We start from the raw sequence: 58,692 nt of genomic DNA on the forward strand, positions 1-58,692 counted from the left end.
GGCAACGCGTGCACTCACAACCAGCGAACCCTTTGTTAAACTAAGTGCAGCCCAGCTCTGCCTAGGCAGCATCACCTTGCAGACAAAGACAAAGACACCTTGCAGCAGAGACATCACCTTGCCGACAAAGCTTCATGCAGTCAACACTATGGTTTTCCCAATAGTAATGTATGGCTGTGAGAGTTGGCCCATAAGGAAGGCTGAGAGTCAAAGAATTGATGCTTTCGAATTGTGGTGTTGGAGAAGATTCTTGAGAATCCCTTGGACTGCCACATCAAATCAGTCAATCCTAAAGGAAACCAACCCTGACTGTTCTTTGGAAGGACAGATACTGAAACTGAAGCTCAAATACTTTGGCCACCTAATGAGAAGAGAGGGCTCATTGGAAAAGATACTGATGTTAGGAAAGACTGAAGCCAAAAGGAGAAGGGGATGGCAAAGGATAAACTGGTTAGATCAGGGTTGTGGCTTGTGGCCCGTGGGCCAGATGCATCACACACTGGCCACGTCCACGCACAGTTTAGCAAAGGGGGAAAAAGTCCCAATATGTCATGTGATGCTGCCGTGATGACACGAGTTTTACACCCCTGGGTTAGATAGTGTCATCAAAATAAAGAACATGAATTTGGACAGGACAGTGGAGGGCAGGAGATCCTGGTGTGCTGGGCTCCATGGGGTTGCGAAGAGTCAGGCACAATGTAGTGACTGAACAACAACAAAACATATTGATAAAATCAAATCTGACAATATTAAAAGGTGATCTTTTAAAGATTTATATTTCTTCTATCAATTTAGAAAGTTGAAATAAAGTTATAGCATGCCTTACATAGTTGATAGGTGTCTTGTCAATTATTTATCCTACAGCTTTAAGCATAATTTGAACTTTGTTTATACTTACATTTCAAAGTGATTTTTAGTTATGTGGGAAATAGAGATTCTCTACCCTGGGTAGAAGTACTTGATAGCCAGATCATTCAACACATTATATACTGCTCAAAAAAATAAAGGTAACACAAGCAGAAGATATCCGAGATCTGAATGAATGAAATAGCCTTATTAAATACTTCGTTCTTTACATACAGTAGTTTATACATTGTTCAAACAACTAAAGGGAACACAAAACTGATTCACTTCTTGATACCTTACTTGCCAAGTTTAGCAAAAGTGTGATAAGTGGGGTATGATATACCTTTTTACTTCTCAGCTGGATATCTTTCAAAAAGGAAAAGCCTTCACATCAAGGAAACAAGAAAATACTCAACCTCCTTTTTCCATATATTACATTTCACTTGCAGAGACAAATGTTAAACAGTAATTATGTTTTTAGCTCCAAGCTGAAAGAAAATTATTGTCTACTATATATCTAGATAATTTTTTTAGAAGCTTATATTGTTATTGTGAAAGCCATAACACAACTGCTGAACAACAAAAGGAATTATTATATCAAAAGATCATCAAATTGCTATAATTTCCATATCTCTTTGTGGTTACACTGCTGTGATGCATTCTATATGAGACCATTTCTGAAGATGATGCAGAAACTTCCATTGGTCCAGAATAGGGTGCCTATTTAGCACTGATGCTATAATTACTGCTTTGGTTACTGTCTGCTTCTCAGCTAATGACCAGCAAGCTAGTAATGCTTGCTGGTCATTACAGAACAAGCCACTCCTGGGTTTTACATCTGTCTATCCCAGCAAGATTCAGCCCACCTTCTACATTTTTTAAAAGGGAATGCTAAAAATGAAGGGAATGGGCTGAGAAGCCAGTGATGCATCTCAGGACTTTGGATAGTCTCCTGAGGTTTAAAATGCCCCCTAATGTCATTAGGAATTATTCTGCACAATAGTTAAGCAGTAAGGATCACATGGCTGCCTTTAGATAATTATTTTAGTTTTTTTTTTCATTTGGTATGTTAATATCATTATTTTGGGTTACTGTACACCACCTGAATACAAGGAAGCGTTATGTATCCTATAGTATTTACGGGGTATTTACAGGGTATTTACGAGACCGCCTTCTGCCACCAATAGCCTCCCACCGGCCAGTACGCTCCCACAGAGAGGGACTCTTCAGGGTGCCGTCGGCCAGACAATGTTGGCTGGCGACCCTCAGGGGGAGACCATTCTCTGTGGCGGCACCTGCCCTCTGGAACGACCTACCCCCAGAGATACGCACGATACCAGACCTCTGGACTTTTCGTTGGGCCCTGAAAACACATCTTTTTCACCTAGCAGGGCTAGGCTTCACCTAGCAGGGCTGGCTTGATCCCATCCCTTCGATTTTAATTTGTAATTGGTTTTAACCCGGGTTGTTTTAAATGGATAGCCAAAATTATTTAATGTTTTTTAAATTGCTTTTAAATTTTATATGTTATGTTTTACCATGGCTGTTCACCGCCCTGAGTCCGTTGGAGAAGGGCGGTATACAAATTAAATAAAAAAAATAAAAAAATAAAAAATAGTGTATAAATATATAATTTTCTAGAACTGGTGACTCAACCATCAAATTGTAATATCCAATAAGTAGAATAAATTTTGAGATAAGATATGCATGTAGCATCTCCATAAAAATGCATCTCTCTCTCTTTTCCCCCCTCCCTCTCCTACCCTCTCTCCCTCCCTCTCTTCCCCCCTCTCCGTGTGTGTGTGTGTGTGTGTGTGTGTGTGTGTGTGTGTGTTGGCACAGATATTCTTGGGTACCTTCTTCCGCTACAAAATATTTACTTTTCTGAAGGGAGTTAAGGTTGTAATAGATGAGAATTCTAGAAATCTGAACATTTCTCTCTTACATTAAATGATAAAATATCATTTTTAAGACTCAGTAGTAATGGACTTTTATTATTATTTTAGATTGATTGATTTTTCTTTTTTGTGTTAAGATGATGTTTTGGGAATCTCAGTATGTGCACTCCACCCTCTGTGGTTTTTTAAAAACTACTTCATGACCCATTACAGTCATTTTCATTTATAGCAGCACTTTTATTTTATCTCACAGCTTGTGGTTTACAGTATTTATGAGGGTGGAGTGTACTGCATCAATTCACCTTCCATTTGTGTGTTGATGTGGCATTTATATTACATAGGAGTAATTTTTTTTCTGATTTTTTTTCTTGTATCACCAGTGCACCTATTCCATTCTTCCATCGCTGTGCTCCTGTGAACATTTCCTGCTATACCAAGTTTGCAGAAGCGCTGATCACCTTTGTCAGTGACAGTAGTATCTTGCACAGGCTGATTAGTGGAGTAATGACCTGCAAAGAGATTATATTGGGACTTTGCTTGTTATCACTAGGTAATTTTTTTTCTCATTCTTAGCTATTTCTGTAGTATTGAAAAACTTCTATCCCCACAATATGAAAATGACGCATGCTCATTATTAACTCTTACAGAATAGGAAACTTTCAAAAAATGTTTCTTATCCAGCTTCTGACTTAAATGCTTTTTAAAACGTGTGCATTGATTCTCCTTATATTTAAGTAGTGTGGGGATTTTAACTCATGAAAGCTGAATTGTTTGAAGGCACAATGTTGCATTTCCATTGTGGTAATTATAGAAATCTGACTATATAAATATATATATATAGCTATATACACCTATATAGCTATATAGCTTTGCTTAACGATAAAGAACCATACACTGTAGATAAACTGCTGTAAACTCATCAGATAAATAGCAGCTATAGGTATATTAAAAACAAATTAAAAGATTAATCCTTTACCCTAAAATAAATATCAGAATTGCCACTACTTTAATGCAAATGCCCAAATACTATTGTGTTCAATAAAGGGAACTTGACTTTTTTTTTTTTTTTGGTAAGATGTACCATTCACTGTTAGAAAAGAAACACTGGCTTTTATATAGCATAACTCAACTAACCACATAGTAAATAAATAAGCAGGCAAACATGTTTTTGTTTTCCAATTTAAGTATCCTTTCACTTAAAATGAATTTAATTTATTAATTTAGATTAGAATCAATAGGTGGAAGGAAGCAACATATCCATGGACATTTTTCACATGTCCCAAATTGGCCTCTTTGCAGGAACAAACAAAATATCCAAACAAACTTGTTGCAATGAAACAAACTGAAAGAATTAACCAAATGCAGATAAGAATACATAATAGACTGCATCCAAGCCTGAATATTATCTGTCTGCTCATTTTGGCATGATTATAGTTCAATAAGGAGTCCATAATGAAAGCAGTACAAGCTTATTTGTCTATATTGACATTATTTTGTTTATTTTATGGACAACAGTCACACAGTGAAATAGAAAGAATTCACACAGCTATAAAACACTACATCTCCTTAAAGTTTATATTTTATTTCAAATATTCAAGGGCAAAGATTTGATATAGTTTTAACTATACATTAACTACGCACGGTCACTCATGCCCTCGTCACTTCCCGCCTGGACTATTGTAATGCTCTCTACATGGGGCTCCCCCTGAAGAGCACCCGGAGGCTCCAACTGGTCCAGAATGTGGCCGCGCGGGTGGTTATGGGAGTGTCATGGCGCTCCCCTGTAACACCTCTCCTGCGCGAGCTGCACTGGCTTCCGGTGGTCCTTCGGGTGCGATTCAAGGTATTGGTTACCACCTTTAGAGCGCTCCGTGGCTTAGGACCCGGGTATTTACAAGACCGGCTGCTGCTACAAATAGCCTCCCACCGGCCAACTCGCTCCCACAGAGAGGGGCTCCTCCGAGTGCCGTCGGCCAAGCAATGTCGGCTGGCGACCCCCAGGGGGAGAGCCTTCTCTGTGGGGGCTCCTGCCCTCTGGAATGAATTGCCCCCCGAAATGCAGAGGATTCCCGACTTGCGCACCTTCCGCCGGGCCCTTAAGACGCTCTTATTTCAACAAGCCGGGCTGGCCTAATTTTTTAAATTTTATTCTTCTTAAATTATTTAAATTGGGTTGTTTATTTTAATTACGGGCCAAACTATTTAATATTTTTAGACTGTTTTTTAAATTTTATATTTGTGGGTTTTATGCTGGCTGTACACTGCCCTGAGTCCCTTTGGGAGAAGGGCGGTATATAAATTAAATTAATAAGAATAAGAATTAGAATTAGTGTGCATAGTATTGTTCAACCAATTAGCTGATCTTTCAATCACATAGTTGAGAGTCCAGTCCTAATTAAAAATTCTTAACTCTGTATAGACTTGATTGTTAACGTAAGTATGATGATAATAAGACAGAACTGCCCTTTGTATGGTCTTACATTGAGCAGATAGCTCTGAATGAAAAATATTCATTAAATATTCCGTATAATACACACCATACACACACATACCAGATGATAATAAGATTTAGGGTTATTTGCAATGACTCAGAATTCATAACTTTCTAAAGCCATTCATTTTGAGATGATGATAAAACATGTAGCAGTGTGATAATTACATTTGTTTCATCAACATAGTGGATTGAAAAAAACTTTTTAATCACTTGAAAGCCTTTACCTCTCTGCATATTTATGTCAATGGGAAATGAATATCCTCAAACTTGATGAATATTGATAATCTCAGCTAAATTAGCAAATGAGCAAAAGTGTATAACTTAATCTCCTCCACAGTATCAGTGCTTGCTTAAGTACATTAAAGATCACATTTCGGAAACAGTTCACCCATGCATTCCTCAGTTTGCTAATACTTGCTAAATATTACATATTCATTATGCTGCAATTTATGTTTATGTATTTATGTGCACTTGAATACACATTCATACATAATTTAATATAATTCATTACTTCTAATGTTAATTACATTAAAAGTAGTATCCCTGCCAAATGATACATGCAGTCTAGAAGGAGTTGCAACTTTTCATGCTCTTCTAAGCCACCCTATTTATTGTTGGCATTTTAGATATGTTTCAGTATGAAACAAAATACCACAAACAATATAGTGAAAAGGCAGGATTTTCACATTCCAAACAAAATATGTAAGAGTTAGCTAAATGAATCACCCTGATCAAATTGAAGCATAAAGTACTCCGTGCTTCTCCTCACAGTTTTTACATCCTTATTCATCTTTGACATGATGTTAAGCATGTGTGTCTGCATGCAACGTTTTGGGTTTTGCTCACCATGAGTTGTATGATGCTTTTGCAACTCATGATAATAAATGTGCTGTTCTATCATGTCATTAATTTTTTGTCATATGTGCCTGCATCTCTTTATCTGCACATTGTTGTACAGAAGAGTTAAAGATAAATGCAAAAAAAAAATTTTTTTAATTATATTATGGCAGCCGTTATTTTTGGCTATTTGTGGTTGGAGTAATTAACCTGTCTATTCTATTTTGTTTCTCTACAGTGCTTTCCATGATTTTGATGGTGATAATCAGATATATTTCAAGAGTACTTGTCTGGATCTTAACAATTGTTGTTGTTTTGGGTTCACTTGGTAAGTAAATGAAGGTATTCTGTCGTCTCTTCCAACTCTGTTACTCTTACATATGTGTGCCTTTCCTCATAAGTTTAAAACTTTTTTTTGGCTGCAGAATCATTTTGCTTTTGTTTCATCAGTTTTCTCAAAACCATTGTCTCTGCTTTATGATAATTGAAATAATCAGAAAAAGCCTCCACTTCCATGCTTCCTTTATCATGTGATCCTGGCAATAAAGTAATGAAAGGGATAACTGTTCAAATGTTAGTTTAAAGGCCATATGTAATGGCCAGCATAGTGAAGAATATAATTGGTGTTGCTATATTGGAAAGTAACCCTGGAACTGTTTTAACTATGATCTGAAAAACAGAACAGGCTTTTTTTTAATTGATTTAGAGTAGAGGATATTTCCAGATAGCATTAAGAACAAGTTTAAGCATTACATTTGCCAGAGGAATCTATCCTCAAAACAAACCTTTTCCTCTGCAAACCTTAGGAGTTAAAATAACCATTTCATGAGTTTCATTATAGTCTACATCAGTGTTATTTATTGACAAGAATGAAAACAGTAACTTGGGCCCTGGGATGAGAAATGTCTCTAGTAGTTCCTTCTACCCTATCCATTTAAAATTTGGGGGGTGGGTGGGTGGGGGGAAATATCAAAACAATAAAATATATATTCTTACCTTTTTCACATACCATCACCATATCACTGCCTGTCTCCCAAGCCATTTTTATATGCTAGAACATTTGGGGGTAGGAAATACTTGGTAGCAGTTACAAGTCAAACTAGATTTTGTGAGGATGGCTCGGTATACATGGTGAATTATATACATAGGATAGACATTTCAGTCCTGTTTTTGATGTATTGTTTTAATCTGTTAGACTTTAAAACTAAAGTCATGTCAATCATGGAGACTATAATGAGCTTTCAATATGTTGTTCTAATTTTCCTAAACATTACAGAGCCTATTTTCTTGTAGACAATTAGAAATAAAGTGCTTAAACATGGTGGCCAAAGAAAAATTATATATCAAATCAGATTCTAGAATTAGAGCATTTATGAACTGACATTTCACTGCTTAGTAAATTGGCAGTTTCTTTAGCTGTTGCATATGATCCAACTAGCCCATCTGTTGAAAACATACAGTTCAGATGAATGACCAGTATTATTGAGAAAAATAAAGTAAAAATTTACTTTATTGAGAAACAAACATTATTAAGAAAAATGAAATATAAATAAAACAAGATAAAATATTATAGTGGGTTGTGTGTATATCAGAAGTTAATAAAAGTTTGCCTACTTTTGTAAGCAGTATATACAAAATGTAACTATGTTCAAAGAGACAGAATCATATTGATCTGATAACAAAAACTACATATAAAAAGATCATAATTTCCCAAGATAATTTTTATCATAGAGGGTACAGTATACAGGGGATATATAAAGTCTACACACCCTTGTTAAAATGCCAGGTTTTAGAGATGTAAAAAAAAAATCAAACCAAGATAAATCACTTCCGAATTCTTTCTACCTTTAATATAACATATAAGCTGTATAGTTCAGTTTTGTTTTGTTTTTTATTTGATTTATATGCCGCCCTTCTCCGGAGACTCAGGGCGGCTTGCAATGAAAAAACTTTACAGTTGAAAAACAAACTGAAATCTTTTAGGGGGAAAATAATAAAATGCACAATAACATGGTTACATACTGTAAGTATGCCTATCTTTACTACTTTATTGAAGCACCTTTTGATTTTATGACAGCATTCAGTCTTTTAGGGTAAGAGCCTATCAATATGGCACATCTTGTCTTGGGAATCTTTGCCCACTTTTCCTTGCAAAAGCACTCCAAATCTGTCAGATTGTGTGGGCATCTCCTGTGCACAGCCTTCTTCACCCCACTCCAGATTTTCCATTGGAATTAGGTCCAGGCTATACTGGGTCATTCTAAAACTTTGGACAACTTCTGGTAAACCCATTCTTTTCTTGATTTGAAGGTGTGCTTTGGATTGTTGTTATGTTGTTATATTATTCTACTTTTTTATTGTTATTTTTCCTCTAAATGATTTCAGTTTTTTTTCAATTGAATTAGATAGCTTATATGTTATGTTAAAGGTGGAAAGAATTCTGAAGTAATTTAACTTGATCTGATTTTTTTACATCTCAAAAACTGGGCATTTTAATGGAGTGTGTAGATTTCTATATTTTCAACAACTCCTTGTCATTGGAGCACAATCTTAAGGTCATAGGGGAGTTTTTTGTATTGGCACTCCAAAACTGCTGTGGGGAGAATGTTAAGGCCAACTAGCATTAGTGCTCTTCAGAATTTCAGGACACAGTTGTGTGGTGTAGGTTTCTACTGCTTTGTAAAAAGGGACTTGACTGCTGACAAATATGTTCTTAAGTAGAGCAGACTGGACCCATTGGGCTTCCAAGTCTTTGATACATTGTTTAAAAGTACTGAGTGAATTCCACAATTCATTATTTGGAAAGCCTCCATGGAGAAGTCTGAGATATTGATGTTTTTGTAAGATAGTCCTGAACCATATCTGTTTATAATTGCCCTCAGCAACGGAAGAACCCAAACCTGAGGGAAAAGAACTATAACTTCAACCATTGTGATGTGATATAGGTGTATGCACCTCTTTTGATTAGATAGCTTTGTCTCCCTCCTTAATACTATGTTTGGAATACAAGGGGCTATGTGAAATATAGCCCTTAGGAATTTACATTGGATACTCTTAAGAGGAGTAAAGGAAGTGTAAAGTCCTAGTTTGCCACTAAAAAAGTAGCTGTATATGAATCTTAGCTGAATAAAGTTTTGCTGGGATGTACTGTGCTGCTTCCATGAAGATAAAAAAATTGAATAGCAGCCACTGCTTTTGAGCATTTTATATCACATAATGTTAGCGTGTCTTGCATTTGGTGTAGCTATGGAAAACCATGCACAAATATTTAAAGCATTTCACTTGTTTTGATATTCTGGCCATTTATCCTCCAGGTGTACAGTTTCAGTCTTTTTGCAAAGATCAGGATCTTTGTTTTTCTATAGTTGATTTATAGTGTTTCCTCAGAGCAGTATTGGCCAGAGCTTTCAGAGCTTGTGTAAATCTAATTAATGTCTGTTAATTTTTAGATGAAGCAAGAAAAGTCCTTCCAGATCACAAGAGTTCATTTAATTTGGAAACTTGGTTCCAATTGTGCCAGCCAGATATTTTCCAAAGTCCCACAGCACACTGCTTTTATCCATTCTATTGCTAGAATTTTCTTAGTATAAGCCCTGAAAATTATCTCAGAATATATGAGAAAACAAGCAAAAATATATTAAATCAGTATTGTCTTCTACCTGCTGCTTTACAATTTGACTAGAAGAAAAATAAATGTTGAATTCTTTTCAGTGTTTCAATGTTCACATGTTATGCCTTCTTGATTGAGGTATTATCTTTTTTGAGTGCTTTTGGATACCTAGTACAGCCTAGTTAGTGACAAACAATTTCCTCTGATGGGTGAAATGTCTGGGTAGTTATGGTGGGCAGAGAGTTTGCTCTAACAAGCAAGAATAATGCAAAGGATCGCATGAAAAGTTAGAAACTATTGTTTTATCCTCCTTTTTAAAGATGGTACAGTATATATGTAGTACTCCAGATTATTTACCCAGAATTAAAGAAATTAGAAGATACAGATTGCAAATCATAGACTACCTACCACCAGCTTTACCAATAGTTAAACATTGTTTGGATTCTAAGGCTATTAGTAAGAAACTTTGGTGCTCAATTTAAGATTTCAGTCATGGGTTTGAGTCTTTTTCCAGTCTTTTTGAGGAAAGATTGATTAGCTATAATTGTCATTGTTGTCAACATGGTGTTTAATGGTTCTTTACGATTCAAAAAGGCCTTGCAATCTGTTCTGGGAAATCATCTGTCTAAGTAGTTTGTGTACATATAATTAAGATTATCTCAGAGATAGGAAGCTTTTCAGGTTGATGAGCACATTTGGGGTTTTGAAAGTACAGTATGTTGGGAGTGCTTTCACACAAGGCTGTCATGGGAGGAAGCTTGTATAATAAAAAAAAAAATCATTGCCATGGTGGAAATGGCAAGTCGCAAAACCTCAGTATCAATTTGATTAATCATCAGACTTTACATAAAGATTTATTAAACAGAATGAGGTTATCGCCAATTATTAGAAATCAGATGAAAATATTATAGTAGTGGCAATGCTTACCCTGCAGAAGCTAATATTTATATTGCAGAATGACTTCACATTGATGAATTCAGGGAGTTACACTTCATGGAATATAAAAGTACAAAAGTGAGGAAAGTAGTGATATAAGCTGCAAATTTAGAAACATTTAAAAGTTATGCAGATTTTCCATACTCTAATTTAATTGCCACTCTTTTTGCTTATGCACTGCTTAAAATATGTTTAATGAAATAAAAGGTAGTATTTCTAATATTTTTTTAAAAAATATTCTAATTTGAAATAATAAAAGACAGGAGATTAGCCATTTGCGGTGGTAATTGCAGTAGTGATGAGGATGATATTTTATCCCAACTTTTATAAACTGTATATAACTCAAGGGGCAAATTTACCTAATACTCCTGCCTATTTTTCCCACAACAACAACCCTGTGATTTGGGTTGGGCTGAGAGAGCATAACTGGTCCAAGATCACCCAAATGGCTTTGTGCCTTGAATTCACAGTCTCCTGGTTTCTAGACCAGCACCTTAAACAAATACACCAAACTAGCTCTCTGATACTCGGTTGGGATACAAGAAAAAAAATGTTTATATAAGGTTTGAGATTTTTTTCTGTATATAGAATATACTCAAAATAGCTTTTATAAATCTATACAAATAATAACAAAAATTGTTTTTCACATTTTAAATGTTTCTGTCTTCTTTAAGATGAAAAGTAGCACCTTTCAAGTTGTTGCGTCAACCAAAATTGTATATTTCAAAGAGAATGAAATAGTTCAGTTAGTGGCAAAATATGTATTTGGTGGATGATGGGAAAATAAAATGGGTACTTTATTGGTCACAGCTGAAAATCTCACTTCTAGCCAGTGAAACGGGTGGAACAAGGCCAAATCTGCATAGTCCAATCTATTGATTATTTTATCTGTTACTGCTTCATAAAACCAAACCAATTCAGACCAAACCCACCCATAAACAGAGACCAGATTTCAAACTTTGATTTCAGGCTTAGCAAGTAGAGGCAGCAACAAGCATAGTGTGTGTGCAGTTGCAGGCACCTCTCAGCAAAATTCCAAATGCACATAAGCTTGCCTGCAAATAAATTCAAAATATGAGCTGAAGTGTGGTCAGATCCCAGAGTTTCAGGAGGCAAAAAGGACATGAAATCCAAATAAGAACAGTTGTTCCCAAATATTTATTGCCAGATAGCAGTGGCTTTTATGTAGAGCGGCTTCTGAGTGGAAGGATGGGAACCAGGTGAGACAGCAGGTAGAGCATCTTTGGTTTCCTTGGCACATAGAGACTGGAGAGTTGCCCTGCATCAGGTTCTTCTTCATCAGATTCTAAGAGCAATTACTCTGGATGATTGCAGAGTCAGTCTAGGGGGCTTCATTTCTCATTCCTGGAGACACTCACCTGGTAGCTCCAAAGCAGGCTGCTCAGTATCAGAGTCTCTCAATGAAGCTGACTGTGATAATCCTGGCATAGAAAACTTTAATCTTTTCTAATTATGGAACATAAATATGTGCTTTATGAAGCCAAACCCTTTTTAATTAGTTGTCTTTTGGGAAATGAAAGTACCATTCTTTTTTCCATATTTAAAGTCAGCCCCAGTTGTATCTCAATGTGGCCTGATGTAGTAGAAAATGAAACTGTACAAATTATTTGCATACATATTTCTTTTCTTTTCTGAAATTGACATGCACTATATTTTTTCCCTATGTGGACACAGGTGGCACAGGGGTATTGTGGTGGCTGTATGTTAAAATGTGGAAGTCTCCCAATGACACTCTTACTGTTGAACAGCTTCAAATAGCCAAAGACAATCGTCAAGCCCTCCTGATTTATGCCATTGCAGCTACCATCTTCACAGTGAGTATTTGAGGGCTGTCAAATTAGGGCACCTGAAGAAGGCCTGTGTAAGGGAGGATGAAATTTATATTTGTGCCTTCAGTTCAGTCTTGGCTCCTGGTTAATGCCTGAACAAGTCCCTGCAATTTTCTTGGCAAGGCTTTTTGGAATTGGTTTGCCCTTGCCTGCTTCCTAGGACTGAGAGAAAGTGACTTGGCTTAATCACTAAACAAAACTGGCTCTCTTATCAGGGAAAGTGGGTAATCAGATACGGTATACACTTTTGGGGTTGATTTTATTATTATAAATAAATACAAAATACAATAAATACAAAAAGTCACCAAAAAAAAAGATAGATGGACATGCAGCATGCTGGTCATATATAACCAAGAAATAAGATTATTTCTTGGGAAATAAATATAAATATGGGAAAATGCCCTGAGACCAACTGTTATTAGTAGGTTGCTACTGGAGTTAAGATTACTTCATATGTTTTGTGTTGACATTTTTAATTATGTACTGTATTTTTCGGACTATAAGATGCGCCAGACTATGATGCACCTAGCTTTTGGGGAGGAAAACAAGGGGGGAAAAAATCTGCCTCTACCTCTCAGCAGTTTGCTTCCTTGCAGCAAACAGCAAGCACCCTGGTCAGCTTCAGTACAGCCTGATTTAGCACAGGCAGCTGATTGGCGGTTGGATCTGCCTCCCAGAATACCGCCTATCAGCTGTTCCAGGCTGCGGGGATCGCTGTCACTGCTGTCACCCATTGCCCTGCCACCTATCACTGCCTCTGCGTGCCCCATTTTCAGCTTCCGCATGTCCCATTTTTGGCCTCCGCACCAGTGGTGAAATCTGAACCAGTTTGCTACCGGTTCACTGGCCGCGTATGCGCGCAGCGTGCACCAAATGCACTGCTGTGCACGCATGCGCAGTACGCGCCAATAGGAGGCTTGGGAAGGTAAGTAGAAGCAAGGGGGGGATCAGATGTGGTGCGCAATTTAGCTTTTCCTGGATTTCCTGCTTTCTAGCAAAGCTAAACCCCGCTGCACAGCTGATCCCCCCCCCGCTGTTCTACTTACCTTCCCAAGCCTCCTTTTGGCACATGCTGTACACGCATGCACAGTAAATGCCAAAAGGAGGCTTGGGAAGGTAAGTAGAACAGTGGGGGGGGGGATCAGCTGTGACATGTGATTTAGCTTTGCTAGAAAGCAGGATTTCCTGCTTTCTAGCAAAGCTAAACCTGGCGCCACAGCTGATCATCGGAAATACTGGTTCAGAGGAACCGGTAACTTTTTTTATCACTACCGGTTCTCCCGAACCAGAGTGAACCGGTAGCATTTCAGCCCTGCTCCACACGTCTCATTTTTGGCCCGTTCCAAGCGATGGGAATAGGCGGCCGCTTGGAACGGGTCAAAAACGCGATGCACAGAGGCCGAAAATGGAGCACGTGGAGGCGGCGATAGGCAGTGGCAGCAATGGGTGGCGGCGATCCCCGCAGCCTGGAACAGCTGATAGGCAGTATTCCGGGAGGCAGATTCAACCGCCAATCACCTGCTCGTGCTAAATCAGACTGTTCTGAAGCTGACCAGACTGTTTGCCATTTGCTGCAAGGAGGCAAATTACTGGGAGGCAGAGGCCAAAAGGTGGAGGCCGAAGGGTGGGTGGGGCTTCAGCAACATATGCTCTATAAGAGACACAGACATTTCCACTCACTTTTTTATGGGGGGGGAGTGCATCTTATACACAGAAAAATACAGTAATTAAGTATTTAAAAATTGGTGCTTTAAATAGGTGACATATTTTACCTTATTTTAATAAATACATTTGCCTAAAGTTTATTGTGGAATTTCTTTTCTTTTTCAGGTTATCTTACTATTAATAATGCTAGTTCTGCGCAAACGAGTAGCTCTCACCATTGCCTTGTTCCATGTGGCTGGCAAGGTTTTCATTCACCTGCCACTGCTTGTCTTCCAGCCATTTTGGACTTTTTTTGCCCTCGTCCTCTTCTGGATATATTGGATTATGGTCTTGCTGTTCCTAGGTATTACTGGTACGTGTTGTGTAGTTTTGGATTCCCCCCCCTCCCCCGTTTCTTCACTTGCAATTCCAGAAAAATATTGTGCTCTTATCTTTATATTGGGTCAAATTAAATCTAAGAAACCTAAGGATCTTTTTTGAAATAAATGACATGTTTTGTTCCTATTAGCTCACCACTGACTGAGCAGTGATTCCACAGTATATGTACAGATGCAGTCAAAAGTATTAGCACCTTTCCATTTTTTCCCCCAAAGAATCCTAATTTGCCATGAAATGAGTTGAACTTGATACCAAAAGGCTCAAACATATTTCATCACTCAGTCTTGCTAAGGTTGAGTTTGAGATTTTCCTCTCCATCCAAACCATTACAGATAGCCCTGACTTATGACCATAATTGAGCCTGGAATTGTAGTCATAAATCGTTGACATCATAAGTCAAGGCATCACATGACTGGACCCTAGTTTTGCCATTTTTTGCACCAGTCATTAAGCAAATACTTTGGTCATTAAGCAAATCCATTTTCCCCACTGGGCGTTTTTTGTCAGAAACCAGAAGTAAACACTGGAAACCCACAAAAAAGGTCACAAATCACCATAGGATGCTGCAAACGGCCATGATGGTGAGCCAGTTGCCAAGCGCTCAAATAAGAACACATGAACCAGGGTTGGGGGTAGAGATGTAGCTGTTATGATGTTGAAAGTGCATTGTAAATAGCTCTAGGGAGATCCATAGCAACATTGAATGGCTGTTAAGCGTCAGATTGTATATCAAGGACTACCTATGTAGAGCCTGTAGACATTGGGACTTGAGTGCAACAGCATTGCTTAGCCAAACCTGGAACCAAACAGTAAATGGGTTCTTCTCTCCTAAAGTCATGGGTGTCCTATCAGTGGTAATTTTCAAGAAAATATTGGACTGTCATTGTCTAGGGTGGTATGAGGATTTCTGCACTAGGCAATAGGTTGGATTAGAAGATTTCTCAGATTCCTTCCAACTAACCAGTTAGCCTTTTTAAAATTTTATTTGTACTATTTTTATAAAAATATTTTTGTCATACTGGTGTTCTGAAAGGCAGCTTACATATTATTATTTTATTAATTACCAAAAACAAGCATAATTGTAACTCTTGTATGCAAATATTAAAAGGACAGCTTTCTCATAGAATTAATATTTTAAAGTCTTCCTGCCTTCCTTTCCTTCCAGGTAGCCCGGTTCCAAATGAAGAGGGCTTAGTAGAGTTCCGAATTATAGGGCCACTGAAGTACATGTGGTGGTACCATGTCGTGGGGTTAGTTTGGATCAGTGAATTTATTCTTGCCTGTCAACAGATGACTGTAGCAGGAGCTGTTGTGACATATTATTTTACAAGGTAAGTGAGTCTGGGCAATCGAATCATGAGTGATCCAACTTCTGAAATTTCAAAAGTAACTGGATTAAGTGAAATGATAGAATGGAAGAAAAGCAAATTCTTACTTCAGCTAGTTTAGAACCCGGGTGGGGGGGAGAGGAGTTCTGGAGTGATGCTTTGTTCCTTATAGTCTTTATAGCAAATAAAGAGTGAATGTAACACAGTCTGCTCATAAATACATTATATGGAATTCTGAAAAACTAATTATTATGGAAGTATCTATAAGATTGCAGCTATATATTGGTGCATAGATGAGTAACATCTATTCCCAATTTTTTTTTATCATAGTGTTCCTATGTAGAGGATCGTATGAGAATCATTAGCAGGAACTATTGTCATCCAATTGGGTTCCATTCCAAATCCAGGCTTCTATTCTAATTAGTACCAGTCAAAGGTTTTTGTATCTTGACAGTTGGCACTAGTTGCTATTCAGTAGCTTTCTTGCTTAAGCTAATGGAAATTATCTTGGGCTTGACCTTAATGTCTGTGATTTCATGATTCCCATGATATTGAAAAATATAATTGATCCAAATGCAATTGCTCTGATTCATGTCATTGGAGGAATCTCTAAGACATAATTGGCTCAGCAAATTTATCAGGAGGATATAAGATTTAATTTTCCCACTATGCAGGAAGATACCTTTGAAGGTATTCCCCACCTTCTAATCAGTAGCTGAATTTTCTCAGTGATTCAGAAGCCCCATTCCTTGTGAGGTTTAGATTATGTGTAGTTCATTCCCTGCCTGGATAAGAAAACAATTGAAATAGTCCCTACTGTGCAGAATAATGGATTTCTGCACTTGAAGTACTGGCTCGCAATCTTGACAACTGTCAAATGTCTGTTTACTCTCTGCAATGGAGAGAAGAGTGGAGCCCTTGATATGAATACTCTTTTGATCTTCACCTAAACTGAGAGCAACTAAGTAAACAGAAAAGTGGCTCGATCTCAAAGATGCAAGCTCACTGTGAACTTTCATCCAGTCACGTATGGTGGAAGCTCAGCCCCAAAAATTCTTTATTTCTCTGTGGAGCTTTTTTTAAAAAAAAAATCTGGCCCAGGAGAAGACATATAAAATTCTTGCTGTAAGTCAGTTCAAATATAAAATCATATACGTATATTTTTCATAAATTGATGTATTTATTTCTAATCAGTGTGCTTTTCTATCTTCTTTGCTGAAGTGATCTATCATTTCATTGCTTAGTAATTTGTTGCCAAATATTTGCAATCATTTTGCTGGCCCAAGCCACTGCCTATTTTTAAGCAAAGGTCAGGACTACTCAGTTTCACCACCACTTTGTTTGTAAGAAAAGCATTAGTTCAATATAACTCCACCCTTGATAAAAGCAACATTTACAGATTTGGGGCCCTACAAAATTTAGACTTGGAGCTCTTCACATTGCCATCTATGTTTGCCTATAAATGCAGTGCACTCTAATACTTCATAATTTTTACATTTTTCTCCACAGAGAAAAACGGAATCTGCCATTCACACCAATTCTGGCATCTATCAATCGCTTGATCTGTTACCACCTTGGAACTGTGGCTAAAGGTTCTTTCATTATTACCTTAGTGAAGATTCCAAGAATGATTCTCATGTATATTCATAGCCAAGTCAAAGGAAAAGTAAGGGGAAACTAAGTTTGATATATAATAAACAATATTAATACAACAGGAAAAATATGTAAAATGCTCTGGCAAATCAGAACAGAGACCCATGCAATCAGTTCATGGGCTATGAAGTGGGAATGGGATGTGGACCAGCTATACCTCCCATATATGTGAAATAAGCCTTCTCAAAAAAGGCACAGTTTTTTGGGGACAGTGCATTTGCAGATGACACCAAACTGGCAGGAATAGCCAAGACTCCAGAAGATAAGCTTAAGATACAGAAGGATCTGAACAGGCTTGTACACTGGGCCCTATCTGGCAAAATGAAATTCAATGGTGAAAAAATGAGGTTCTACATTTAGACAAGAAAAACCAAATGCACAGGTATAGTATAGGTGGTACCTGGCTCAACAGTAGTAACTGTGAGAGGGATCTTGGAGTCCTTGTAGACAATCACTTAAATATGAGCCAGCAGTGTGCTGCAGCTGCCAGAAAAGGAAACACAGTCCTAGGCTGCGTTAACAGAGGGATAAAATTAAGATCACATGAAGTGTTAATATTACTTTTTAATGCCATGGTAAGACCACATTTGGAATACTGCATCCAGTTTTGGTCACCACGACATAAAAAATATGTTGAGACTCCAGAAAGAGTACAGAGAAGAGCAACAAAGATGATTAGGGGACTGGAGGTTAAAACATATACAGAATGGTTGCAGGAATTGAATATGTCTAGTTTAATTAAAAGAAGTACTAGGGGTGTCATGATAGTGTTCCAATTTCTAAGAGCTGCCATAAGGATCAGAGTGTTAATCTATTCTCCAAAGCACCTAAAGGCAGGACAAGAAGCAATGGAAGGAAACTAATCAAGGAGAGAAGCAATCTAGAACTAAGGAGAAATTTCCTGACAGAACAATTAATCAGTGGAACAACTTGCCTCCAGAAGTTGTGGATGCTCCAACACTGGATGTTTTTAAGAAGAGATTGGACAACCATATATCTAAACCATCTATACCATATCTAAAATGGTATAGAGTTTCCTGCCTGAGCAAAGGGTTGGACTAGAAAATCACCAAGGTCCCTTCCAACTCTTATTCTGTGATTTCTTTTGACCACCCTGTGTTACCTTATGCCCCTGCCACCCCTCACTGACCTTTGTTTCTTCATTTCATTGTTGACTAAACCTTCTCCATCTTCTTCCTTCCCCTTCACAAGGCCTTCCCGAAGCCTTGCAGAGCTTCAGAATGAAGACCTTGTGCAGCCAGAAGCTGCTATGCGAAGGGCCAGGTCAGACATATCTTAATAGTAGCAGGAGGAAGAACATGGAAACAGTGGGCAGCTGGGATGGCAGAGGGTAGGGTGGTCAAAAGGGCAGAAATGACAGATGGATGAGGGAAGCTGAAGCAAAGGTGAGCCCCAGTAGGGCAGAAGATACTAGATCCTGGCTTAAGAGCAGTGACAAGGGCTATTGAAACTGCCATTATAAGTGATAGAGTCATGTGATGTTTCTATTAACAATTGTATTAGCAATGGAAATTCCAGTCCTAATTAGGGTCACTAAGTGAAGACTATCTGTTCAGCAATTCTGTTTATAAATTGTGAAAGACATTTGGATATTATCAAATTCTGAACAGTATACAAGGTAGATTCTTTTGACCTAAGAATCTGGTATTAAGCTATAACCATTTCTTGGTTAGCAGCCATGACTTTTATTATCATTGCAATAATCGAAATGGTAGTGTTCCAGCAATCCCCACTTGTAGCCAAGTTTACCCAGAGATTTCTCCCTATAAGTATATAAATAAATTACGTTACACGGAAAGAAAAAGCAGGTGTCTTGCATATTTGATTTGGCTTTATATAACATAGTATAATAATGATTAAAATTAGATCTTATCTTCAAGAAAGTATTATGTAAACTGAATCCTATATTTGAAACTTCATCTAAAAAAGCATTCTGTGCTCTATTACAGTGCAATTTCTTTTGTTTTCCTGATCATTGATATTAATATTATTACCTTAGGAAAACGTCTGTGCTCGATGTATTCTAAAAGCCTGCATTTGCTGCCTTTGGTGTTTAGAAAAGTGCCTGACTTACTTAAATCAGGTAAGATCATACTTAAAGCAGAGGATGAAATAATTATTCCTGTACCTGTGCACTAAAGACATAAATGCCTTTGTTGAAATTAAAATGCAAGAGGTTCCTTGGCAGAAAATAAGGACAAATATATTTTAGATAGGATGGTGCTTGTAATAAAATAGCAAAATCACTTAGACTTATATACCACTTCACAGTGCTTTACAGCCCTCTCTAAGCAGTTTACAGGGTCAGCATATTGCTCCCAACAATCTGGATCCTTATTTTACCTGCCTTGGAAAGATTGATGGTTGAGTCAACCTTGAGCCCATCAGTAAGTGAGTTAGCCTGCAATACTGCATTCTAATAGCTGCACCACCATGGCTCAGATTTTAGTGCTGAAAGAAATTTGTGTAGAGATTGAATGGACTTCAGAATGAACTTGTAATAGAAAGAGTAAAAAGCTTTTTTTTTGTATTTAGGTATCATTTTAGAGTGGAAAGGATTATAATTAGAATCTCATGTTGTTGAACCTTCACAGACCTTCACTGAATTAAATCAAATATCCTTTGACTGCCATATTATAATTTTACATTTTTGCTCTAACTTTATGGTATTTGCCAGTTTTATGCAAATACTTGTACAATGAGTTAGTTATATAATTTATTACTTAGATCTATTCAACCTAGTTGTCCTCAATTTTTTTTCAAAAACTAAATTCTTAAAAAGAAAAATAAAGTTCAAATCAATATGAAAATATTTGACTACATTCTCCTGTGCTTCAGTTCTTTAAAATTATTAATATCCTTCCCTTCCTTCCTAAGGTACTTCTTTTTTAAAAAATCAGCTTTCAGAGACTAACCATTCTTATGCAAGAATTATTAACTGAAAACAAAAGTCTCTTTTTATTGGTCCCCAAAAGAATTAGTATAGGCGTTACGCTAATTTATGGTTTATCCAGACATAAAAAAGTTTAACCATATCCCAGATTTATATCCATGCTATTTGCTTTTATCTCTTGCTGCCACAAAATACCGTTTCTGAAGCAAACGTGTTTATGCTGACATAGTTAACGCTAAGTACATTGGCAACCTTGCAGGAAAAATAGAGGGGATATTGGAAGTGCATCAGTTTGGCTGTTCATATCTTGCTAAAAACTAATTTGGTCTATTGAACAGATTCATATAGAATAGATCTTCATTCTGATAATGACTGAGGGGTGAAAGATATTTGTCAATCTAATGTAAAGATTTTAAACAGGAAGAGCTTAAAATTTGAGTAGAAGATCTGACCAATACTACGGTGTCTTTCTTGCCCAGAATGCATATACAGCCACAGCTATCAACAGTACCAATTTCTGCACTTCAGCAAAGGATGCCTTTGTGATACTAGTGGAGAATGCTTTGCGAGTGGCTGCTATAAACACAGTGGGAGACTTCATGCTCTTTCTTGGAAAGGTAGGATTGAGTGGGAAAAAAATGTCAAGAACCCTCTCCAAATAGCCTTCTTTATTTGAACCCAACGCAATACGAATGCTGTGATTTTAAAAACTAAATCATTAAAATTGCCTAGATGCCGAATTTTAAATGTGTACCAAGAATGGTTGGATGATATGTAAGGATTCTGGTTCTGATATCTGTTGGTACTCAGTGTGCTCTGCACAGTGACACTCTTCTTCGAGCTGTCTTCGCATGGAAAAGCAGGGTGCTCTGCCTTGATGCCTTCAGCCAAAAATGTTAAGGTGGTTGCTTTGTGGAAACAGTTTCAGCACATGCATTCAGAGACAACAAAGGCCAGTGAGGTGTCCAGGTTGACCCTAGTCAGTGGCTCCAAAGCAGAGAGTATGAAATCTGGATTGGAATGAAGCACCTCTTATATCTTTATAATGGCCTGGTAATAAGTATATATATAATGTTTACTTACCTGTGTGGCATAAAGTGCTATTGTACCTGCTTCCTCAGTCTGGAGGAGTTAAAACCATCTCTCATAGTGCATTTCAGCAGGTTATTCAATCAGTGTTCTACAGAACCTGGTGAGGTTCCATAACAATATAGTGGGGTTCTGATTCAAGAGAATAACCACCGGAAAATTCACTGGAAGAGAAACAATTTTTTATACAGAACTATTTCATTTTTTAAAAAAGTAACAGATTCTATGCTTTGAAAAACCTCTGCACTAACTATCCCGTTACTAATATAGTTACACCCAAAGTATATCTTCTGTTTAAATGAAGCAATGTGAACAAATGTCTACAGCTGTTAAAAAGTATATCCACAGCAAGACCGACATTGTGAGAAACACTGTGTGGGCAAGATTCAGTTACCTGATTCACGTCAAATGAATTCAGCACTTGACAACACAGATGCCTGTGCTGCTCATTGTTGTATTATATTTTGAGTTCCTTTTTAATCAAGGACCCGAGGATTAGTGAGTAATCTCATTTCAAATAGGAAAAAGCTGACCAAGGTGTGTAGTGTAATGCTGATGTTATCGTAAAATGTGAAAAGGAGCTGAAATTTGCATGAACTTGAATGCTAATGATTTGGGCCCTTTCCTACCATATTTTTCTAAAATTCCAGTTGGATTGGTAATGGACTAATATATGATAGTTACATAAGTTGAGATAATAAATATAATAAATAAAATATGCTTACCATAATGTGCATTGGAGTATTAATTTAGAATTGGATTTGACCTGTGCTAGAAAGGCAAAGAAAGGACAGGGAAGTTACATATTTCAGATGGCTGAAGCCAATGCTTAAAAAAAGGATAGACTCAAGATCATTTGAAGAGTTAGTACCACTTTATAATGCCTTAAGTAAGACAGTACTTGGAATACTGCATCCAATTTTGGTCATCATGACATAAAAAAAAACGTTGAGATTCTAGAAAGAGTGCAGAGAAGAGCAACAAAGATGATTAGGGTTCTGGAGGCTAAAACATGAACAATGGTTGCAGGAATTGGGTATGTCTAGTTTAATGAAAAGAAAGACTAGGGGTGACATGATAGCAGTGTTCCAATATCTAAGGAGTTGCCATAAAGAAGAGGGGGTCAACCTATTCTCCAAAACACATGAAGTCAGGACAAGAAGCGATGGATGAAAACCAATCAAGGAGAGAAGCAACCTAGAACTAAGAAGAAATTTCCTGACAGCATAGATAATCAGACTTGCCTCCCATTTGTGGGTGCTCCAACACAGGAGCACCTACACAATGGAGAAGAGATTGGACAACCATTTGTCTGAAACGTTATACGGTTTCCTGCTTGAGCAGAGGGTTTATTTATTTTATTTATTTATTTATCCCTTCTCCCGAAGGACTCAGGGCGGTGTACAGCCATATTAAAACAAACATATACCCAAAAATTTAAAAAATTTAAGAGCCTTGGTGGCGCAGCTGACTAAGTGCTGTTAAAGTAGCACCAGCTGCCTGCAATTACTGCAAGTTCAAATCCACCAGGCTCAAGGTTGACTCAGCCTTCCATCCTTTCAAGGTAGGTAAAATGAGGACCCGGATTGTGGGGGCAATAAACTGACTTTGTATAAAAAAGAACACCGCTTAGGGGGGCCCAAAAGCCCTTCTAAGCAGGTATATACAAAAGAATGAAGGCTATTGCTTAAAAGCATTGTAAGCCGCCCTGAATCTCCGGAGAAGGGCAGCATATAAATCGAACCAATAAATAAATAAATAAATAAAAATTTAAAATATATAAAAATTTGGCCCTTATGTTAAAAATTACAGACACCCAATTAAAATTCATTTTCTAAGCCAGCCCGGCCTGTTGGAACAAAAGAGTCTTATGCGCACAGCGAAAAGTACGTAAATCGGGGATCATGCAGATCTCCGGGGGCAGTTCATTCCAGAGGGCAGGTGCCCCCACAGAGAAGGCTCTCCCCCTGGGTGTCGCCAGACGACATTGTTTGGCCGACGGCACCCTGAGGAGTCCCTCTTTGTGGGAGGGTATTGGCCGGTGGGAGGCTATCAGTGGCAGAAGGCGATCTCGTACATACCCAGGTCCTAAGCCATGGAGCGCTTTAAAGGTGGTGACTAACACCTTGAATCGCACCCGGAAGACCACCGGGAACCAGTGCAGCTCGCGCAGGAGAGGTGTTACATGGGTGTGCCGTGTCACCCCCATAATCACCCGCGTGGCTGCATTCTGGACCAGTTGGAGTCTCTGAGTGCTCTTCAAGGGGAACCCCATGTAGAGAGCATTACAGTAGTCCAGAGATGACGTGACGAGGGTGTGAGTGACCGTGCGCAAGGCGTCCCGGTCCAGAATGGGATGCAACTGGTGAATCAGGCGAACCTGATAAAAAGCTCCCCTGGCCACAGCCGTCACATGGTCTTCTAAAGACAGCCGTGCATCCAGGAGAACACCCAAGTTGCGAACCCTCTCTGAGGGGGCCAAAAACTCGCCCCCAATAGTCAGCAATGGAGCTAGCTGGCTATATCGGGACGCCGGAAACCACAGCCATTCGGTCTTGGAAGTGTTGAGTCTGAGCTTGTTTCTCCCCATCCAGATCCACACGGCCTCCAGGCACCTGGACATCACGTCAAGGGCATCATTGGGGTGGTCTGGGGTGGAGATGTACAGCTGAGTATCATCAGTGTACTGATGGAGCTTCACCCCAAAACCACAGATGATCTCACCCAGCGGCTTCACATAAATGTTGAACAGAAGGGGCGAGAGGACCGACCCTTGCGGCACCCCACAAACAAGGCACCTTAAGGTCGACCTCTGTCCCCCTGCCAACACAAACTGCGTACAATCAGAGAGGAAGGAGGAGAACCACCGCAACACGGTGCCCCCCACTCCCAACCCCTCCAATCGCCGCAGCATGATACCATGGTCGATGGTATCAAAAGCCACTGAGAGGTCTAATAGGACCAGGACAGAGGAACAACCCCTGTCCCAAGCCCTCCAGAGATCATCAAACAATGGTTGGACTAGAAGGCCTCCAAGGTCCCTTCCAACTCTGTTATTCTGCCTACCGGAACTAGCAATACTGATTAGAAATGCTGAAACTCGTCTTTAATTCCCGTTAACCACTGTAGCAGTATCAAATCAGCACATTTCTATGTTTCTTTTGCTTAAGCCAACATTCACATTGTTGTAGGATGCAAAGATCTATCTTTCATAAACAGCATGAGTCACACTTTGAAAATGCATTTGAAAATCCTCTTTTCAAGGCTTGCATTTCTTAGATAAGTGAAAAAAAATACTGAAACTGATCATACAAATATAGAATTAAATTAACTTCCAATTTTCAAACAGTTGGAGAGATTTGGGAATTGATCTGACTCTAGTATCTCCAGAGGATATTTCGGAAAATAGTGCTGTAGTTAACTAAACTCTCTGTCACACAAATTTTAAATTGTCACAGTGTGTTCTCTTGCTGTTATAGCGTTCAAGACTTCAGGTCAACTTTAGTTGGCCTTTAGTGCTCCTCAATTTCAATTGAGAGTATTTTATTTTTTAAAAAAAATTGTTTGGAAAAAATATAATAAATCTCTACACTGCAAATTTTAAGAAAAATAATTGCCTCCCAGAAAAATTGCCATCTGGTGTATGTGTGATATATAGTTAGCACTAATTACTAGGAAAGAGCCATTATATTATTAGAATTAGAGCTTGGATTAAATAATTACTACATATATGAGAACTGAGCCTTTGCAAATAATTTTAGTTTTAGGCCCAGTCCTTACCAAGTCTGATGCCTTGCTTTATTGGCTAGAAATGATATGAATAGAAGACAAACTGTCCATTAAGGAAGAATTAAGACATTTAGTTTGGTACAACTAAACAGTTTATTTTTTTTATTATTGTACAAAAAGGTAACACTTGTTCTGCTGTACAGTTCCTGATCGAAAAAGTTCCTGATTGAAATAGTAATTAAAAAGCTAGCATAATATATGCAAAAGAGAGGGAGAAGGAACAAATACTTCATTATTAAAGTCCATTGTCATTAAAAAAAACAATTTAGGCAGAGATTTGACAGACTTTAGTAGTTCAGTTGGTCACCTAAGACCTGAAGGCGAGGTGTCCTTGGGCAATCAGCAATGTCTTTGCTCTGTGCTTTCTCAACTCTTTGCTTTCTTGTCTCCCTAGGTCTTAATAGTGTGCAGCACAGGCTTGGCAGGGATCATGCTGCTGAATTACCAGCGGGACTACACAGTATGGGTGCTGCCCCTTATCATTGTCTGCCTATTTGCATTCCTGGTTGCCCACTGTTTCCTGTCTATTTATGAAATGGTAGTGGATGTCCTTTTCTTGTGCTTTGCCATTGACACCAAGTATAATGATGGCAGTCCTGGAAAGGAGTTCTATATGGATAAAGTCCTTATGGTGAGGCCCTTCTTCTATATTCCTCCACTCTCCTAAGTAGGAAGAATCATTAACTACAAAAATACTAGCACAGTGGTTGTTGAATGTTGTTTCTCTTAGGAATTCTATTTTGAAATGTTGGCTAGTTTATTTGATGTTAATGGCTATTTATTTTCATCCCACGCATGTTGGAAGTTATCTGACAAGCTTCCAAATACTTTTGTTTTATTTTCTGTGGTTTAATGAAAATAGCTTACATTCACCCAGATATCTTTTCCATGCTGCAGCTATCTGCACTGCTGAATAAGGAAACCAATCTTCCAACTCATTTTTAAAATGTAAACTAAGAAGTGCTGTAGGCTCGTCAGCATCAGCTAGAATTTTGGAGAAACTTATGGCTTTTCAGTGATTCTCTTTTGTAACATATATTCCAAGCTACTTGAGTTTTCAGGCCATATAGAATTGCTCAATGAAGGATATGTAGCAATAGCAATAGCACTTAGACTTATATATATATATACCGCTTTACAGTGTTTTACAGCCGTCTCTAAGCAGTTTACAGAGTCAGCATATTGCCCCCAACAATTTAGGTCCTCTTTTTACCCACCTGGGAAGGATGAAAGGCTGAGTCAACCTTGAGCCTAGTGAGATTTGAACTGCCAAATTGCAGTCAGCTGGCAGTCAGCAAAAGTAGCTAGCAGTACTGCACTCTAACACTGCACCACCGTGGCTCAATGTGCACCTCTTCCTGTTTTCTTCTATAAACAATGTTATGAAGTAGGTTGGGCTGGGAAGAGAGTGAAAAGTAGGACCTGATGCAATTTAACCACTACAGCACACACTTCTCTCATTAAATATGTAATAAATAAAATTAATAAATGCTAAAAAGCGGAAAGCATTAGTGAAAGTGCATCAGTTATAGAATTTGTTACAAGAACATAAAGCTATAATTTGGCATTTCAAATGGCTTAACCTTTTACATGTGATCATCAGAAGGGTTCTTTTGGATAAATGTCAAGGATCCACTGACATTACTACTTCCTAGCACCCAAAGGGAAGAGAGTGTCCAATAAGTGCATTAGCAGCAGGCCATTTGCCCAGACAACAAAGCTAACACTGGGAAGAAATTGAAGAGTGGAAAGTCTTTAGAGAGCAACAGCACAATTGCCCAAGCAGCAGAGAATTTTTCTTGTCCTATCTGGGAGTTGGTGACTTACAGGTTTGGGGTAGATATAATGCAATTATCATCAGTGCCAGCTCTTCTTTAAAACCATGGTAGAAAAGGATTTAGCATTTAGGTTCCAGAAAATAATGCAGTGAATTTTCTCCAACTATTTTCCAGGAATTTGTGGAGAACAGCAGAAAAGCATTGAAAGAAGCTGGCCGGGGGAGTGGAGGTGAAGGCAAGGAGCTCAAACCAATGGTAGGTCCAAGAGAAGAGATAGTTGCTCTTTTCCAAGAATTTCATTTGTACTTCTTATCCCTTTCTATTTTCACTGACTGTGCTTCTTCAGAAGAAGTGTTTGTCATTTGTGTCACTCAGGATGTTCTGCTTTTTCTGTTTGTGAGCTTGCCTATTACCTGGATGGCAGAGTTTTTGTCACAGCTGAGAGCGCCTCCCATAAAAGTAAGCTGAAAGGAACAGTATCTTCATTCTTCTCCTGTGTTTATGTCACCAAGGCTACTAGTAGCATTCACAGTATTCTAAGGGCTAAAAACAGAGGGAAAGTGCTTATTTTAACAGTAGCAATAGCACTTTGACTTATATATTGCTTCACAGTGCTTTACAGCCCTCTCTAAGAAGTTTACAGAGTCAGCATATTGCCCCCAAAAATCTGGGTCCTCATTTTACGGACCTAGGAAGGCTGAGTCTTGAGCCTGGTGCGGTTTGACCTGGCAAATTACAGGCAGTCAGCAGAAGTAGCCTGCAGTACTGCATTCTAACCACTGCACTATACCACTTCATAGTGCATTACAGCTCTCTCTAAATAGTTTACAGTGTCAGCCTGTTGCCTCAACAATCTGTGTCATTTTACTGACCTCAGAAGGATGGAGGTCCTCCTGAGTTAACTTTGAGCCAGTCAGAATCGAACTCCTGGCTTTAGGCAGAGTTAGTCTGCAATATTGCATTCTAATCACTGCGCTACCAAGTGCTCTTGAAATATTAGACCTACAAGTAAAGTGCCTAGATATTCTACCTCTGATACCTCTTCCACTGCTCTGTCCTGGGTTGCTAATGGAATTCTGCAAGAACCTGCAGCCACATCCAGCTCACATGACCCCTCAAAGCAAAGATGGCAAACATTCACCACCAGATCAGTGATTTCCATTTGGTTGCAACTGATCTTCTGATATATTTGGTTGGAAATCTCAGGAGTGAATGGAAGTGGTCCTATCTAATTCACTGTCATATTTTATTTCTGTTAATATCAACAGTCAGGTTATAGGTGTCTTTGAGGGGATGTTCTGCTTTGATGAAGGCTTGAACAAACCATCTTAGTAAAGTAAATTGTATCACAGCTTTGCCTCATTGAGGCAGTGTAGAGCACCACTTTGAAACAAATAAAAGCAGTCTTGTGTAGTCTAATATTGTAAACAATTCACTTAGGCTTCATTTTAAGTTGCTATTCTCCCCTACCAGTAAGGAAATAGATACAGCAACTCCTTTCAACCTGCTAAAATATTATTTTTCCTAGTTTTGCTTCTTACCCCCTCCCCATCTCCTTTCTTTACCATTGTTCTTCTATGTTTTATGACTAATGAATAAATGTATAATGTAGGCTTCCTTGGTTTGAAAAACTTCCTTGCTTATAACGGAGTATCAATAACTCAGAGACAAGAGCAAGTTCATTAACATAGCATTATTGCTGTAGTTTGTAGTTGGATTGAAATTAAAACATATGGGTACTTGCTTTTTTTCTCCCTGAATCAAGCACCTGCTTTGGAGATATTGCACTGAGTCAGAAAGTTTCCCTCCCTGCTCTTTTCCCTTAACTGACTCACATGCAAATTTACAATTAAAATGCACAACCCAAAACAGCAGGACTAGTTGTCTGCATCCAAGCGAGAGCCTCAGAGGCTAAACAGTCATTTGTTGGGGATATTTTAATCTTGTACAGTTGGCATTAGTTTTGGTGGCCCTGTTCTGTCCCCGTCCCACACGCACACACACCAACAGACTTCCAAGAGTTAAAAACCAAACCAGCCGACAAAATCCTTTTCCTTATGATAACGGAACTTGGCAGCAACCTAGTGGCTACCTGCCAAGAGTTTATTACTTACGAAGGGACGAGATAACTTCTTTCCGCTTCTGGTACATCAAAGTAAAATGCTCAATAATTACAGAGTAAATCAAGTCCAAATATAATCCAGCAAAGTCTATAGCAAAAGTCCGGCAATGCAGAATGGCGTGGAAGCTTTCAGCTTTGTTCGTCACAAGGCTTGACTGACCACCACACTCCCTTTTATACCCTGTGGGGTGTGGTCCAGTGACTCAGCCTAATCTCGGGCACGCCTTTTCTTCTGTTGCGCGCACTTATCTCTGCAACACTGGCGTGGATCCAGCCAAGACTCATTACTCTCATCACTGTCCACCTGTGGCTGCGTGGACGTGCTTGGCCCCGGCTCTATCTCTTGCCCTTCGGCGGACACCGAAGGCATTGCCAAAGAGGAGGGTCCTGGAGAGAGAGGCCTTGCCAACTCCTCTCCTTCACTCTCGGAGTCCTCTCCTGCCGATGACACAGGCTCAGGTAACGGAGCCACAACAGGCCCAAATGGCCCCTCCTGGGAAGAGAACCATAGAAGCTGTCCTAAGCTCCTTGAAAGCAATGCAATGAAATAAATTATAGTGAGCAGCTACAGTCCATAAATATATATGTATAAATACTGTCTAAAGCTTTCAAGTTGAACTTCAAACATTTGTGCCAACGAAACAGATTCTTCTTTTTCTCTGTGTTTCTCTGCTATGATGCATGTGTGTTTGTTTTAAAAACCTCCAATTTCCCACATTTTTTTCACCAAAGAAATGCAGTACTGTGTCTGTTCAAAATTTAAATGCAGTTATAATTTTAAAATTAGTATAGTTTCTTAATTATGCTCTTGATCTAGAAACGTAATGTTTAATTTTTAACATTTCCCCCTCAATTTATAACTTCTTTTCCAGGTCTCTGGAGCAAGTTCATCTTGAAGCTGGTCAGCCAATATGGAAACCATTGACATTCCAAAACAATATCTATTTCTCTCTTTCTCTAGCTATCTCTCTTCTATATATATCTATAACTATATTATTTAAAAAGCAGCCAAAATCAGAGAAAAGGAACAGGGATTTAATACTTTTTTAATGATTATTTTTGTGAAACATGTACTCTTTTCATACGGGTGGCTTTTACAAGCAACTTTTATCATTGTTCCATTTTTAAAAAAATCATTGTGATTCATGGTGATGTTATGATTGTAATCCGATAGAGATTTCAAAATTTGGAGGAGAGTTCCACAGTATTTAAAAATAATAATGCAAGATTTTCAGATTTGGAATAACATAAGTAGGTCAAATAAGTTCCCCACATTTCTATTTTTAATTAACATAACAGTTTAGAATTCAGTGAGTAATGACGGTTCTGGGAGGGAAAAAAGTCCTTTGTTAGAATTTTTTTATTAATTAGAATCAGAATGGATAATACATTAATCATGTTGGATTTTGTTGCTTCTTTGTAATGGGATACAAATAGGATCAAGTAAGTTTAGCATATTCAGATTTTTTGTATTATATAATTTAAGACATTTTTTTAAAAAAACACACAACCCAACTCCTCAGGTATTAAGATATTGAGACAGCCCCTGAATCTGTGAAGGACAAACTAAAGATGTATGAGGAAGAATGAGTTTAATATGCAACTTCCGTCCTGTGTTATCTTATTTTCCCTGTTAGGTTTAATCTTGTCCTTTGCACATTGTTTTTTCTTTGAACTAAGCAGATTCTTCACTTAAACAATTTAATAACAATATTCTGATGCTCAGCCTTAGATATACTCCATTGTTGTTCGTTCATAACAATATGGAAAGATTTTAAGAGTAGAGACAAACTGTACTACTATACAAAAAATAAGTACTGTAAATTGCTTGTGGTTTTTTTTTTTTTTTGTTTGTTTGTTTGTTTTGTTTTGTTACTGTTGACCCCATATCTGGGACGTATTTCATTATACATTTGGTAATTTAGTGGAGTATAGTAGGAAAGAGCACATAAACATCTTTTTGAAATGTCACTGTCTTAGTATATAATGTAGGTCTTAAAGTTGTCTCTGTATATTCATGATCATGGGACCTGAGAGCCACATGAATACTTCAGAAGCTTCCAGAAAGCAATATTTCTCTCCCATTCCATCTTCATTTTTAGAATATTTTTTTGTAATTGTTTTAGTAGCATGCTAAATACTGAGACTATTGCGCTCCTAAAAGTGTATGCCTCTTACAGTGGGATGTGGAGAATATCAGAACTTCTTGGGTATGTGGAAAGTGATTAATTTTCTTTTGTGCCAAACCAAGATTTGTTTGGATGGTAGTAACATTATTGTTCTAAGTTTATTTGGGAATTGATAAGTATGTTTTCAGTCTTTGGTACCAAAAATGCAAACATAGAACTCTTACATTGAATCTTGATCTTAAATTGATATTGTTGGCCTTTTTAATATCCTCTTTTCTTGATAACATAGTATCTTAAACTTCATCCATTCATTCAGATGATAAATGGACAATAATCTATTCAAATGATATTTAATGACAAATTTATATGAGAAGATACTATTAGGATGTTTCTCTTTAAAGAAATATATCAACAAAATTTCTTCTCTGTGCTTAATTGCCAAATGTTATTTCATTTGTCTTAGTAAATTACCAATCTTTTCTCCTCTCAGAAATAGGTATCTTTTTTTCTTTTGCATTGCCTGTTTTTACTCAGTCTAACCCATGCCTCTTACAGTATCCTCTATCCCCTTCCCAGTTTCATAAAATATTTATCAGGTTCCAAACAGAATATAAAAGAAAGGACACAAACCTGGTCTGTTGCTGCCTTCTTTTATTAACTTCCTGGCATGTACTGACAGTCTCTGTTTAATCTTTTGTTAGGGCTACATGCCCATGCTCCCTGCCACCTTTTATACAATAAACACCACCCCTCCCATCACCCAATCACGCGCGTCTTTCCTCCCACGTGTCCCAGAGTAATTGCTCTCAGCATTAAGCCAGCATAATAGATACACCCCCAGCTTGCCTGCTTGCTAAAACCTCTATCTAATCGTCTGGGTTCTCCCTCCTCCAGCCCCCACACACTGCCTTTCAGGGCTCTTTCAGCCCTCTCTGCCATCCTGGGTGATGTCATCGCCACGCCCCTCAGCTGTTTGGCAGCTACGTGGCATCCCAGCAGTTCGGCAGGATTTGTCGGCTGGTTGGATTCCGGTTGCTTCTGACACAGGTGGGGTTTGGCGTGGCCCCAGAGCTTACATCTCCCAATGTCGTGGCAACGTTTTGGCTGCGCTTGGTGGGATGGTGACTGTGCTGGACATTGGGCACGTGGATCCCTCTGAATGGCAGCTCCGGGCCGGCTGGCCCACCGGAGCTGACAGTAATGGTCTGATAACTCTACTTGTATCCTAATAGATTGTGTTATTCTTCCATCAGCCCTTATCTCTATCCCTGCCCCAACTGTAGGAAATATTATCTTGGGATTTCACTAGAAGAAAATAGAAAAGTAAGCATAGATAGGAGAATAATTCAGCAACTTTTACTACCTTAAATCCATTTGTCTTTCTGCACAACTCCCATTCAACATCCATGATAGTTGTTTGCTATCATATACAATTTGTCTCCTATTTGACTGGAAACACATGGAAGTCTCACTACGTTTTTCGATCTAAAGATGTTTAGGACCCTCAGGATACTCTCGTATTAAGTATGCATTCTGGAAAGCACATCTTGGTTTTCCTTTGATCATGTTGGTTTCTGAATAGAACTATGAGAAGGCATTTGGGACCATGTCAGATATTTGAATGATTGATCTGTAATGGAAGTTGATTTTTGAAACATTCTTGAGAGTAGATCATCTTCATACCCTAATTTCACGAAGTTTCTATCTTCTAATAGTTGGGATCATTTTCTTCCATTTTATCAATAGCCTTTCACTTTTAAGATATTACTTACTTCTGATATTTTCTGAAGGCTTGATCCATGTCCCTCATTCATTAGATGGTTGACTCTTATTCTAGATCAGCTTTCAAAGGATGCTCTAAGATACAGTATAGTCCTTGAGATAATCAACTTTTATGTTAATCAAGTTATAACTTTGTAAGTAATTGAGGAAGCAATTGAGAAAACTGGCTGCTTCTTTTGCATGGGGTTCATAACCAGGAGACAAACTAGTAAGATTGTTCCTGGTCATCTCACCAAAAATCATTATACACCAAAAGCTAGCATGATTGGGACAGAACAACTATTTTAGATCTTTAGGGTGCAGGATAATATTTTTATGGGGAAACATCCTGTAGTTTGAAGTAACCAGGAACATGTTTCTGCTTCTGGTTTTTGTATTAGATCAAGCCAAAAGCATGATTGGTAAACCTTGCTTTCCAGAAGATTCCAGAGTTTGACAAGGCTCCTTCCCTATTAATATGAATACCAGAGACCTCTGGAAGAACTTCATTGCCTGTTGGTAGCTTTCATTTATCAAGTAGTCAGTTTTGTGTGTTAAATTCCTTTCTTCATTCTGAAATTTATTATGTAATGAATGCTAATATTTCTCTGTTTGGCTTAATGTAACGATAAATGCTTATAGTGTAATTGCAGAGAATAATTTCATGATCTGTTTTATGCTATATATTCTTTTGTTACAATTTTTTAAAGAAACTATTTTTGTTAATATAAAAGTAAATATTTCAGAGTAAAATTTTTAAACTTTATTGCACTAAATGCAGATGTGGAGAGAAAAAAAAAGGAATGCCTCAGTAGTTGAATCACTCCAGAGAATCTTTTGGGAGAAGAGCTACTGCTCTAGGTAAGCTTAGCTAACAGTTATGAAAATAGGTGTAGAGACAAGGTGACTGGCTACCAGTGTTTTTATATATGGCTGTTTTGATTCTGTGCTTCCTTTCAAAGGATGAGACCTTTTCAAACTGCTGCTGAATGAAACATAGCATTCTGTAATTAACTGGTGGTCTTTGCTGTGTAACTAAATGCTTCAGTTAATTTTTATAAATCATATAACATCTCAATCTTTTCAGGCTACTTGCAATAAAATTCAGGACAGTTTAAAAGAAGAATAATCTTTTCTGTCAGTCACATAATCCAATTATGAAACTATAAGTTTAGCAAACTAGATTAGCCTCTGTTCCTGCTAACATGCTGATTTTACCAATGTGAATTATGCCATGAAATTTCATTTTAAGGTAGCTGACACAAATCAAGGTTTGAAATGCACGTCTTAGCAGGAACCAAGGTACTAGTCTAGGCTTAATCTAGAGCACTGCTTTAAATCTCTTTTAATGTAAATATTACATGTTACTGTAATGATATTGGAGGAGAATTATGAGGAGGAGCCTTAATATACAGGAGGAAGTTCTGTAGCTTTGCCCTGGCACTTAACTTCAGATGTAGATTGTTGTAAGTCACTGAAGTGATATTTATTGTGAAAGAAATCTGGATTTAGCAGATTGAAAACCACAGCAATTGGACCACAAACAGAAAAGGAACGGCAAGACACTTAAGTAGCTCCTCCAAGGTTATCTGCCATTGAGTTCTACTTCAACAATGACTCAAGATAGGAGGCCTGGATTAGACTCACCACTGACATCATCACAATTCCTGCATTCCAGGCTCCACAAACTTGTGTTCCCTGCTTGCTGAAAGCCTTGAGAAAGGAGATGCTTTTGGGTTTGAACTTGCAACTAGAATTGTAAAGAGAAACAAATTTTTGTATTTTTGTATACCTTGATTGTGCAGCATTTTTATATACAGGTCCTGTTTTACAAATAAAATTGGTTTCTTAACCTGGTGTTTAAAACGTTTTATGGATATTACTTCTCTTAGGAGCTGTGATCTTCAAGATGAATATGTCCCCTATTTTCTGGCAGAAAGGTATATTTCAGGCTGGTAGTACCTGGAAACTTCTGAGGTATTTTACCAAGCATGAAATGGCACCTGACTGGTCAAATTAATTGCTTAAGCAGTGATATATTTAGGCAGAACTCAGTAAAAAATAGTGTTATCCTCTCGTAAGGGGGGAGGGGGCAATAAATTTTACAAATAAATAAATGCAATTGGAATTGCTTTTATGAAGATCCAAGCTAATAGTTTTGCAAAGCATAAGGATGCTTCTAACATTTTAGTATTAACCAAGAAGTAGCAAGATTTTCCTCCAAACTATTTTTATTTTGAAATGTACATTTTCTCATTTGGAATAAGGCCATTTATGAATCTCATAAATTCATTAATAAAATTATTTCCCAGCTGGGTACATCATTAGCTCTAATCAGTTACAATTCCATTAATTCTGTTTAGTCTTCCATAAGACTAATGGAACATGATTTTATGATGACACGCTACAGTGATCCAGCAGCAAAATTTAATTTTCATGCATGTCCTGAAAATGTCCTGTCCCATTTTTTTTTCAATTGGATTCTTAATTCTTGCAATATAACTAACTGGTGATACCAAAAACAGTGTATATGATTTTGTAATTCAGACGTGTTCTGTCCCCTCCACGAATGGCCTTGCAGAGGCTCAAATAGCCCGGCAGTAACAAACGCAGGCTAGAGAGACTGAAGCTGGCCCTTTAATAAATAGTTCTCTTCCAAAGCATATATCAATCCAATAGTTACCGGGCAATGTTCCAAAGGTCTTGGCAGACAGCCAGCAGGCTAATGCAGGAATGCAGACTCTTGTCAAAAACTCCAAACTAACAGTTATAACTCCACTGCATCCAAAACACCACGCCTTTCCAGTCCAGTCACACCCCTTTTATATTTTGTAGGGTGTGGCCCTACGTCTCCTGACCATACCTCTTAGGATGTGGCAGTAGCTGTTCTCTACGACGTCTCTACGTCTCTTTCTTGCATCCAATAGGGGCTCCCCCTCGTTACCGGCCTCTGTTTCCTCCTCAATTTGGCTGGGGTCCATAGGCACGTCAGCAACTGTCAGTTCTTGCTGACTCACCAGTGAAGACGGCCCCTCCAGCACATGAGCTTGTGACAGCTTCCTCCTCCTCCATATCCTCCGAATCAGCATGCAAAGATAAATCAGCCTCCGGGGCCGGGGTCACAACAGGAAGTGATTTAATCAAGTATTACATTTTTAAAAAAATTCAATATTCTCGGTTAAATTAAACATTTGATTTTAAGTAATCCTGATATTAAGAAACTCTAGTTCCTTGGCTTATTTCTTTAAAATATTTTCTCATTTCTAGTGTTGTTTTAATGGTTAAGTCCCTGAGTGCACATTTCTTCTGATTGTTCTAGGGAACAAAATTGTTAGACAACTTTGTTCAATTTGGACTCAAGAGAAAGGGATGCAACTTCCATATTGTTTTAAGCACACCACATGATACAGTACTTTGACATAAAGTTTTTTTTAAGAACCCGATTTCTCTTCAAATTGTAACTATCTTTCATTCTTACTTTGGCCAGATTACAAAACAGAAAATCTTGATTATCTTCCTACTTTGTTTCATTTGTCTGAATAATGCTTGTTTTAATAGTAGAACTCTCTGCCCTCTAAAGGTCTCAGCATCTCCATGGGCTGGTGAAGGTCCTATCCCCTGTAAAATAACAAGCTCTTGTAAAAGCCATGGAAAATCATCTCCATTGTTTTAGATGGGATTTGCTGAAATTTCTTCAGCACTGAACATGGTTTGGATTTCGAAGCAGTTGGAGGATTTTTCACTCTAGTGCTTTATGCTTTCCAAGTTACATTTGTCATCTCTTCCACTGTTGATTGTTTCTTTTGCTAATTCCTAGCTGAAAAATTGGAGCAAGGCAAATGGAAGTTTTTCCTGCTCCCTTTAAGAAGCCATTATGCATTCATGCATTTATGGGGATTATGTACAAGCATTCTGAAAGATATTGTGAAATGGGGATGGTTTTTATTGATCTTGAGCAACCAAGATTTTTTTTTTTTTTTTTTTTTTTGCATTAAGTGCTATATTCTAAATTAGAACACAATTTCTATTCTGGAAACAGGCATTTTGTACTGACTACATAGTGTAAAACAGAGGTCAGAAACTACAACTTCACGCACCATTGGGAATGTTGAGTAGGGTTCCTGGGAATCGTAATTTACAAAAGAATAAAGGACCACTAATTCTTAATTTATTATGTATTATTTTTTTATGCTGCCCATCTCCCCTATACTTTCTATTTTAAAGAAAACTGCAGGCAGGAGTAACATTCAATCAGGTGAGTAGACTTCTCCTACAATAAAAAGCTTCCCTGTGTCAACCCTGAATCTGACCTGGCTGTGGGGTTGTTTCTATCATGGGTTATTCTCACATGAATTCAGGTTGACACAGTTTGGAGCTGAAGGGAGAGAGCAGAGGTGGATGGAGTCTTCAGCAAAAACAACATAGCCAATGAGTCAGTTGCATTCCAACGGCTGGCTGGCCAGAGGAGGTGGAGAGAAGTCACCAAGCAATCAGTTCTTGTCACAATTGGACTGTGACATTGTTTTGGAAAAATGAGAAACATTAGGGTGGAAAGCGCGGGAACTTTTAGTACTGGCTTTCCACCAAGATTTCCATCGTACCAAGATGATGTATCTAAATAAATTTGTTCTTTGAGGAAACGGAATGCCTTGGAGTTTGATTTGTGATGGGTACATTAATTGGAACCTGACACCCTGCTCTTAAGGTTACTTTGCCCCCCCTCCCCTGGAAAAAAGACTGGGGGGGACCATGAGAAAACAACAGATTAAGAAAGCATCAACTTTACTTATGGATACCATTTCATTGGCAGATATAGCTGAAGAAAGTCCAGTAAGAGTATTCAGTCAATGACCAGTAAAAAGAAGTTTATTAAAATACAGACACAGCTGGATTCCAATCGGAGAAGGATTTATGAGGGGGTCGGCTATCACCAGGAATAAAATGTACAACAGTCCTTCAAAATTTGTGAACCCTTTTGATTTTTCAATCATTCTGCCTAAATATGACCTAAATGCTCTGTTCTTCACACAAGACCTTCAACTAGATAAAGTTTTTTTTTATTGAAAAAGTTTTACAAATACATTTTCTCCCCAGTTTTCCTCCCCTAACCCTCCCTAACCCCCCTAACCCTCCCCTCCCCCCATGACTTCCACAAAATATAATCCAAATCAAAATCACATTTTATAAAACTTGAACCCCTCCACCTCCTGTATATTATTCAAATCTTCACAAAATTCAATTATTCTATCTTTATATAATACATTCAGTTAAAAGCTATCTGATATTTCCTAGTTTGGTATTTATTCTGCACGTAATCTATCCACTTTTTCCACTCCCATACATAAGTCTCTTGAGTCCAATCTTTTAGATATGCTGAAATCTTCGCCATCTCTGCAAAACTGGCCATCTTCAAAGTCCATTCTTCAATAGTGGGCATAGCTTCATTTTTCCAATATTGACCTATCAGTAATCTCGCTGCTGTTACCATATACAATATCAGCTTTGCTTCACCCAATGTAAAACCCTTAACTATACCCAATAAAAACAGTTGTGGAGAAAACTGAAGTTTTTTCTTCAAAACATTTTGCATAACCCACCAAATTTTTATCCAAAAAGCCTTCACTTTCTTGCAAGTCCACCACATATGGTAATATGTGGCATCTAAGCAATCACATCTCCAGCCTTTTGGTTTAACATTAGGATACATACACGATAATTTCTTAGGATCTAAATGCCACCTATAAAACATTTTATAAAAGTTTTCCCTCAAGTTCTGCGACTGTGTAAATTTAACATTCTGGACCCATATTTTTTCCCATGTTTCCAACATCACTGGTTCTGCAAATTTTTGTGCCCACTTTATCATACAATCTTTAACCAATTCATTTTCTGAGTCCCTTTCTAGCAAAACATTATAAACCCTTTTAATATGCATTGGACCTTTCTCTTTTATATGTCTAACCAATTCTTCTTCATGCATCATTATACCAGTTTTTTGGTCCTCTTTCCATCTCAATTGGAGTTGATTATATTGTAACCAAGTTAAATTAATCCCTTCTTCCAACAGCGTTTCTAATGTCTTTAGTTGCCATCTGTCCGCATCTATAAAAAGAACTTCTTTATATAAACCCCCCCCCGAGTGACATTATATTTGTATTCCACATGATATGACCAAGATCCAGCCATAACGGTATTTTATAATCCCATTTGAATCGGTGCTTCTTCCAAACTCTCATCAAATAATTTCTAAGTATGTGGCTTTTGAATACTTTATCCACTTTATTCTTATAAAATAAGTATGCATGCCAACTAGATAAAGTTTTAAGACTAGATAAAGATATTTTATGTTGAAGGTAGCGCTACCCTACTCTGCTCAGATCTGCAGTTTTTAAACTCTATTTAATCCTCATCATTTTAATTATTTTTATATTTCTATTTTTACTACATTGTAAGATACCCAAAGTCACCTTGGGCGGCTTGCAATATAATAAAAATAGAAATGTGAAAACAATTAGAGATGTAAGAACAATCTTAGTTATAAAGTAACTTATGAAGTCACTTTGGATAGTGAAATGAGCGGCATATAAATTTAATAAATAGAACCCACTTAAGTCAAAATAATATGTAAGTCATTTATTGAGGAAATGATCCAAAGCTACATATATGTGTGGCAAAATTATGTGAACTTGTATTTTCAGTAAGTTGGGTGTCTCCCCCCTTTCATTGTACAAGTACATTCACAAAGTCTGAGAAAGATTACTGCACCATGCTTGGATCCATAGAATTGTAGCATCTAAATGTTAACCACATCTTCCAAAAGATGTCCACCAAGAATGGCTCTTGAATTTAGCTTTGCAATAAACAGTTAAAGGTTCTCATCGCAGAAGGTCCACCCACAGCAGCAATCCATCTGCATGTGAGCAATTTTGCCTTCTAAGTTCCATGATAATTAGTACAAGCAATAATGAAATGGCCTGCATGAAAACTATTTTGGTGGTCCAGGATAAAAGAGGAGTAATGATGAAAGGCCCAGATGACCAAGTGAATGCCACAAATAGGCACAGCTTCAAGTCAAACCTGACAAGGTTGGTGCACCATGGTGTTTTCAACTCCAAAGCATAATTTCACAGGTTTTTTGGTTTAGTAATCACAGGGTCTGATTATGCTAAAAATCTAGTAGAATTGCACAAAATCTAACTAAATTGCTCAATTAGCCAATCATCGCTTTCCAAGTGGGCATGAAATAAAGAGCTTTCAGCTTTTGATGGCAATTATTGCTCTAAAACTGAAGCAAGAAAGAAAGGAGAGGGAAGAGAGCAGTGAATACTTTCTGGAAAGGCTTCTGAAGTGCTGAGCCATGCTGAAATATTTTATTGAGACAGATAGAAGGTAAACTATCCTAGAATGTCCAGAGAACATCCAACCAGGAAATTGAACAAGGACTTTACAATCTTCCAACTAGGTAATGTTCTTCACCTAAATACAGATAAATTCAGGGCCATCTTGTGAGTAAACTCATGATGCTGTTCAAATTTTGGATTGGCTGGGTTGTTTTCCCCTTCCCTATTTTGGTATTAGGAAGGGCATGATAGTTCAGCAGTTAAAGACCCTGAGTTTGTCAGCTGGAAAGCTGACAGTCCGGAGACCTGAGTGCTGTGTGATGAGGTGAGCTGCCGCTACTTGCCTCTGCTGCTGCCCACCTAGTAGTTCGAAAGCATGCAAATGCAAGTAGATAAATAGGTACCACTTCAGTGGGAAGGTAACAGCGTTCCATGCTTTTTTTTTTTTTTTTTTTTTGCTTTTTGCTTTAATTTATATGCCGCCCTTCTCCGAAGACTCAGGGCGGCTTACAATGCGTTAAGCAATAGCCTTCATACTTTTGTATATTTATACAAAGTCAGTTTATTGCCCCCACAATCTGGGTCCTCATTTTACCTACCTTTGAAAGGATGGAAGGCTGAGTCAACCTTGAGCCTGGTGGGATTTGAACTTGCAGTAATTGCAAGCAGCAGATCTTAATAACAGTGCATTAGTCCACTGTGCTATCAAGCTCTTAATGCGCCTTAGCGTATAGTCATGCTGGCCAATGCTGGAAAGGATCTTCGAACAATGGTGCCTCCCTCGGCTAAGAAACAGAGATAAGCAACGCTCCCTAGAGTTGGACACAACTGGACAGGGGAACCCTATATTCTCTAATGTTGGTATTATCCTGCCTGGTGAAGAGATCTGAAACACTGAAAGTTTTTCATTCTAGTTCATGCTGAATTTACATTGACTGATTAGATTTAGTTGCAAGCCTATCCCCACTGAATTTGAAGAAAGCTAAACTTGACTTATTTATTGCTTTATAATTATCTAGGATTTCATCCATGACCTGAACTCACTGAATAGCTTCTGCCTTTCCCCCCATTTCAATGTGGAATCAACAATATTGACTCAATATTGACTCAATAAAAATATGAAAAGAGAATATATATGAAATATTTTAAATACCAATTCCCCCCCCCCCCCCGGTCAAATGAACTTAACAAAATTTACCCACCACCAAATAAGTGTCCTTTGGACTTCAGTCTCAGAAAGAAAAAAAAATAGCTTGGAAAGGAAATAGCTATTTCAGTTAAAAACAAGTCTTACTTAAAGATTAACCCAATTTGGAGTCAGACATACCATGTTTCCCCGAAAATAAGACCCTGTCTTATATTTTTTTGAACCCTGAAATAAGCGCTTGGCCTTATTGCCATACGCTCAAAAGCCCGATTGGGCTTATTATCAGGGGGTGTCTTATTTTGGGGGAAACAGGATAGCACAAAGTCACACTGTAGTTGTAACTTACTGCTTACTAGTTATTATGATTTATAGTTATCATGATATACATATTCAGCCCATTACAGTTAATTCCATACAAATGGTCCTCGATTTACAACCATTTATTTAGTAACCATTTAGCATTATGTGGCACTGAAAAAAGTGACTCTACTACATACAATCACACTTGTATGATTGCTTTCCCAGTTGGCTCCCGACAATTAAAGACAATGGGCAGGGGTGAAATGCTGCCAGTTTGGACTGGTTTGGGCGAACCGGTAGTAATAAAAGCTATCGGTTTGGGTAGTAAAAAAATGCTACCAGTTCAGACGAACTGGTATTTCTGATGATCAGCTGTGCCACGTGATTTATATTCGCTAGAAAGCAGGAAATCCTGTTTTCTAGCGAATCTAAATCACGTGGCACAGCTGTTCCCCCCCTCGCTGTTCTACTTACCTTAGAAAAAGCTTTTTAAGCCTTCTTTTTCAGCCCTGCAGGATAGCGCCTGCGGTGCGCATGTTCACACAAAGCATGTGTTTGGCGTGCACCACGCATGTATGTGCACAGCGAACCGGTAACAGATGTCGGAGGATTTCACCACTGACAATGGGGGAAATGAGATTCGCTTAACAACCATGCCAAAAAAGATCATAAAATTGGACACAATTCACTTAACAAACTCATCACTTAGCATACAGTCTCAAATGTGGCTGTACATTGAGAACTACCTGTAAATAAATCATGACTGATACATTTTTAACACGATCAGTTCTTTGTAAGGAGCACTCGCAAGTTCTTTCATTGTATGCTGTCAAATCAGTGTCAACTCATAGTGATTAAAAATAATATGTTCAGAGAACATTTACGGTATAGATGGGGGCCTCCTGTAGCTGGGCTAGCATGCTTTTTGCACACCAATACAATCCAATGCCGTCTTGTGTCTGCTTGATCTGTTCAAGTATGTTTAGTTAAATCTCTGAGTACATCAGTCACAGTTACCATAGTGTATATAAAATGTTGTTTATGGGTAAATGAATGAGGGCAAGCTAGTTGGTGAGACACAGTTTTCTATGCAGGATTTTAGGAAGAACAGAGACGTCTCCAATATGTAATTATGTATGCTAATTATTCTGGAGGGAAATCTATAATCTTGTCTATATAGAATATGTCTCGGTTATCCAAGAAGGCTGGGTTGTTTTCGTGCCACCTGTCAGATCTGCAGGGATAAACAGGGAGGATGAACAAAGCAATGAACGCTAACAAATTAAGCCATAAAACAGCAGATTAGGAACTTCCTGAGTAGCAATCATTCAAGTTCTACCTAAGCTATGATAGGTAGCCAATGTGCAGCCAACACTGGCCGCTTGTCCTTGGCTCCCTTTTAAGATCCACTGTTCCTGGCAGTCTGCAGACGAGGCAAGCAGAATCTATCTTCTCTTTCTTTGCTTGCCTCAATTTAATAAGTGCAAAATGTGAGGCTGAGCCAGGCTCTTGTTCTAGCTAACACTTCACTGAAGGTCTTTTCTGGGCCTAATTGCAGACATTTGCATTTACAGCCTGACATGGAACACCCTGGGATTGTTTTTAGTGATAAAGCAGAATATAATTTGGTGTAGTGTAAAGGTGCTGGCTTAGAACCCAGGAGACTGGTTTCACCTCAAGCATGAAAGCCAGCCAGGTGACTGTGGGTCAGTCACTCCCTCTGAGCTTAATCCATCTCACAGGGTGGTTATTGTTGTGAGGAAAATCTGAGCAGGAGTATTAAGTACATTCATTGCCTTGAGTTAACCAAACATATACAGTGGTCCATGATTTATAACTATTCCTTTAGTGACTCTTTGAAGTTACAACGACACTGAAAAAGTAACTTATGATCAGTCCTTGCACTTACAACCATCGCAGCCTTCAGACACAGTCACATGATCAGAATTCAGGCATTTGGCAATTGGCATATATTTACAACAGCTGCAGTGCCTTGGAATCAGGTAATTGTCATCTGTGACCTGCATCTGTGACCTGCAACCACATGATTCACTTAGCAACTGCAATGATTTACTTAACAAAAGTCATAAAATCAGGCGTGACTCATTTAACAGCCACTTGCTTAGCAACGGAAATTCTGGTCCCAATTTAAGTCATGAAATTACTGAAGCTACTGTTAGGTCAAAGAACAGAATATAGGTAGCCCTCGATGTATGACTGCAATTGAGCCCAACATTTCTGGGGGATTCAACCGGAAGCGTCGCAGTGAGACAATCAGGGAATTAGCTGGCTTTGATGAGCTCCACGAAAACCCGGACTGACGAACTGCTGCTGAGGGGTCCTCGGACCAGAACCATCCTGTAGGGATGAGGAAGAAGGAGAGGCACCTCGTAAGACCAAGAGGAACAGGCAAGTTCCTCGAAGGTCAGAGGAATCTCTCTCCGATTCGGCGGCGGGGGCGGCAGCCATTGCGGCTGTCAAGAAGCTGGGGCAACCGGACTAAGTATTGAGCAGGAGTGGTGAATGTAACGGAGTTTTTGAAGCTGGGTGAGTGACAGCCAACCCACAGGCGAAATAACAACAACAAAAAAATTATTTTTAAACCTGAAACCCCCAGCATAAGAACAGCGGCTAACGGGCATGGGGGGAGAAAAAGAGGATGCAAGCGGAATTTAAAGGGACAAAAACTTGAAAAGAAAATTGACTTTGGATAAAATTATCTGGAAAATTTTAAGAATTAGAAGAAGTAACCCCAATTTTGATTAAAGGATTGGAAAGAAAATAAATAGATCCTTTGTTTTTGAAGGCTAAGAAAAATAAAAGATAATTGGATATTAAGCCCCACAACAGAAGTGCTGTATACGTAAAGATAAAATAAAGGAGGGGAAAAAAAGAGAGCGAAAAGTATTTGTTTAATTTCGACTGGACTATAAAATTGATTTGGTCAAAGTTAAAAAGAAGAAAAAAGAAACTAGATTGCGAATGAGGATTGATACAAAATGGACACTCTGTTAAACAATTAAGAGAATTGTGGATTGTGGAGAGACATCTTCAGGAGAAAAAAGAGCATTGCAATTTGGAATCTTTGTTTTGGAAAATTTTGAACTGCATCAGTGATAATAGTTGTGAGAACTTTTGGGGAGGATTGCTTTGTCTGCAAGCGGCTTGACTTTAGAAAAAAAAAAGGAAACAACGGAACTTTTAAAACTGGAACAATATTAACACAGAAAGAATAAAATGGTGCAGGAAATTAGAGAAATGATGGAAATGATGTACTCGTCGTGGAAAGTGGAAATAAGAGGAATAATTACAATGTTACATGGTGAATCGGAACTTGAGGACCCAAAAATTGAGATAGAGCATGCTCAAACTAACAAGGAAAAAAGACAGAGAAGCAAGACACAGAGACTGAATATAAAGAAGAAGATAAAGACAATGAGATTAATTTGGGAAAATAATTGAATATGTAAATAGTAATAATAAAAAGGAGGTTTTTAGAGATTACATTGGGATTAACAATGGAAAAAACAGAAAGGGCAGAAAGAGACAAAGAAGGAATGAAGGGTGGCATAGAAAGAATATAAAAGCCTGGTAGCTCAGCAGACTAAAAGCATTGTGATTAACACCAGCTGTCTGCAATTACTGTAAGTTCGAATCTCACCAGGCTCAAGGTTGGCTCAGCCTTCCATCCTTTCTAAGGTAGGTTAAATGAGGACCCAGTTTGTGGGGGCAATAAACTGACTTTGTATAAATATACAAAAGTATGAAGGCTATTGCTTAACGCATTGTATGCCGCCCTGAGTCTCCGGAGAAGGGCGGCATATAAATCAAATTAAAAAAAAAAAACCTTAAATGATTACACTGGGATTAACAGTGAAAAGAAAAAAAAGAGAGGAAAAGGATGGAAAACAACAGGAAATGCGGGGCAAAATAGAAGAGTCCAGATTTATGAAATACAGAATGATTACACTGGAATAAACAGTGGGATAAATAGTGGGGAGATAAGAAAAGGAGAAAAGAGATGGGAAATAAGGGGAAATTTAGGGCAAAAGAGGAGAGTTCAAGATTTTAAAATACAAAAGAAAAAAAGAAGAAAGAAAAAGGCAAAAATTAAAATGGGAAGGGAGAAAAAGAAATGAAAGAGAAAGATGATATATATATATATATATTGAATTGAAATATGAATAGTAGTAAGAAACTAATGGGAAACCATATGAATGTAAAAATGAAATGATTAATAACTGGAATATTTGTTTTTGTATTTTTGAAATCTAGATAATGATAAGTTTTTTCTTTTTCTTTTTTTGAATTTCTGTAGAAATGAATAAGTTGTGATTTGGAGGATTATATGGGTAAAACTATTTGGTTTATTGGGAGAGTTTAATGAGTAACATAAGGGGGGGAAACTATTCGGTTTATTACTATTGGTAGATATAACTAATTGACTTGTAAGCAATTTGATTGCATGGAAATAATTGGAAGATTTATGTTCATACTGATTAATATACAAAAAAAGATAGTTATGTAATTAATTGATTTATACTAAAATGTTGGATTTATATTAAACAATTGTAATGTTATATAACCAACCAATGTGAGGATAGATATCAAAATAGATGATAATGGGAAGGGGTATAATATAGATAGAAGGGAAAAATTGAATTTGATTAGGATTAAGATTAGAGATGAGATTGAAGGGTAATATTGGTTTGTTAAAAAAAAAATAGATAAGGAATACCTATGGCAAAAAGGAAATATAGAAATTGTAAACTTAATTGAAATAACTAAATATTGTTTAAATTTGTGAACCGGCCAAATACTCTGTTCAAAGAAAATACATTTTATGTCTGTATGTGTGTTTGTCTAAAAAAATAAAAAAAAGTTTTATACAAGAGCCCAACATTTCTGTTCCTAAGTGAAACATTTGTTAAGTGAGTTTTATGACTTTTCTTGCCATAGTTGTGGTTGCCACAACTTGCCACTGTGGTTGTTGAATTAATCACACTGTTGTTAAGTGAATTTGGCTTCTCCATTGGCTTTGCTTTGCAGAAAGTCACAAAAGGTGATCACATGACTCCAAGACCCTGGGACACTGCAACCATAGTAAATATGAGTCAGTTGCCCAAAAAAATCTGAATTTTGATCACATGATGGGGATGCTACAATGGTTGTGTGAAAACTGGTCATAAGTCATTGTTTCAATGTTGTAACTTGGAACAGTCACTAAATGAACTGCTGTAAGTCAAGGACTACCTGTACAACCTATTTCTGCAAAATAATTGGCACTAAGACTGACTTCAGTGCATGCACTCATGGGCACAAACACACACAAGAGCCACTCTTATGTTTTTGAAAAGCACTAACTTTCTGTGTCATTGTATATGGCTTTTATTCTGATACCAAAAGCAAAAAGGGGCTGATTTTAAACAAATTCATAGAAACTGAAAATGCAAAAGCAATGAAGCTCTCCCAAATAAGTGGCTCTCCATGCGTGTGAGAAAATGCCACATGTGCTCTCATCCTTGCAATATCTGATTTTCTTAAAAGTTTTCTTTCTTTCTCCTGGGGGCCTCCAAAATAAAAAGACCATGCCTTCTCGATTTTAGTGTGTCCTTGGGGAGAGGGGAGAGCGTTGTTCAAACTGGACCCTGAGGAGCTGTGATGAATGTCTGCAGCCTCAGCAATTTCTTGCTTTGGGTGTTTCTGGGAATCAATACCCAATTTCCTATCTACTGTGTTAGAAAGGGTTGACATTCCTGTCAATATTTGCTTCCTGCTGTTTAAATCTCTGACCTTATCCCTTTCCAAGCAATCTTGAACCTATGAACATTCGGAACTTCCAGCATCGATAAAATGCTGCACAGGGACTGGCTCAGCCAGCAATCAGGAGAGAATTCATCAGTCCCCGCGCAATAGCTCTCTGGGGACGTGACCTGTCCCCTCCAGCTGTCCTTGACAAGATCTGCTTGCTTATCAGGCATGTGCTTTGAGTCAACAAGCCCCAAGACATTGCTCCTCTTCCCAGGGGGCGCATCAAAATCACAGCCTGACCCCTGTAGGTTGTATGGGAGAACCAAGCCCTTTCTAGGACAGCCAGGCTCTCCTCCTGCCCCACTGCCCGTGCTGGAAAGTGCCAATCCCCAAATTCGAGACCAGCTGATTCTGCTCTCTGCCAAGAGTTCTGGCCTCTTCTTTTCAATTCACAGAATGATTCCCACGGCTGTATTAAGTGGCACAGCTTCCTGGTGCTCTTAAAGAGACTTTTCCTTCTCTTGGACTAACTGCTCTTAAAACTCTTTATGTTCCAGTATTGGGGTGCAAATCCTCCCTTCTTTTTCAATCCCTGGCCAAAACTAGGCAGAAGGCATCTGTGCCATTTATTATGGGAGAAAAGGGGTTCCTTCCTGTACTGGCTAAATTCCACTTTTTAAGTTTAGCATGAGGCTTGAGTTCTGTGGGTGAGCAAATATAGAAGGTAGTTTTTGCCGGTCGTGTTTCTTAAGGGACTAGTTATCAATGAGTATGTTCAACATTAGTTATAGAATATGTTTTTAGTGGAACACTAATATGACACGTTGAATACAAATATAACCAAAGTTCACCTTGTGCAAATTGACCAAATTACCGTCCACGGCAGAACCCTTAGATAAAATCTTTCTCTGTCGAACATGAACTTTCTCCATTTTTCCCTTCAGCAATCTTCATCTACTCTCCCATCCAACCAATGGTCCAAATTGCTAACTCTCATAAGATGTTTCACCATTGTATTTTCCCCCCACTTCCAGTCAGCCAGTGAATGTTCAAATGGTTTTCTTACTGGTTAAGACAAGAACACGAGCAATGCATATTAAATCGCAGTATCCACAAATTTGGAAGCTTCGCCAAAGGCCATCTAGCTCATCCCTTGCCAATGCAAAGCATTAATGGGTAGCATTTCTGTTGATTTTTGAAGGAATTTATATTGTTCATGCCCTCTATATCATGACTGGGAGTCACCAGAGAATTAGATACCTGCTCACCAGTGTTAGAAATTGGTACTATGAGACTTTTACAGTTTACAGCTCCCCCATAAACAGAAAGGTCCAGTAGAAAAATCCCGTAGCACCCTCTACTGGCTATGTAATCAGAGAGTAGCAAAACAATTTTATAGGCCTCCAACTAATATCGTGCTCTATCTCGCCTAATGCTGGGAAAGATTGAGGGCAAAAAGAGGGGGAAAACAGAGAACGAGGTGGCTGGATGGAGTCACTGAAGCAGTAGGCGTGAGCTTAAATGGACTCCAGAGGATGGTAGAGGACAGGAAGGCCTGGAGGAACGTTGTCCATGAGGTCGCGATGGGTCAGACACGACTTTGCAACTAACAACAACAAAATCTCATATATATCTACAATATGGTTGTAAAGTACCCACACTATTTACAATAAACAAGTTATGAATTTAGCTAGCTAACCATTCCCCATGGCAGACTTTGGGAAAAGAAATTCACCTGGAAATTCTAGTTATATAGCTCTGTACCATAGCAGGCAATTGATCGTTTAACTGGGGATCAAACAGGGTTTGAACTTGGGTTGTTAATTATCCAAATAAGAACAGACTTGGTCCTTTTTATTTATTTATTTTTACTTCTGAAGATGCTACTAGTGGCATCTATAGGGTGTGGGGGAATTAAAATCCACAAGATGGCAGCATAGAGTCAAAATTAAAAGCCCAGGGTTTTCTCTGTAAGAAAACATCTCCCCCCCCTTCCCGTGGTGAGATCCCGCAAGCAGACACCATTTTCCAAGTGGCCAAAATTCATTGCTGGAAGAAAGTAAGAAAGCATTCTCTCTAATTCTTCAAGTTTCTCTCCTACAAAGGAGCCTGGAGCATGGAAAAATTAACGTCAGGAGCAGGAAACCAAGATGACATAAGAAATTGCTCAAGCAGTTTCTTTATTGCAGTTCACCCATAGACAGGAATCTTGCCAGACTAAAGCACACTTTGCATAACTAATCTGATAAATGCTGTGAAGAATTAGGGAAGATTCTTTCTTAGCCTCTTCCTGCATGCAAATCATTAATCCATCTCACAGGGTATAGGTATGACTCCTATAAGTCAGTGCCAGATTCCATCACAGTATCAATATTTAGAACAAGAAAAAAGAAACTTAAGAGAGGAAGATGCAGCACCTCTACTAAAAATAACAGAATATGGTATATAAAATGTGTTATCTATTAATTAAATTTGTATCCTGACTGCCTGTTTATACAATGCTCCAGGTGTCTTAATAATATAAGAACAAGAACAATATCATTAAAATCAAGATATAATCTTTAAGCAATCATTTCTAATTAGCTCTGAGAAAATGAAATTTACAATGTCCTGATTCAGCTAATTCCCTCAAGAAGCCTCAATGTGGCTAACCATGATTTTTCTCTGTTGGCCACACTTGGCTAGATTCACACAGATATATGAGGCCATGAAGCAGGAGAGCAAGTGAATTTGTGGAGAGTCACCCTTTCTTCTTTCTGTCTCAATATAAGTGGCCTTCATGAAGCTACAGCAGTGCATCAGGCCATGCATGAGAGGCAAGCACTAGGGTTCTCCTCCGAAGGTGTTGCAATGGCCGCAGCCCCTGCCAGAACCCAACTCACTCCTTAATCCTGACAAGCAGGCCTGGTTCAAGATGACCTTGCCTAGTGCTACTTTCCTCCTCTTCAAGCGCTTCTTCATTGGGAGCATCACCCTTCTGCAGGATGCGGAAGAGAAGCAGCAGCCTTTCAGCTGCTGAGAGTAACGATGTCGACTCAGCACTGGAACCTAGGAAGAAACCTAGGAAAGTAAGACTGGGCACTTCTACCCCTGGCAGGAAGGTGATACCTTGTGAGAAGGAAGCTGCTGCAGCCAGTGAAGGAGCACTCTTTACTGGGGTAGCTACCAATCTGCTAGCGAGCTAAATTCAGGGTATTTATTGCAAAATAAAAGCCATATGGTTCTGGAATTAGTACACCTAAAAATCAACCAACTCTGATGGAGACGTGCTTCTGTCAAATCTCTATTTGGATTTACCCTGTTGATGATGTTCTTCCCTGTTCTGACAGCAATCCACCTTTGAATGTTTTATTTTTATTTTTATTTATACACACACACACAGACACACACACACTTATATGGCACCTATCTCGCAGTCAAGTGACTCTGGGCAGCTTGCAAATGCTATAAAAACGACGATACAAACATGAAAACTGTAAATATTAAATAAACAGAAATTTAATTAATAACCAGGATATGCAAATCTGTCTGCTACATTATTGCTGCCAAACTAACAATGTTGTCCAAACATTGCCCGATTTTTTTTATTGGTGACTGGGGAAGGGTGGGAGAGGTTGTTACACAAATGCATTCATCCATCGCCTCTGGATACCACACAGTTTGAGTAACCTGCCATAAACCATTTCTGGTTAACTGCAGTAGCTAAGCTTGAAATAAGCAAGCCACATTATAATTTAATGTCATGTACTAAATCAACCACTGACTGTAATTAGCCAAGAAGTAAGCTACCGCTTGCCAATATAGACACAACCCTTCCCCCTGCCCCTTGGGGTCTGTTACTTTGAAATACTGGGAGGGCTAAGCAGCTTTATCTTACCAATGTTGAAGGATAAGTCTCTTAGCAATAAGTTCAGTGTAGAGAATCAATTTCCATTGTCCAAGTATCAATTTCATGAAACAGATATCAGGAAGAGTCTGGTAGTACCTTTTCCCATTACAGTAACACATTTTACCTGAAGGCAAAAGCTTTCATCAGATACAATTCACTACAATATCAGATCCTTCTGGCTTTTTACCACCCATACACTAACATCATTCTCCTTCTACCATGTAATAAATATATAGTTCAAAAGAACACAGACACCTTGAATAATAAACCCTAGTTCAAAATCAAATTAATAGGTCTAAGAACTTTTCCCCAGAACATTAACAATTTAGAATAGTGTGAAAACCTATGCTTCAATGAAGCACTATTGCATCTCCAACAGCCTGATGACAATTCCTTTTCTATACAAGTACCATGGCACCAATAAGACTGAAATAATATTTTTGCATTGAACAAACTTTACTCAGAAATGTTTGATGCAAATATCAAGAGTTTAAATGAAATGAGAATCTCTTGTTCCTTATTCCAGTCTTAAAATTGATTAGATTATATTCTTTTTATATTATACATTTATAGCATTTTTAAATACCTTTCATAATACATTTATTAAAGTCTAATCAATGGCTTCTTTGTCTCATCAGATTTAGCAATCACTTCTAATAACCTTCTGTCAAGCAAAGTCAATGGGGAACCTGATTCACTTAACAACCACATTACTAACTTAACAAATGCAATGATTCACTTAACAGCTGTGGCAAGAAAAGTAAAATGGGGGAAAACTCATTTAACAAAAGTTTCACTTAGCAACATAAATTTTAGGCACAATTGTAGTCGTAACTTGAGGATTACCTGTATTTATTATTTAGCTCACGGTGATATTATGAAATGATAAGAACTAATTGTTATCACTGAAGAATTGATTTCAAGTGAACATTACCTACGTGGACATAGCTTAACATTTAGACAAGTTGGGTATTGAGGGATGAGATTTCCAGGCCAAATGGCTCTGGGGAAAAGCATCACCAGGAGACTAGATAATCAAACTAAAACTGCAATAAAATCTAATCATTGGTAGCACCAAGATTGACAATATTTACAAGGACATTAAGAACATAAAGCACAAGAAGTAGAAGCTGAGAAAAATTTGAAACTGTCAAAAAACAGAAATGCCCACCAAAGTGAACGCTTTAATAAGCGAGCATAAGTAGGCCAGAATGGTCTCCTGTGATTCAGAGTTATGTGATATATTATTACTACAATATTTCACATATGAGACCATTGGAAGAATAAAGTAGCAATGAGGTAAGAGTCGCTGACCAGTATATGTTCTGCTATAACCCAACATATTTATTTGGAAGGTACTGGGGAGGCTGGTTGTTTGTTATTGAGCTAAATTCTGAGTATTTGATTGTAATATAAAAGCTTACAGGTAGTCATCAATTTATGACAATTCATTTGACAACTGTTTGAAATTACAGTGGCCTTAGAAAAACTAAATTACAACCTATCCTTGGAACTACAACTATCACACCACCCTCACAATCGCACAATTGTAATTCAGGCGCTTGGCAACCAGCTCCCATTTATGATGGATGCAGTGTCTTGTGGTCACATGATTGTGACTTGTGACCTTCCCAGCCAGCTTCTGACAAGTCAGTTGGGGAAACTGGATTTGCTTAACAACCGTATGGTTCTCTTAATGACCGTGTGATAAACATTTAATGGTGATAAAGCTCTAGTCATGTGATAACTTAGTTAATGATTGCATCACTCAGCAATCAACATTCTAGTCCCAATAATGGTTGTAGAACAAGGATTACCTATATATGGTTCTAGAACCTGGATATTTCTTAGTACCCCTGCCCATCAACTCAGATCTGATGGTGATGTGCACCTATCAGAGATGTGGAGAGCTTTTTGATTCAAGTATTCTGACTCCCTGTTCAGTTACAGTGCTAAGTTGTGTTAAATCTTAGAAGCTTTAGTGCCAGCTTAAAATGTATTCCTCCCCCCACTCTCCTGGTCTTCCAGAAAGGAATTACAAAATAACTCTGTGGCCTCATATGGGGAGTCCAGAGTGGGACTGGTTGGTGCCTTCAGAAGTTTCCCCTCTGCCTTTTAATCCATTTTTAACATCCCTTACGTCTTTAAAATTGTACATATTGTTTTTTATGCTTTTAATATTTATTGTATACCACCCAGAGTCTTTCTGTGAGAGTGATGGGTGGTTCTTAAAAATGACAAATAAAATAAATAAAGAAGTAATTAGTTTTTGCCTACATGTCCAGACAAGTCATTCTACTTTTCATCTGTCAGTATACTAAATTTACCCACCTATGTCACCAGTCTACAATTTTAAGGAAGGAAAAGAAGAAGACAGAAGAGAACTTGGAAAAAAAATGGGAGCTTTGTAATGAACTTTGGAAAAAAAGTTGGAACTTTTTTGTTATATGTGTAAGGTAGCAAGAATGTTTTATGTGCAAAAATGGAAAGATAGAAGAATGGTTGAAGAAACTAATGGAACTAGCGGAGATGACCAAATTAACTGCTTAAATCGAAGAGAAGAACTTTGATTAAATTTTGATTATCTAGCCTGAACCTAACCTGAAAATCCAGGTTCGTGGATTTTGTGCTTGAGATAGAAACATAATGAAATTGACTTTGGGATTTACTGATTAGACAAGGATTTTTTTTTTTTTGTTATAGAAATGGCTAATATATATTGAGTATGCAAAGTAAAAAGTTGAGGCTGTAATGTTATGTTTATTCTACTGCACTGAAGAGTTGAAAATTAATGCTTTTTTTCTTTTTTCCCTTTATCCTTCACTTCTCTTTCCCCCACTTTCCCACTATTTCAGTTTCATTTGTATTTTATACTCTAATAAGTTTAATAAAAATTATCTTATAAAAAGATAGATAGATGGATAGAGAGATAGACAGGCAGGCATGCAGGTAGATCACTCATTTTTTTTAACCTATTGAGGAACTAGCCTATAGAACAAAATTAAAGTGGCTTAAGCTGGTTAATAGAACAAGGCAATAATCCATATTGGATAAGAGCTTTAGAAAATCCAGGATTTTAATTGGTTTAAACAGTTGAGTCTATAGCATGACAATGCAGCATTAACAGGAGCCTGTTTATTTGTTGAGACAAGCTGCAAATAATAGAAATGACCTTCCAGTAATGCTGGGATTTGGGCATGTGTAATGTCTGTGATGACGCTTGGTGCTTTGCCCTGAAGTAGAATGGCAATGGATGTGAAGAAATGCAATTATATTTGATGTTAGCAAGTCTTCATTACTGTAACCCACACAAGTGACAACACGACTACTTTCATCTCCACTCTTCTGAAGAGAAAAGCAACATCTCCCATATGCTTCACATTACCTCTCTCTAAAATTCTTTTCTTTTCCCTAGCAGGATTGCTGTGCATGTATTCAAGCAATTCCACTCACAGTTAGGCGTGAATTCACAAGCCACCTACTTCATAGTGTTATTGTGAAGATTAGTGAATTCACACATTGCAGCAAGCCAGGATTTGTTGCATAAATCCCACCTGGCTGGTCTTATACAACATGCTACACTGTAAACACAATGGCTGGATTCACATGATGCACTAACTAAAAGTAAATCATGTACAGTATGGCTTTGAGCAACATGTGGATAGAGCACTTTGCATTATTAGGAAAAAGGCGTATCAGCTTTCTTCAATATGATGCTCCCCATTCCGACAATGTTGTGTATGAGGGAGGATACTAGATTTTGTAAAAATGGAATAAGTCTCCAGTCCTTTTTTAAACAATAAACGTAGAATTACTTTTCCTAGAAATTCTTCATACAACAAACAAGCTTTGTTTGGACCTTGGTTATCTTTTGAGTGTTCTGGGGTGTTACATGAACTTGTTATATTTAATTTATGATTCAATGTATATGCAAACCCAGAAAATATTTGCAGTGTTTTATCTTTTCCTAACTATTAATGACACTCCCTCTTTCCTGATACAACCCGTGATAAATTTAGCCATACTTTTGCCTTTACAGGGCTTTTCGCTTCAGATTTAGGCTCCCCCCAAAAAATGTTATTTGTAAGTTGGAACTCAGCATCCTTTAAATTTAAATGTATGGACACTAGAATGGTATAAAATGTGTGGTGTATATGTTCATATGCTGCATACGCACCATCCATACAAGAAATCCTTGGTTAACCATAGTAACTGGGACCAGGATTTCCCTCATAAAACAATGTCATGTAAAAGGTGAAATCACATGATCACATAACTTAATAATGGGAATCCACGTTGCCATCATTAACTGAATACGAGCAGTTGTTAGGAGAGCCAGTTTGGTATAGTAGTCAAGGTGCCAGCCTACAAACCAGGAGACTGTGATTTCTAGTCCCACCTTAGGTATGAAAACCAGCTGGGTGACTTTGGGCCGGTCAGTCTCTCCCAGCCCAACTCACCTGAGAGTGAATTGTGGGCAAAATAGGAGGAGGGAGGGGTATTAGGTATGTTTGCCACCTTGAATTACATATAAAATAATAAAGGGGGGGAACATAACATAAAACATAATATTACAATAGGACTTACCCTGATCCAAGTGACTTCCAGCCTCAAGCCTTTGTAAAGAACTGTCTCTTCAGCACTCCCCACACTAAACTATCTCCCCACATCTCTGCTCTTTTGGCTGCCCTGCCTAGTGGTATTACTTAAAGGTCCTTCAGGAGTCTCAGCCAGCTGCCATAATATCTCTATTTCAGTTCCAGCACCACTGGGACCACCCACTGCCAAGGAGTGCTGTCTCATACCCCACATTGTAGCCAGCCATTCCAGTGTCCCAGAATAAAGTCCCAGTTGCCTGTATTCTGCCAGCCTTGTCACACTCAGCTGACCTTTTGCCATCTTCTTCTTCCTCTCACACTTGGCCTGGCCCTATTATTTATTTATTTATATATATATATATATATATTGATATATATATATATATATATTGAATTTGTATACCGCCCTACTCCCGAAGGACTCAGGGCGGTGAACAGCCAGATAAAATACATATAATACAAATGTTAAAAAAGCATTAAAATACAATTAAATAATTGGCCCGGAAAACGAAATTTAAAACACCCCAAATTCTTAAGACAAATTTAAAATTAAAGAATTTTAAAAGTTTAAAAATTTAAAAGAGAGGTTAGGCCAGGCCGGCCTGCTGGAAAAGAAATGTTTTGATGGCACGGCGGAAAGCGCGCAGGTCCGGGATCCTCCGTATCTCCGGGGGGAGCTCGTTCCAGATGGCTCTCCCCCTGGGGGCCGCCAGTCGACATTGTTTGGCCGACAGCACCCTGAGGAGCCCCTCTCTATGGGAGCGTACTGGTCGGTGAGAGGCTACTGGTGGCAGAAGGCGGTCTCGTAAATACCCCGGTCCTAAGCCATGGAGTGCTCTAAAGGTGGTAACCAAAACCTTGAAGCGCACCTGGAAGACCACCGGGAGCCAGTGCAGCTCGCGCAGGAGGGGGTCACATGGGAGCACCCCGTCGCTCCCATAACCACCCGCACGGCCGCATTCTGGACCAGCTGGAGCCTCCGGGTGCTCCTCAAGGGGAGCCCCATGTAGAGAGCATTGCACGGCTAGCATGTAAAGCAGATGCTAGCCGTGCCGGGTCTTTTTCCAATACTGTGCATGCCGTTCTCCAAACTGCACACATCCTTCTTGTGATGCTTCAGAAAGCTTCTGAGGCCTTCTGAAACTCTGCAAGAAGGCTGCACACGATTTCTGGAATGGCACATATGACCTCAGGAAGAAAACCTGGTACAGCTAGCAGCTGCCTCATAAAGGTACCAGGCCCAGAATGCCTAGTCAGCAGTGGGAGAAAGAAGACAGCAAAGATCATTTTGAGTGCAACAGGACTGGTGGATTGCAGGACAGTGGGAGCTTTGCACCGAGGTGGCTGACTATGATACTCAAGGTAGTACTCCTCGGAAGCAGTGGCTGTATGGAGCTGAAGAAAGAGTGTCAGGGGCAGCCAGTTCTGAGATTGCTGAAGGCAGTTCCAGTGCCACCACTACTGTACCGTGCAGAGCAGCCAAAAGGGCACAGATGGAGGGGGGGGAGATAGACAGGTGTGGGGATTGAAGTGCCCCCCCGGGTTGTAAGTATGGGCAGACTGCCAGTTAACCAAATTTTGATCATGTGACCAACAGGCATGCAACAGTTGTAATTTTAGGGACTGAGCATAAGCACTACCTGTTCAATGCCTCTGTAACTTCAAACAATTGCTGAAGGAATAGTCACTAAGATACAATTACTTGTATTAGGAATTCAATCTCCTAATAGGTCAACATTCTTCAAGTACAATACTGCGAACCCCAGGTGTGCAAATATTTTACACTACACTTTGTTTCCTTGAAGTAAAATCCCATGCTAATATTGGTTTTTGGGAGCTCCTTTATTACACATAATGTGCATAAAAAGCTGGGTTGGACTATGAGAAAAAAACTGTCTACAGTATTATTGGGCAACACCATTATAAAAAAGTTAAAGGTTGAAATTTAACTCCTGGTCACTATAGCAACATGGAAGTGATTTCCCATTGTGTTCTTCTGAAATATCTTTGTCAGGATCAACAGAAAGGGCCCCTGAGAGTGGGGTTCAGTTTTTCCAGAACTGCAAGTAGTCCTTAACTTACGACCACAATTGAGCCCAAAATTTTTGTTGTTAAGTGAGACATTTGTAAATGAGTTTTGCTCCATTTTATGACCTTTCTTGCTACATTTGTTAAGGGAATACTGCAGTTGATAAATTAGTAACATGGTTGTTAAGTGAATCTTACTTCCCCATTGATTTTGCTTGTCAAGTTTGCAAAAAGCGATCACATAACTTTGGGACACAGCAATAGTCGTAAGTATGAATCAATTGCCAAGCATCTGAATTTTGATCATATGATCATAGGGATGCTACGAAGGTCTTAAGTGTGAAAAATGGTCATGTCACTTTTTTCAGTGCCCTTGTAACTTTGAACGGTCTAAATGAACTGTTATAAGTCGAGCACTACCTGTATTTATCAGGAAAGATTTTTTTAAAAGTACATTTAAGAAGCATAGAGACCCACATTATTCTTCTCTGCTGCCATTTACTTATTAAAGAAATGTTAGCAGCAGTTGCATTCTGCAGGTTCATCTGCAGGCTAAAACATA

The 58,692-nt window shown here is 38.4% G+C and overlaps 1 protein-coding gene across 1 annotated transcript; it reads left to right on the forward strand.

The window, feature by feature from the left end:
- Positions 1-3,229: 3,229 nt before the first annotated feature.
- LOC139311126 (choline transporter-like protein 1) lies at positions 3,230-30,201 on the forward strand. Its single transcript, XM_070935479.1, has 11 exons — positions 3,230-3,294; positions 6,314-6,403; positions 12,317-12,456; positions 14,302-14,488; positions 15,680-15,845; positions 17,352-17,508; positions 19,516-19,599; positions 20,889-21,026; positions 25,682-25,918; positions 27,240-27,320; positions 30,060-30,201. The coding sequence occupies exons 1-11, from the start codon at positions 3,249-3,251 to the stop codon at positions 30,081-30,083; spliced, it is 1,350 nt and encodes a 449-aa protein (XP_070791580.1). The 5' UTR covers positions 3,230-3,248; the 3' UTR covers positions 30,084-30,201.
- The last annotated feature ends 28,491 nt before the right edge of the window (positions 30,202-58,692 follow it).

This window comes from Pituophis catenifer, unplaced genomic scaffold (genome assembly GCF_029215685.1).
Source record: "Pituophis catenifer annectens isolate HBS135680 unplaced genomic scaffold, rPitCat1.0.hap2 SCAF_2, whole genome shotgun sequence".
NCBI classification, from domain to species: Eukaryota; Metazoa; Chordata; class Lepidosauria; order Squamata; family Colubridae; genus Pituophis; species Pituophis catenifer.

What these genes read in the sequence shown, in the direction of transcription:
- LOC139311126 (XM_070935479.1), top strand. Translation starts at nt 3,249, where the DNA reads ATGACCTGCAAAGAGATTATATTGGGACTTTGCTTGTTATCACTAG. An exon ending in GCCTGACTTACTTAAATCAG is followed by an intron (nt 19,600 to 20,888) that starts GTAAGATCATAC and finishes TTTCTTGCCCAG; the next exon opens with AATGCATATACAGCCACAGC. An exon ending in TCATGCTCTTTCTTGGAAAG is followed by an intron (nt 21,027 to 25,681) that starts GTAGGATTGAGT and finishes TTGTCTCCCTAG; the next exon opens with GTCTTAATAGTGTGCAGCAC.